This window comes from Halichoerus grypus, chromosome 10 (genome assembly GCF_964656455.1).
Source record: "Halichoerus grypus chromosome 10, mHalGry1.hap1.1, whole genome shotgun sequence".
NCBI lineage: Eukaryota > Metazoa > Chordata > Mammalia > Carnivora > Phocidae > Halichoerus > Halichoerus grypus.
The window spans coordinates 5,134,207-5,206,295 of NC_135721.1; the positions used below are offsets into that span (position 1 = coordinate 5,134,207).

Here is a 72,089-nt window from a genome sequence, read left to right on the forward strand (position 1 = left end):
CTTCAGACCAAATACAGCATTCTCTATGTAGGGGCCAGGTGGCCTTGGGAATCCAACCCACCCTGCGGAGCCTGGCTTTGCTCAAAGGTCAGAGAAGAGTGAAGAGTCAAAGATCACTTGTCAGGAAGGAGATGACAACATGAAAGCCTAATGATTTCCTAGACTACAGGAGGCATGATCACGCATGTCCACCATGGGGCAGGGGTAGGTAAGAATAAAAACCCCCCACAGAGGTGAGTACATCCAAGCTGTGCTTGACGTATGTGTATAAGTTCACCAAGTGCAAGACTGAGCATTAGGATGTGCATGGCGGGTGTAGGGCCCATGATGAGTGGGGCATGGGGAAGGGGGCACACGAAGACTCCCCAAGGCCAGGTTACGGGTCCCTCACTCTGAGGTCCCGAATCCCTTTGACTCGACTCTCCTGGCATTCTTGCAGAAAGAGATCTGACCATTTGGGGTGCTTTTATATCAGTTTTATGTTAAGTGTATATTTTAACTCCCCTTTTCCGCTCTTTGAGCTTCCTACCCGGAGGAACTTTTCAAGGGGACAGAAATGACCAGTGTTTAAATTCTGGCTTCGACGGGTCCTTAGTACTTTCAGAGGAAATGTGGTTTTTGTGAGAAATAGCAACTGAAGATGAGCCAGGCCCGGTCTGGAAAGAGGAGTCCAGCCCAGGTGCTGTGCTTGAGTGTGAGGGCTGTGAAGGGGGAGAAAGAGTAGTGGTGTGTGAGTGCACGTGTGTGTGTGTGTGTGAGTGTGTATGATGTGTGAGTGCTGGTGTGAATGTGCACACGTGTGAATGTGCACGAGTGTGCATGTGAATGTGTGTGTGTGTGTGCATGCATGTGTGCATGGCATGTATGTGCTGGGGGCATGTGAGTGCGTGTGCTTGTGCATGCGTGCATGGGTGTGTGTACTGTGGGCTTATGTGCATGCATGCATGCACATGTGTGTGTGTGTGCCATGGGGATGTGAGTGTGTATGTGTCTGGGTGCGTGTGTGTGCTCTGTGTGTGTGTGCGTGCATGTGTGTGCTGTGTGCGTGTGCGTGTGCTTGTGCATGTGTGCATGGGTGTGTGTGCTGTAGGCATGTGTGCGTGCTTGTATGTGTGTGTGCTTGTGCATGCGTGCATGAGTGTGTGTGCTGTGGGCATGTGTGCGTGCTTGTGTGTGTGTGTGTGCTTGTGCATGCGTGCATGAGTGTGTGTGCTGTGGGCATGTGTGCGTGCATGCATGCACATGCGTGTGTGTGTGCCATGGGGATGTGAGTGTGTATGTGTCTGGGTGCGTGTGTGTGCTCTGTGTGTGTGCATGCGTGTGTGTGAGTGTGTGTGCTTGTACATGCGTGCATGGGGTGTGCTGTGGGCATGTGTGCGTGCTTGTGTGTGTGCACATGGGGGTGTGCTCTCTGTGCACGTGCATGAGTGGGTTGTGGGCATGTGAGTGCGTGTGCGTGTGTGTATGTGCTGTGGGTGTGCATGCGTGTGTGCGTGTGTGTGTGGAGGGGTGCCGTGGGCACGTGTGAGTGTCGAAGGCGGGAGGAGTCCGGGGCGGGGAGGCAGGCGCCAGCCCTGGGAGTGTGCTGACTGATGCCCCCGGCGCAGGGGCCCTGCCCGAGGTGCTGTCGGCGCTGCCTCCCGGGGGCATCTCGCGCGGCCCTGCGGAGAGCGGTGCGGCGGCCAGCCTGCAGGAGGGCTCTGCGGACTCATCTGCTCCGGCTGGCGCAGGCGCCCCTGCCGCGTCCTTACGGGACGGATCCCATTAGCTCTGATGACCTCTCCAAGCCCATGTTGGAAAAATGACGCTTTCAGTATTTGGAATGAGGCTAGAACACATGCCCATCCTTCTTCCCCGTTGCGCTGTGGGGGAGGCGGGGCTGGGGGAGCGGGGACGGGAGGTGCCGGTGTGCGCTGGGGGAGCTGCCAGGTCAGATGGGCGCCAGAGGCTTTGCATGAACATTTGTTAGGCTGGAGAAAGTTCTTCACAGAAACAGCCAAACAGACACTTGAGTGTTAGTCACTTCATAGTAAAATCCAAAGGGGTGAGCAGAAATTACCAAGTTTTTTTCCCACTGGGGAAGAAGTTAATATTATTTGGGTGAAATGTGAAATAGCCTCATTTAGGCTCTTTTGTCAGGGGTCAGGGAGGCTGGATGCCAGTACATACTCCCAGGAGACTGGTTTCCTAGAGTCACGTTGACTTGATCCGATGGCTAATTATTGAGAGAGAAATCTATTATTGTGCGTGTTGTAGACAACAGCCAGAGAAGCAGTGAGGTTGGAGGGAGGGAGGATTTGGGGTACATGTGTGCTGATCCTTCCATGTGCCAGAGCCCACCTGCCTACTGACTCAGAGCCAGCCTCCTACCACCATGCCCAGCCCTGCAGAGTCTCCTTATTTCCATATTACAGATGCAGAAATGAAGATTCAGAGAGGGGAAGGAACTTGCCTGAGGTCAGAAGTGATGGAAGATTCAGGTTTGGGACAGATGTCCAGCTAGCTCCAAGTCTTATACTTTCCCCAGTACATAACATTGCCTCATTGAAAACCAATATTTAGGGAGGCGTGTGTGTGCATTTCCCAGTGTTCCTCCCACACCCTCCCATGAATGCCTCCAGAAAATGGAAGAGCAAGATCTCATTCATTCTTCGAAATGATGCGTTCCATACAGGTAGTTGAAGATTTACCTTTATAGAATCTAGTCATCAAACAAGAAGACGACCCTAATATCACTTTTTGGGAATGGTTTATATCCGCCCACACATCTGTGCCCTCATTCATTCATTCATTCATTTTGTATTCCTTTACAGACATGCTAGTTATGTACAGTGAATGTATACAATGAAGGAAGAAATGAGAAAGCAAAGTCATAAAGCAAAGGGATTAGTGCTATGGTGCTAAAATGTAATACAGAGTTTTCTCGACAGAAAGATTATTTTGCTGGGCTCTGATGTCTACTGTCACATACTTGTGCTTGCTGTGGTTTTAGATAATTGGTGGTCGCACCTCTTACTTGTCATTTGCCAGTTCATTCCTTTGCACTCCTTAGGACCTCTCTTTGCCCATCTTTGAAATGAGGTGGTTGACCTGACTCTGACCCGGACAGCACACTCAAGGCAAAGGATTTTTCAGTTTTATCGCTCTTCCGCAGTGCCCTGCATTAGGATGCTGCTGAGGGCAGATTACCAGTGGGTATTAAAAAAACACATGTACTAGGAATTACACAGATATTTCTTGCACAGATTGATAAACCTATTTTAAGCTGACCCATACTGAAGTCAAACTGCAGACACTCAGCTACCGTCTTTGTTCTTGATTCCATATAGTTTGGCCTAGAATCATTTCACACTAGAAAGTGAGCCATACCAGGGACCAGTTATCCTTGTTAATACCGTGTAGACAAGTTCTACGGCAGAGTTCTGCTCTAGCAATCCAAGTAAAATGACATAAGAGAACATTATTTTTAGCTAGCATGGATTGTGAGAAGATCTTCCCCAAAGGAGCAGAAAGTCTCTTTAAATTTTTGGGATACAATCATTCACTTGCTAGAACCCGTGGGTCAGATGTAAGTTGGGTCAGAATCCATTTTATTTCTTCTGTGTCTTGCTGTACATCACACACAGGTTTAAATCACAGAAGTCACATACAGATAAGAGTTTTAACATTTTGGCAAAGAGAATTGCTGTTCTGGATGGAGTTGTGGAGAGGTTGTGTTTTCTTCTAATACAGAAGATTTATCATTTAAAAGAGTTACAGGGTGAGAAAGGCCAGAATTGCACAATAGAAGGGAATCCTTATTACAGAAGACATCATTTCAAGCATAGAAGTGTAAAGTACTACCTTCTTAAAAGTGAAGATACACCGAATAGTCGATATCATCTGCCAATGCCATTAGCTGCCCTTTTTTTTCAACAAAGAGAAAAACACCTAGTTTCAAAGAAAAGTAACACCCATAAACCAAAGCATTCATAACTTGTGAAATCATATCTAAAGGCTACACTTTACTAATTACCTAAAGTCAGAGATTCCAGATGAATTTATTAAGGCTTTTACTTTCAACTGTGTATAAAGATTAAAAGAAAAACATACATTTTAAAGGAAGTTACTGGAGCATCTTTGCTTGACTTGGAAAGGCAATAGTCCAATAATGCTTCTGTGACTCTTAGCCCCTCACCCAACTTCCAGCCTATCTATAAAAGAAGATAGAAAAATCTTAGTAGTGAAAATTTCTAGAAAGAAAACACAAAAGGGGATCCATATGTCTCTTGGTGTTTGGAGGGCAGAGACTAAAGTGTCAGAAGCAAGCACCGGTTTCTAGACTAGAAACATCTAGAAGAATAAAGCTAGCTGGCTCTGCCCTGATGGCAGAGCAGAGCAGTTGGAAGGCTTGCATGACAGCACACTGATTTTTCAGGATTTGGTAGACAGATTTATGAAGTATTTTCCTTGGACCAGAATGATTCCCCCAGAAATTAGCCAGACTTGGGACATTCTGAACATTCTCCACTCAAAAGATCTGTCCACCAGGGCAAAGTGACTGCAGCATAAATGGTTTACCCCAAACAGGCTCTAAGGAAGAGTTGGAGTGGGTCAGATGAAGAATGCGTTGCCTGTACGGTGTAAAGTTTATGTGGAAGATCACTGAGCATCCCCAGAACCCACAGCTGTGCTCCCTGGGAGGAGCCAACATCGGGGGATCTGGCTCATAGAAGGAACCCATGACAGATGCAGTGGGAGAAGTCAGGGCTCTACTCTATGTACGTCCCCCATAATCCTGTATAACCGTATTATACGTATAATATCTATAAGGGAATTCTCTCTCTCTCCTTGTGGTGTTCCTTCTGCTAACTTTACATCTGTTGAAAATGTAGAAGTTATCTTACCTCTGAAATTTTGATACTTATGTCTTTTATAATAAAAATAGTAAATATGTTTCTTAATTGGTTAATCTGACCCGAATTTATGAATTATAATGGTGAGAAAAAAAAAACACAAAACTTTCTTTATCTAGAGCCTACTGTGTGCCCGGCACGTGGTATTTTCTCCTCTTTCCCTCATGTCAGTGCTTCAAGGAGGACCCTCATCCCTACTTCACCTACGATAAAGCTCAGATAACCAGAGAGATACAGGGGTTTTCCTATGATTACAAAGGGGAAGAGTGAAGCTGCCATTTCAGTATTTCTTTTTTTGTAGTGTGATTTTTTAAAATAATTTTTTAAATTATGTTATGTGTTTCTTACTTCAAAACTCCATGCTCTATACCACGTGTTGCAAATTATAAGCCAAAATGGACCCCTAGCCAATGTCTGGCACAAGGTAGTCACTTACCATATATTTATCAAATGAATGAATAAATACAAGAATGAATGAATTTTTGTCAGGTGAGCCATGCTCTCTAATTGCTTATTGGAATAAATGATGTTACTGTTAGAGTGAATGATGAAATGTCATCAGCATCAGCTAAGAGAACCAAAGAAACAGAACACAATCTCACATCGGCGAGCTAGATGGGCGGAGATCTGAGACCCAGAGGAGGAAGGAAGTCGGAACGTCCCACCGAAGTAGAAACCATTTTCATCACTTCTTTTCTGATCTGTGCCCAGGTGTCAGGTAATTAATGGTCTCCAAGCAGCCATCCAGGTGCCCCCAGAGGCACACTATTTAAGGGGATCTCACATCAAATTCTTTTGTGGAAGGAAGAAAGAAATCTCCCTCCTTGGTTTTGTTTTTGATTTCCCCCCCCAACTCTCTTTCCTTTCTTGATTCAACATTATTTTGTGCAACCAAAGGCCGTGTGCTGGGCTCAGGCTGCTGAGATGGAAAAGTCAAGATCTCCACCCCCAGAAGCTCACGCAGACAGAGCAAAGAAATCCTAAGTGCATATTCCAGGCTTTTGCATATTGGCACTTCTCAAGGCAGAGCCCAGGGGGACACACCGCCCTTGCCTTTGTGTTAGCGACACTCCCTCCCTGGCGCGCTCTTTCTTTGTTTTTGGCTCCAAGTAGATGCACGTCTGTGTGTGTGTTTTAAAGTGCAGTGAACTGCACAGTGAAGTTCTTGTTCTCTGCCGATTTTGTAGGTGTAATATCTCATCCCACACAGCCCACCTGCTCCAATCTCTGTTTCATCTTTAACAACTGGTGTTTTTAACAGTGGTGCTGACTCTGGATTAGTTACTGAAGCGTGAAGCAACCAGATAGATAGATAGATGTGAGTCACCGGGCCTGTTGAGGGGAGCTCAGAGCCAGCTGTCCAAGTGGCGGCTCCAGGGCCCCTGCCCCGGAGAAGAGAGAAGGCCGTGGACTCCGGTGTGGCTGCTAGTGGGAGACAAGTAAACGCAGGACGATGGTGGGACCAGGGGTGCTGAAGGAAGGGGTATTAGGAGGGGAAAACCTCTGCGTGCAGGTGTGTGGTTAACATTTCGTTTTTACTTTGTGCATGTTTTCACAGGAAATTTCACATTTTTTTTTCCCCCCACAAGAGAAGTGACCTGATGGGACGACGCATTCCCTGGCTTCTGTGGGACCCCCAAGGACACTGTGGGCAGCTCTGAGGCCCGAGGGGGGCTCTCGTGAGCCTGACAGGTGGGAGCTGATTGATAACTTAGTATTTTACCCAGATAAAATCTTGTGAGAATCCCCATGCTAGGGCCATGCTGTAGACTGCAGAAGCCCGTGTTGTGGCCACCACCTTCCCTGTGGGAGGGAGGAGCCGGTCCCGGTCAGCTGCCATCCCCCCCCGCCCCCCACACGTCACAGAGCCCTCATCTCTTCTTCTCCAGATTCATGTCACAGGCTAGTAGACAGCCAAACATGCTGTGCTGACATTAGTGTTGTTTAGAGAGATTGTGTCTCCTTCTCTCTGTGGACTTAACGGTAAATTCGCATTAACCCTGCCATTAAAACCCCGCATACTCCCGTGACACCTTCTGCCATGGTAACCTGCACTATTCTAGAGAGTCACCCTCTGTCATCCAGGGTCCTGGAGTGAAACCAGTGATGATGGAGAGCCAGTCCCCACAGAGGCAGGACGGACAATCAGTGGGATGGCCGCATGCACGTCGGTAATGTAAGCCCATCCTGACTGACGCCATCACCTCGTCAGCCTGAGCCCACCCCCCACGATAGCTTCGGAAATACCGGTCACTTGTGTTCTGGCCTCTCTTGCAACCACGCGTGGGCACGCCATTCAGCCCAGTCACATCCAGTGGGGTTTCCTACCCTGGTCTTCCCGCAACAGTCTTCACTGCGATCCGCTGGTGCTGCCTCCCGCTAATGGTTAAATGATTCCGCAAAGCTCAGTCATGTCGTCTGCAATCAAAGTTCCCTGTTAGTTCAGGAATACATCTTAGAATGTTTTAGATATTTCAAATATTTAGAGCAGCAGTTGGTAAACTATGGTCACAGCGCCTTATCTTTGTAAATAAGGTTTCATGAGAATGCGGCTCGCGCATTCCTTCACTTAGTGACTATGGCCGATTTCATGTGGTTGTGACGGCCCACAAAGCCAAAAGTATTTACTACCTCCCCCTTCACAGAAAATATGTGCTAGAAGAATAGTTAAAATCTTCCAAATATGTTGACTTTCTTGGCCAGAATTTCAGGAAGCATTAAATCCAGAGGGTCCAAGGTTATGTCTCCAGAACAGTGGTTAAAATGAAGCTACTCCATATGCTAAGGAAAGTGCTGTCTCCAGGCCCTAGCAGCAGCTAGGTTACTTGGAATCTGGAAGGTCAGTACCCGCACCCTTCATCCCGAGGCCTGAGTTTCAGTGTGTCTGTAATCCCTTTCTAGCTGGGACCAGGATCACACTGACCTCTTGTGTGAGATGCAGAGCTTGAAAGCTCTGGACGATTCCTTTTGCCTGGGACCCTCTTTTCCTCCTTTTTGCCTGACTCCATCAGGTCTGGCTCAGGGGTCACACCCCAGGGAGGATCCCCTGAGTCCCAGATAAAGCGAGGTCTCCTGCTTACTCCTCATTCACATCCTTCATGTCCCCGTGGGTCACCCTGTGTCACTGGTAACTTCTCCCTTCCTGGCTTAGCTTCTGGCTCCACAAAACCAGGACCTGTCTGCCACCTGAGGACCTGGCTCAGGGCCTAATACAGAAAAGGTGCCAGCAAGTACTTTGGCACTGGTGAACATCAGCTAGAGTCCTAAAGGCTGGGGCTACAAAATGCAGCTCATTATGAAGTCTCAGGAATGCTAGTCCACAAAACTCAGGGACATGAGTATGTAATTTACTTAATTTCTCTATAATCAGACTCAAGCTTATGAGCAACGGCATTTATGGACTCCGTTGCTGCTTACAAGGGGACACTTAACTCATCAACCCAGAACCCCAGGCCCCAGTGCAGAACTCAATTCCTTCCCCTTTGGAAACTATTCAAACTGTAGATCCTTGCTTTCTTCTTTTTTTTTTTCCTTTAAGAGGCTCTGGATGAGGGCTGTTGACCAAGCTGATGGGCGGCCTGGCTGCACTTAGGTAATCTCACACACTAGCTTCTGTTTTTCTGTAGAGTTGGCTGGCTCCTCATTACATTGTCCCCACTCTCCGCCTTGAATATGCCATGATCCCTAGGTTGTGCAGCTTTCTTCTAGGGACCATTGCTTCTTGAGACTACTGGCCAGCTCTCAGGCACTACTAGGCAGAAGGTGGGTGTGAGTGGATGTCCTAAATGGCATGATTTGTGTGGGTTCTGAGAGGTTGCTGTCAATCACATTGCCTGACTCTGTTATTTACATGTCACGGTGGGTGAAGATGGGACTTTCTATGAGAAGAGAAGTCTCTTGGGGAACACCTTGGAAAGCTATCCAGTGCCCTTCCATTGTGGCATTTCCAAGTTATCTAGGGATTCCATTTGTCCTGCTCTTATGGCCCCTCCAGGCCTTGGACAGAGGGGGCAGGTTAGGGACGTGAGTGCTGTCAGAGACTCATGGCCTTTCAGCTGTGTATTCTCTGCTCTTCCTTGCTCCCACTGGGAGGTTGGCTGTTGAGCAACCTCTCCAGAGGTGGCACAGCTTCCTATCATACCAGCCTGCGCTGTTATAGAGAATAGCCTGGTGTGGACCTATGCCCATGTCCCCAGGTTGTGATTATACCCTAGAGGAAGAATTTTCTCTTTCAGGCACCTGGCTCTTAGTATAACGGGGTTAGACTTTTGCAGTTATGGTCTCTACAATGAGATCCAAGAGCCCGTTCTGGAATATTGATGTGCAATGACATTCCTGTTGTAATAATCCCAGTCCTCCCTGAGGCATAGTAGGTATTAATTTATAGGAAGAAGAGCGTCCAGACCCTGTCCTCTAAAATCCTACAGACTAGTGGAGGTAAGAGATCCATTAACAGATGCCTCCAACATCAGGAGGAACCTCTAATGAAGAGATGTGTACATTGCATCCTATGATTGAGGCAGAGAGGCCTCTACCCCTGCCCTACCTCAAAGTCATTTATGATTTTCTTCTACTCTATTTGGACACCCATATTTCCTTAGCATCCCTCAATTGCAATACTTTCTCCCCAGTTTATTACTACTTTGGAAGACAGATACTTGTGAAGTGCTTCTGCTTGGCCAAGATTGGTGCTGAGTAAAATGGAAGGTGAGTCTAACCTCAAAAAGGGGCCGCAAAAAAACAAGGGTGAAGACACAGCAGGAAAAAAGGGTCTCAACAGCTGAGGGTTCATTTCCAAGTGAACGGGACAAATACTCACCCATGGAACACCCAGGGATAGAGTAGCTAACTAAGAGAGGGAGTTCTCTGGACATCCCTGTGGAGGGAGACCTGTTGTTTCCAAACACTGACCTTATTCTGCCAAAACAGCACTGACCCACTCTTCACTGGGAGCTGGGGTCCCCAAGATGCATCCCTAGATTGAGCCAAGAGCTTGCTCCTGGCTGCTTTGTTACTGTTCACCTGAGCTGGATCCTTCTCTCCACAGCACCTACTGCTTGCTAACTGGTATCCATCCCACTGTGGGCTTCGAGGCTTTGGTGAGTTCGGTTTTGTTTTCCTGTTTTTTCCTCCCAGGCCATGAAAGGTCTCCTTCCTGAGCTCGATACTGCTTGACCGCCTACCTGTGCTTGGCTCCTCCTGGCTCAGCTTTTGGACCCACAGCCATGAATCTGTCTCTAAACAGAATCAGTAGCTAAAACCCAGCCTCCCAGGTCTGTCTGTGCTTGAAGCCCAGGAAGGAATGTTCTGAAGCCAGGATGGTGTTGACGAGTGGGGTTTGGCCTGGAAGAAAGAATACCGACCCGTGGGTCAGCAAGTTATTGGCACTTCCTCTGCTCTTCAGTTGCTGTCGGAAGGGAAGTCTCAGCATGAGGCCACGCTGTCTACCTTCTCAGGGTGCCCTAGGCTCAGACACATGTATGTGGCACTGTCCCTCAGGGGCCCCGCAATGGAGTCATCAACACAGACTGGGACTACTGAGAAGGGTGTTGAATCAAACACCTTCCTTCCCCCTCCTTCGATGCAGAGTGGGAGATTGGAACATTCGCAGAGGTCCATTCTGCAGGTGGAAAAGCATAGGTGAAGGCGGATGAGATGACCTATCCAGGACAAAAAGTCATGCTGATTTGAAACCGGGCCTCGTGTTATCACTTGAGAAACATTAAAAATGCTGCCTCTAGGGTCCCCACCCCATAGACCCTGATCTAATTGGTCTGGGGTGCTACTCGGGTACTGAGCATTTGAAAAGTTGCCCAGGTGATTCTCACGGGCAGTCAGAGCCGAGAACCCCTGGGTCAGGTGGTCAACCGAGAAATTAACCACAGGTGTCCCACCCCAAGGTCCAGCATGAGCAGTTACTTTTGAAGAGGAGGGACCTGGATTTTTTGCATGTCACAGTGGCATGGAAAGCTGGGGTGAGTCATAAGGCCCTATGCCCACCCCTCGGTAACTCTCAACATTTTGTCTGTGGTTTTTAACCATGATTTTTTTTAGCTCCCTCCACTGCTCAGCCATCATTCTTTAACTGCCAACTCTGGAGAGTAATAATCCACAGTTTCAATAGCCTCTGGAGAAATTGCAGGGCTTTTTCCCGCAGGGCAGAAAACTCAGGGGTTTGTCAACAAAAGAAAAATAAAAAGCAAGCTTTCAGCTACCAAACAGAAAACTTTCACAGATTCCTAAGGTCATTCTGGCAGAACTTTTATTTCAATCCCCGACACCCTACGGTTGGTGTGAGAACAGAGTCCGTAATAAACACACACTAGCCAGACTGGTCAGCCGTCACTCGCGGGCCCACGGCTCTCCTCGCTTCGGCCCCACAGTCTGGCAGACGCCAACAGGACACATAAACAAGCCCTTAAAACGCCGCAGCCAGCCCTTTATGATCGGAGCTGCTGTTAACCCTTCCCAGCAGGACCTCAATGTGCTAGGAGAGGTAAAAAAAATTTTTTTTCAAAAACCCCAAAAAACAGTAATGGGTGAAGATCAAGGTGTAGCTCATAAAGTCGGATAGAAGGTTTTTCTAGAAGGATTTGATCCTCTCAAAGGAGTAATACCGGGTGAGAGGCACAGGCTTCCTGTGCAATCAGATCTGCCTGTGATTTGTCAAATATCGTGGCAACTTGGCAACTTTTTAAGAATTTTTTGCAGTTTTTTCCACCTTCTCTGTTGGTTAGAAATACAAGTCTGTCTCCTGGGTGACATTAAGGTGTTTCTAAAACATCACGAGCTGCAATGACTTCATTTTATCACATCTTTTTTTTTTTTTCTTTTGAAAGGCACATGTATACAGCATTTTCTGTCCGTATGAAATTGGCGTGAATGTATCTGGATTTAGTTGTGCCACGATGGCTACCACGCTCTTACCCCCACGTAGCTTGATTGTGATAATCATATCAGACTATTTCCTCACTGAGAGTTGACTGTGTCTTTCTTTATAATATGTTCCCCAGTTTCCCCCCACGCATCAGGGTGAATTCCTTCCTCTTCTGTATTCTGAGAGCTGTTTGTTCTCATCCCGAGGAGAGCATTTCCTGTCTTGCATTCTTATGGTCTACATTTTACATTTTTGTGGGTCTGCCAGTTTGTGAGTTCCTTGAAGGCACATGCTCTGGCTTTTAAAACACTTCACCCAGATAATCCCGATGATCAGGAAAGGCTTGTTGTGCTGAGCCGGGTGACTGAATTCCTTCCACCCTTTCTATAGCACGGCTCATGCTGGCCACGCTTTCCTGGAGGCTCTCCAAGGATGCTTCCTTGCAACAGGGTGAAGGTCATGCTCTGTGACAGGGAGCCCCATGCTGCCCGGCACCTGGGGTGTTAGTTTCCTGGGGCTGCCCTAACAAAGCACCCCAGAACCTCACTGTTCTGGAGGCGGCAGTTCTGATTGGGGCTTAGACAGGGGGCGTTCCCTAGGCTGGTGCAGAAGCCTCCCTTCCAGCCTCTCGCCTTGGTTCCCAGGGCCTGTCTTCATGTCCACATGGCGTTCTCACTGAGTCCTGTCTATCTCCAAACTTCCCCGTTATAAGGACCCGGGTTGTACTGGATTAGAGCCCACCCTGATGACCTCGGGTTACGTGATGACCTCTGGAAAGACCCTATCCCCAAAGAAGGTCACATTCTGAGGGACAGGGGTTAGGACACAATTCAACCTGTAATGCCTGTCTTCCGTCCTGTCGGCGACCACTCCCTGGTCGTCATAGCTGCTGGGCAGAACCACAGTTTCCGTGCCTACTTGCTCTCCTGTGGCTGTTTATACTGCCTGGGATGGTCAGCTTTTTTTTTTTTTTTTTTTTTTTTTTAAAGATTTTATTTATTTATTTGACAGAGAGAGAGATAGCGAGAGCAGGAACACAGCAGGGGGAGTGGGAGAGGGAGAAGCAGGCTTCCCGCAGAGCAGGGAGCTCGATGCGGGGCTCGATCCCAGGACCCTGGGATCATGACCTGAGCCGAAGGCAGACGCTTAATGACTGAGCCACCCAGGTGCCCCATGGTCAGCTTTTCTTAAGGTGAGCTCAAGACTCCATTCCAGGTCTCCCGCCGTGGGAGGCCCTCCAGGCCCTCCCGTCCCCATGCAGGCAGCGTGACGCCCTCTTGCCTGGTTCGGCCATTGTCCCTTGTATTGCTGGCCACCAGGCTGTGGACAGTATTAACATCTCTTTAAGCTGTTGCCTGTGAACCCCCCAAGGGTGGGAAAGGGTCTTTCTCTGCTAACTCCAGCACAAAGCACAGTTCCTAGCTAATGTTTGTTAGGTGAATACATGACACAGGGATTGTAAATAGGTTTCTTCTCCCTTGTTAATCCCATCAGGGTGATGACAGAAGAGATGTGTAGAGAGCGACTGAGGGTATCTGGGCCCATCTGGAAACCATGCCATGTGCAATTAGCAGCGTCTCCTGTGGGTCCAGCTGAGGTGTTCAGGGCCTTCCTTCGTGTATTTGCCAACTCATTCTGAAGGGTTGCAGGGAATATAATTTAACTTGAAATATTAGAGAGAAGAAAATAAATTCCTGGGTTTTGAACCGGAAAGTAAAGGATTCCTGACAAAGCTATCATGGCTTTTTGGAGAATGGCTCCAAAGAAATAAGAGGAAAGCTTATAAAGTTCCCAGGTGAGGAGGACCCAGAACAAGGACCAGGCAGTCATTGCATGGGATAGAAATGGATGAATGGATGGAGCCAAGATTTTGGGAAAGTAAGTGCAGGAAGAATTCCTTGAGGACACAGGATTCCATAACATGGAAGCCAACGCCAAATTACAGTTGGTAGGTTATCAAGCAGTCTACATTTCTACTAACCAGGGCAAGGAATACATAGTACCATCCCCAAATCCTTCAGTTATTTGTCAGAGCCTTCCAGTGTATAGTTTCCATATGACGGGAAAGAAAATAATACCCCAAAGAGGAAAATACAATTAAATAAAATATAGCTGACCGCTCAGTTTCCATATGCAAATGCACATGAACAGTGTATTCATCTGTATGTAATGAGTTTAAGTTTTTGAAAAATGAAGAACTAAATTAGGGCATGTAATGCCTGCCTCAGAATGGAGATATATGAGTTTTAGATGTGGCTCTGAGAACAAGATGAATTTGTGTTAGTCTGTATTTTAATTAGCTGCCATGTAAACACCTTTGCACACAAAGTTGTCCAGTATTTGTTTTATACCCGAAAAAATAGCTGGGCCAATCTAATATCAAATCTAGCCATGTAAGAATAAGAATGAATTAAAGAAACAGCCAGCGCTTCATAGTCACATAAAATTCCTGGTTTAGAAACTACTCCACACACAGTTTTTAAACATTTGATGAAAAATAACTTAAACCATTTCAGTGGAGTAACAGAACAGATCCTTCAAGTACCTGCAGTGTTTAATAGGGTTCCCAGAGTTGTCACTGGGGAGAATACCAGAAAGGAGGCTGTTGCTCTAGTCCAGATAGAAGGCCTGAACCAGGTTGGTGACTATTCTTTTGGGATCACAGACCTCCTTTACAGAGCTAAAGAAAGCTATTCCCAAAATACGCTCAGATAGGAAAGTTCACACACGTGTACATGCAGGTCACACATACAATCTTGCACAGAGTTTCACAGGGTTCGGAGTTGAAATTTAATAATTTGTGTTGAATTCTTTCTGGTTGTTGAATTCTTTCTGGTTGAAATTTTTTTGTGTTGAAATTTAATAATCGAGTTTTCTTGTCTGGTAGCTCTTCAGAGGGAAGCAGTCTATCGTTCAAGGGTGTGTCCTGTCAGTGGAGTGGCTATGTGTGGGCTGCAACCTCTAGGGGACATGGCCATAGTGTCCCCATGTGGATCAGGTGACCCCACCCTTCTGTCAGGGGCAATCAGGCAGAATCAATCAAAGAGGATACCCAACACAGATTTCTTTCTTTCTCTGTCAAGCTAAGTGACAAAATGATTGCATCATACCTGCTGAGTGCTGGAATTTTCGGAGAAAGCAGAGTCAGTGCCGTGGCAGCTCAAAGACACATATATGCAATTACTCTGGAAAACGAGGACGGAGAGCCCCAGGGAGAGACTCAGACCCAGAAAAAGGAAATAACGATGACAAAGGACACCCATGAAAGGTCATATGGTGGTGTCATCCTAGAGAAAGACAGCTGCATGGACAATAGTGTTCCGTGGGATTCTACTGATACTGCATGGCGGTTCTCTTTCCTTTACCTTTAATTTAAGTTAGCTTGAGTTTGTATTTATTTCTTTTGGTAAGTATCTCTGAGACAAATATAAATAATATGCAAAATAAAAATTAAAAACACCCAACGTATTGCTTGCTAGAATCTCTGCAAGAAAGAGAAATAGTGTGAGATTCTGACACAGAAGCGACTGTGGAGATTGGGAAACATCTCCCATAATTGTGGCTATGACATCAGATGCTTTGCATATAGAGCATGGCGATGTCAGAGACGGGGCCAGAGCTTAGTGTGAGCTCACCAAGTGCTGCTTCTTCTAGACAAACATAAAACCAGATACAATCATAATACCAGATAAAATCACATACACAAATGCAAATGATCTGTGTTTGGTATAGAAATCGAAGGCTTCTTACTGCATTCTTAGATCTATCCTGTTTTTCTGAATAGAAAACTGGGAAGAGATACAATGAACACAGAAAACACTGGATCTGGCCAAAACAAAAATTCTACAGAACTAAATAACGAGTATTAATTTTGGAAAGGTAGGAGAACTGACTGTCCTATAAAAGAACAATTCTGTAGGGGAAGGTATTAAGCAGCCAATCTGCATCATTAACCAGATCAAAGAATTGGAGGAACTCAGACCTGGCTTCGCTTCCATTTCTCCCAGCTACTGCACACTAGTATAACCTTGACCTTGCCTAATTTAAACATGACTTCACTTTTATCTGCTCTTACACTGACATGCAAGACCCCAATGAAGCTGCTGATAGTAATAGGTCACATTTCACGCCGCATCCTATCACTCAGCATTTGAAATTGTTCTAGGCATAGCAGTCATTGCTTTACCTAATAGCTGTGATAGTTATTCACACGTTTTAGTCATTCATTCAAAAAATCGTATCAGCCGTCTACTGTGTGCCAAATAATTGGCTGGGTACTATAAACACTAGAAAACAGGACCAAGCCCTTGCCCTGAGGAAGCTGATGATGGGATGGGGAATACCAACAAGAATGCACGACTGGGTGGCCGTCAGTTGGTCAGCCTGACATGCTGTAAGGACACCAAGCAAGGGAACCTAACCAACCCAGTGTCAGGAGTCTGAAAGGACTTCTGGGACGAAGCTATTCGTGAGCAAAATCCTAAAGGAAACTAGAATTTCTACAGATGAAAGTTGGGTAGAAGGAAAATAAAATTAATAAATGGTGGCTTTTATTGATGACTTATTATGTCTTAGAGACTCTGCCAAGCTTTTCCAAGCGTTATCTTCCTTGATCCCTGTTGCGGTTCTGGGAGGTGTGTGGTACACAGTGGATGGGGGACGGAAGGAGGGGGTTGGAAGACTTTCCTAATTAGAATCACTCAACAACACAATCAGCTCTTTAGAAAGAGCGAGCTCTCATCTTTTGAAGTACTCAAGCAGTGGCTAAATGAACTCAGAGCCAAGCAGATGACTGAGGCACGGAGTCCAGGATCATACTTGGTCAGATGTTTCTAAGGGCCCATCCAACTCTGAAATGTTCTGACACTAAACAAGCATCCTAGAAGATTTATATAGCAGGATATTTGTTATGATAATATACTTGGATGATGACTAATATTGTTATAATGTGCTAAGATCTGATTAATCTGAGTAATAATAACATTTTGGCAACAAAATTATAATGCAGAATTTCTAAACATTTGTTATATCACCAAGAAATTCCAATCTCCTGAGGACAGAGGGTTGTAATGATTTTGACCCATGGAGCCCATATGGTTATAATGAGTTCATATTCATTATGTGTATATTCAGGAAAATATGTTTATTGACTGATAGCACATTCACTGGGATTTTAATAGTAGCTATAATAACAGCAATGTTGTCCTCCATGGCGGTCTCCCAAACCTGTCACAACAGAAAGATTTTCATGTTCCTCTTCCCCTTACCACACACTAACTAAAAATTAAACTGAATTCGAGTCAAATTTCCCATATTTAAAAGCCAAGAAATTAACACATATGTAAAATGATTAAGGAATTTACATGTATTTATTATAGAAAATGTAAATATAGGATACTTAGTTGCAGGTTGTATTTAAAGGCAAGGGCCTCGATTTGCTCTATCAAGCTGTTGTATTCTTTGTTTTAACCCGAGAGAATGTGCCTCAGTGATTTAAAATCTCTGCCTCCGGGCGTTTGAGGAGGCTCCTACAGAGCTGTGGGAGTTGAAGTGTTTGGGCACAAATAGGAAAAGTGACTAGGCAATTATAGACCAAACCCAACCAACAAACCAAGTAAAAACAAAAATGAAAGTAAAACCCTTGAAGGGAGGTCATAGTCAGGGCCTCAGTAATACTAAGTTGAGAGTCTCTCTCGGACCTCATGATGCCGGCTGTGAACTCCACTGTTGACTCTTAACTTACTGTAAGCCTCAGCTGACTAGGTTGCATATTTTGGGAGAAGGAGGGCAAAACTTTACAAGATCTCATCAACCCTACTTCATGAAAACCATATGACTAGTTTTAATAACTGCAATTGACAGGCTTATTACAGTTCGTATTAATTGAAAGCACTGTATCCTTACATAGTAGGTAGCCCTTTTTTCCTTCTTAGTGATACACAAAACATGTACATATTTCATACATGGCAGTGTAGATTTGTGAAAAATATTGTGTTTTATTATCCTGACTTCTGGTCTAACCATTTGATTTCTCCTTTGTTCCAAGAAAGCACGTTCTCTCCGTTCTGCTGCCTTCCCACCCACACCTGTCTGTATTCTTCCCCAGCGTTACCTCCAGAGTCTTTCCCTACACGTCTGCCGTCGCAGGGATGATCCACGGACACTGAATATTGTCATCTTCATCTCCAGAGTGTGGACATGTTTCTGACAAGTGGCTTCCCCGCCAGGGACCACTCTTCCGAGGCTTCCTTGCATTTCGGTGAGACCGTGTGACTTGTTGGAGGCAATGGAAGGTCAGAGGAAGTAAAGTGGGCTCTATCCAACCTGAGGAATTACCAAGCTGGCATGCCCCAACACTCTCTTTGCCTGACCCGAGGGACCTGGCTGAGTAAAACCACAGTGCAAAAGGAGTTCCTGTTTAAAATGATTTCACCATCAAGATGTGATGTATTTTGTACCCTGATATGTTGAAGTAAGCTTTGCTAGTTATTGCAGTCACTGTCCACCGTGATTCGATGACTTCTGTGGGGCTGGAGAGCAGGGCAGCACCGTCTCTGAATGGTTTTCACATCCATATTCACCACATGTGGGAAAATGCAAGGACTGCATTCTGGGTGAGGTAGGATTGCTTGCAAAGATCAGTGTCTCTGCTGAAACAATAAGAAGTGCCAAGTCAAATACAAATATATTATGTGTGAGGTCGTTAGTGAGCTAATGATGCAATGGGGCCCGAAGAGGCCAGGATTTCAGGCGGGAGAGAACCTCAGAGGGCTAAACTGAGCTCTGGAGCCGTTTTCCCTGGGGGCATTTGCCAAATCTGTTTGCAGAGCAAGAGGCTGAGAATCTGGGGTTCACCCAGAGGACTGGTGTTTAGTAAGGGCAAGAAACATCATAATAGAGATGCTACACAGGGTAAGAGGCTAAAGCCACTCAAATCACTCTGAAAGTGGACTGGAATCCAAAGACAAAGCAGACAAAGGAAAGAAAACGATAGATCATTCTCATTAGAAATAATAGAAAATGAGTTTCATATAACTGTGATTAATACACATAAGGAAATAGAAGAAAAGAGAAAACAAACAAGAGAATTTCAACAGAGAACCAGAATCTCTAATAAGAAACAAATGAAACAGAAGTAAAATATACGTTATTTGAAATTAGAAGTTCCATAGTGAATTTTTTTTAAGATTTTATTTATTTATTTGACAGAGAGAGATAGTGAGAAAAGGAACGCAAGCAGGGGGAGTGGGAGAGGGAGAAGCAGGCTTCCCACTGAGCAGGGAGCCCGACGACGTGGGGCTCCATCCCAGGACCCTGAGATCATGACCTGAGCCGAAGGCAGACGCTTAATGACTGAGCCACCCAGGTACCCCTCGATAGTGAATTTAACTACAGGATTAGTCTTCTGATATTAAATGGTATACACAAAAAAATTAATACAGACTGGATCATTCACCTAAATCTGAAAGTTAAAACTGTAATACTTATGGAGAAAAGTGAAGAGACAAACCTTTGTGACTCTGGGGTTGGCAAAGAGGACAAAACAGGCAATGCCTATTAAGAATTGGTGACACGCACCTCATCAAAATTTAAAATGTCTGCATTTTAAAAGGTACCTTATGAAAATGAAAAGATAAGCTACATATTGGGAGAAAATATTAGCTATATATGTACATATATTTGTCCAAGGACTTGTATATAGAATATGTGGGGAATAAACCTTAAAATTCAATGAGACAAATACCCAGTTAAAAACTTTGAATAGGCACTAATGCAAAAACAGATGTGTGAACAGTCAATAAACACGTGAAAAACTGTTAAAGGACATTAGTCATCAGGGAAGGTCAAATTAGAATCACAGTGGGATACGACTAACACACCCACTTGGGTGGTTAAGATGTAAAGAAGACTGACAGTACCAAGCGTTATCAAGATGGGGACCAATGGACCTCTTGCATGTTGCTGATGAGAATATAAAATGATAACATTTGCTTTGGAATGCAATTTAGCAGTTTCTTATGAAGTTAATCAAACTTACTGCATGGCCTGACAATTCGACTCCCAGGTATTTACACAAGAGAAATGAAAATTCACAAAATGCTTACAGCCACAACACACATCTGTATGCATGCAAATGTTCACAGCAGCTTTATTCATTGTAGCCTACAACTGGACAAAACCCAACTGGCCATCAACATGTGAGTGGATAAACAAGATGCAATATCTGCATACAATGGAACGCTATTCCCAAGAACAAGAAATTAAGCACTGTTACGTGAATATGAATGAATCTCCGAAGTATCATACCGAACAAAGAAGGCAGACAAAAGGGTACATATTATGGGATTCCGTTTGTACCCAGTGTAGGAAGGAGGAGTCTAATCTATATTGCTAGAACACAGATCTTGGGGGCAGGGGAGAGAGTCCAATAGGAAGAGCTCGGGGGAACTTCTGGGGTGACGGAGGCATTGTATATCTTGATTGTGATTGTTGTTTCATGGGTGTACACAAATTTATCAATACTTACTGAACTGTATACTTAAAATGTTTTATTGCTTATAAATTATGCCTCAGTAGAGCTGATTCAGAACAAAACAAATGAAACCTCATTAAACCATTCTTCTCACATCTTTGCTGATCAGAATTATCTATTTCCTCCTCATTGCTGGCCTAGCACGGTGTTTGTATTCTATTTAGCAGTTATGTCATTTTATGTTTTCATAATTAATTGGTTTTATTTATATGCCCTCATTTGGATGATAAGCTTCTGGATTATTAGAACTGTTTTATTTATTGTTGTATCTTCATTGACTATTATAGTGACAGGCACATGGTAGGTTCTCCTGAAATGCTTGTGGAATTGAACTGAGGTAAATCAGTGTTCGTTGAGTGATGAGGTGGGACAAGTCCTCTCTCTGGTAGGTAGGCTATGAGAAGGGTTGAGCAGCCACATGGTGTAGGGTCAGGTGCACCAGCTTCTTTTGTGTGGCCGGTAGAACTGCCAGAGAGAAAAGTGCAATGGAATCTATAACGCACCAGGATGGGAGCCAGGTGACTCTGTGGCCTGAATATTTAGGGCAGAAAGGACCAGAGCTGACAAAACAGAGGTTAGGACAGGGGATGAAAAGACCAACCAGGTATGACTAGAGTTCTGCAGCCATGATTGCATGCTCCTTCACGTTGTCTCTGTAGGAAGTGTGCGCAAGCAGGAGCTCTGACAAGCCCCATGAAGAGGGAGACAGGTTGAGTAGCAGTTGAGAATTCTCCCAAAGCAGGCAAGCAGATTGTGGCCCAAGCTGAATCCAACTGAACAGAAATGTCAAAGCCGGAGCTGCTTGGCTGTCTAGGAGAAGCACAAAGGATCGCACTCGGGGGCCTCGTTGTACGACTTATGTTTGTTGGGCCAACCCATGGGTCCTTAGCAGAGGTAATGAGCAAGAAGAAAGCTAGGCATCGGTGATTGTCAAGATCGCTGTAAATCTGTTCCACCTTCTTAACCTCTGTGGCACAGGGAGCTGTGTTTATGACATTGATCCTGCATTTTGCTCCCTCTCAGGAGAGCCATGATAAGATAATGATACACATGTCAGCTGGCATGTGTGAAACTGGCAATCAGAGGATTAAACTTGGGAGTGTCTTTGGGAAATTCTCAAAATACTACCATGGGCTGTCTGAACTCTGCCAAGTCTACCTCCTAAATGCATTATCTTCCATCTGTCCCTTCTCTCCCAAGCCCCAAGCCAGCGCCTCTGTACAAGCCTTCAGCTTGGCTTTAGCCACTGCAGGAACCTCACCACTGACCTCCCTCTGATTCGTTGCTCTCTCATCCACGATCAGTTCATTCAGAGTAAAGTATTCAAAACAAAATTGACTGAGAGTCTAATCCCGGGTGGCTCTCTAGTGTCCGTGGGAAAAAGATAGAACCCCTTAGGTTATGGGAACATTTTCAACATGGCTCCATTGGCCCCAAGAACCTCACACTCTTACCTATGGTGTCTTTTCAACTTGCAATCTCCCTGTCCTTCCCCCTCTCTCTCCCTCTCCCTCTCTCTCCCTCCCTCTCTTCCCCCCTTCTGTCTCTTCCTCTCCCTCTCACTCCCTCCCTCTCTCTCCCCTTTCTCTCTCCCCCTGTCCCTCCCTCTCCTTCTCCCTCTCTCTCCCTCTCTCTCTTTCTCTCTTTCTCTCTCAGTGCAGCATGCAGTTCATTCTCTGAGTACTGAGCTCCCAAGTGCTGGGAGAAGAACCGGAGATCCTTACATCTTTTGTTAAAATCCACTGGTTTCTGGAAGCCTGCAGGTGGCTTCCTTTCCATCAGTTTCCCATCCATGAACTATTTAACCTGATGGTGGAAGTGAAGATGTTGGCAAAGGAAGGACTAAGTAGAAATTCTGGCTGTTGGCAAGGCAGGTCCTGGAGCAGCCCTTCAAGAGGGCAGACTCACGCCAGGCCCTTCTCTGTGTTCTAATAGCACCCTACGCTCCCTCTGTCAGGGCACTTGTAAGCTGTGTTTTCAGTGTTTGCACGGTGCCGGGTACATAGCGATAGTAAATATTTTTCACTGTGTCATTCACGGAGTCTCGAGTGTGTCAGACACTTTATACTGAGACCACCAAGTCCAGTGACTTATCGGCTTTCACATTCTGAGCACTCACCACAATGCCTGGTCTGTAAGGAATGGTGGTCATTCATTCATTTAATAAATATGTATTAAATATCTACAATATGACAAGTTCCAGATGAGGCTGTGATGTTTAACAGATTGGGCAGAGAGCTTTACTCCATGGAGTTTCCCAAAGGATGAGGGGAGCCCTGCCTGCATTAGAATCACCCAGGCCCTTCTACCCGCATAGATTCCCAAGTGAAAACATGCATCTCAGGATATGCACTTTTTTTTTTTTTTTTTTTAAAAGATTTTATTTATTTATTTGACAGAGAGAGACACAGCAAGAGAGGGAACACAAGCAGGGGGAGTGGGAGAGGGAGAAGCAGGCCTCCCGCGGAGCAGGGAGCCCGATGCGGGGCTCGATCCCAGGACCCTGGGATCATGACCCGAGCCGAAGGCAGACGCTTAACGACTGAGCCACCCAGGTGCCCCAGGATATGCACTTTTTAAAAAAGATTTTATTTATTTATTTGACAGAGAGAGAGACAGCGAGAGAGGGAACACAAGCAGGGGGAGTGGGAGAGGGAGAAGCAGGCTTCCTGCTGAGCAGGGAGCCCAATGCGGGGCTCGATCCCAGGACCCCGGGATCACGACCTGAGCAGAAGGCAGATGCTTAACGACTGAGCTACCCAGGCGCCCCAGGATATACATTTTTAAACAAAGATCCCAAGCGATACTTAAGCATAGTAAGTTTGAGAAATTCTGGTTGAGTGGTGATAGAATCATATGGTATTAAGTAAGCATTTGATGAATGATTAACTGAAATTAAAAAAATGCGAATCATATTTCGATATATTTCTGACTCTTAAACATATCTAAGAAGCATCATCGGTCAGAGTGCTTGTATTTCAGATCATTCATTTGATAGCCCCTGCATTATGGTGCTTTTATGACATGCCTTGTGTCTCTTCTGTGCACTTTGAGCGCAGGGAATGTATTTTCTGTCTCACTATTTCTCTGTCTTACCCTGGGAAGCACGGAATTAGGGACAGAATAAACATTCCAGTAACCCTGAATGAGTACGTGATCTAAAATGAAGCACTGAATTACACACATGGGGAGCACAAAGAGGGCCCATGGAGCCTTCCCTGTGCTACAATTTGGGTAGATATCTTGGTTTTTGACCATTTGTAGGAATCCAGAAGGACCACTCTTACAGCTTTCTGATGTTATGCCGTATTGATTAATACAGCTTATTCAGCTCGATTCCTAACTAGTCAAACCTTTGGATCCTCATGGCACTTTGCTTTTCTTATCAAAATATTCTTCCCAGGATCCTGGGTGCATTGCTGCTTCAAGCCTGGTGTGGAGGCATTGAGGTATGAACATAGAATTAGGGACCAGCCCCTGCAGCACAAGTTTCTCTTTGGATTGTCCGAAGTCAAGAATCATGACTGCAAGGTGAACAACCAAGGCTGGGCTAATGGCTTTGCTCTTGCGTGGGTCTCTCTGATGCCATTTTGCAAACTCATCCCAGCAATCCTGGATGCCTCAGACTCGGCCTGCCGTCTTAACTCAGTGAAAACAGCCTCTATGCGGGAGGACACTTCAACTGTTCTGTGCCGATACCAGTCCTGTGACCATGCCCCAAATCATAGTTCCTGGGCTTGTTTAAAATGTTTCATCCCTCGCTCCTCTATCTAGAACAATGAAAAATCAGCTACTTGGTAGAGAACTATGTTGGGTTAAGTGGATATTTCTAGCTTTGTTTATATTCTAAATAAAAAAGATGTAGTAAAGAATGTTTTTCACATGAATAATATCTTGACAGACTATTTGGTCACAGGATGTGCATGGTCTAAGAGATGCATCTGATTTCTAAGCAAACTTCTCCTTTCTAGAAGGCTGATCAAGCTGCTTAATACGCCAGGGTGCATAGTTCAGAAGACTAATGCATGCATTCTGACCCATTTCTTTCTCTAAATAGAAGAAGCATGTTACTGCTTGTCTTCTTTCCCTTTCCTTCTTCTCCCTCTTTGTTTTTAAAGCAATTTCCCTATTCAATATCATACTGGCTTTAGTTCCCTACCAACTCTTTTAAACAGAAATTTGAAAGCATTTTTGCCACAAAAGTTTTTTGTTTTTTTGTTTTTTTTGTTTTTTTAAGGTCTGTAGGTACATCAACAAAATATGTGCACAAAGAAATGCCACTGTGTTTATCTGGCTGCATACGTGACCTTTTATTCAAGCATTTCTGAGCTGAAGTAATAGACAAAAGATTGCTTGTCACAAATTGAACCCCATGGAAAATGGAAATCAAGAAATTAGAGAAATCAGGAGACAGTCCCTCATTGTAGCAGAGCTACCCTGAAGTTCAATTTAAGAGTTCACAGGAAGTCAGCAGAACTAGCTATGATTCTGCCCTGGGGCGGTGCACGTCACATCCTTTCTGCCACTGTGCCTTTGCTAATGCTATTCCCTCTGCCTGGGACTTTGGTCCCTTATTCCCTTACCCTGAGGTTCAGATCCTTTCAGACCAAACCCTCCTTCATGGAACTTCCGGCACTTTCCACCATCAGTCCAGACAGCAGTGGGAGCTCTTCCTCTGGACTCATTCCCTAGCGTTCTGCTTTCTAATTCTCCGTGCCACTCAGAGTTCTTGAGGCAAACAGGGGACTCCTGAGTAGGTATCTGAAGCAGAGATAGATACTTGATGCAGAAAGGAAATTCATTGGGAGGATTCAGTGTTACTCAAAAATCAACAGGATATCTGGACAGAGAAGTGGTCTGGGAAAATGGACAGCAAACAGTTGAATGTTGGCCTCCCAAAGCACGACTGAAAATGTAGCCAAGTTCCCCGCACTCTACCACTTCCCACAGGGCAGAGATCCCACTGTTTTGGGGTGGATTAAATCTCTGCACGCACAAGGACGTGTTCCCCTCCACATGCTCATCCACAGAGTGGGCAAATCCCCCGCCTTACAGAGTTTCTACAAGAATAAATAATATTGAACAATACAGCCTCTGTGAAGAGGCCTTGCTCAGGGTCTGGTTTGCTATAGGTAGTCAGTAAATGCTTGTAGCTTCCCTCCAACGCTCCTCTGCACAAGAATGACTCGGACACCGTGTAAGGGACGTTGGTCATATTCGGGTTGCTCGGTACCTGGAAGGCAGTGCAGCTACCAGGTTTTGTGCTCTGCTCTGTATATCGCCTCAGCAGTGATTCCACCTTCATGCCCCCCCCACCCCTGTGAAAATAAACTTGGGAAGAAAAGAAGAAAGCACATGGCCAGCAGCAAGCCCTTCCTGGCAGTTCCCTGGCTGCCGGGATCAACAGGGGAGCAGGAATGCAAGTAGAGGGTCATTTCTTTAGGTGAGGGAGGCCTCCCTTGTTTGCCTGCCCTATTTCCAAGAGGCAAATGATCCTCTCTTTAGAGGCCTTTAGACTGAGGATTTCTAGCCCGGGAAACCTGGAGAGATTGCATTGTATCAGTCGTGCTTCTGTGGATGAGGATTCCGTAAGAACTCAGAACCATCTGCTGGACTCATTTCATGAATAGAAGGGAGTCACTTTCAAACTGGTGGTGTTACTATGCTTTGGATAGGCATTTCCCTTTCCTTTTCCTTTTCCTTCCCTCCCAACTTCCTTCCCTCCTTCCTCCCTTTCTCCCTCTCCTCCTCCCACCTTCCCTCCTTCCTTTCCTTCCTTCCTTCCTGATACTTTCCCCATTTTGAAGCACATGTCTTATTCAGTGTCCTTGCTGATTTACAGCCACTAAACACGCCATTGTTCATGACTGCGCCTGGTCTTTTACTTTAGAAATTTTCAACAATAAATTCCCCCCAGTTTAGCAATGATGAAGAAACAAACCTTGGCTTCTAAGAGGGCTGCTCACCAATTCTGTTTCCGTTTGCTCTTCCTTGTTTTCATTCTGAGGACAGAGCAATTTTCCTCTCCTTCTGAGCACTCGCTGTTGAAAAGCTAAGTGTTTCAAACAGAATGGGCAAGATTCAGCGCACCGCTCCAAGTCACAGCAAGTTAAGGACATACCATCTGACCATTAGCACCCCACTGGGCCTCAGAAGGGCCGTTTTGTCTCGGCTGAATGTCATTTCAGCCAGTAACAATTATTTACTTCTGGAAAAAATTTGCTAAGGGACATGGAGCCAACTGGTGCTTTTGATTTCAGGGCCTGCTTGGTAATTCCTAAATTTCAGCTTGGGAAGGAAATTTGCAATTACCTCTTGAGAACATGCCATTTCACGGGAATGGTAACGGCGCTTCACTGTGAGAAGAGAGTGTGTTTTATTGTAAGATGAGCCACCAGGTTCCTCATCAAGGAAATGGCTTTTCTCAGACTCAATTTACCCTGGATGGGGCAAAACCCAATGTTCTAAATCTCAGCCTTTTTGTCAGGTAAAATTTATGCTAAATTTATAATTCTCTGATAGGCAAATTAAGAAACTTAAAAGAAGAACACAAATTTCCAGCCCTCCATCATGTCAACAGTTCTTCCCGGCAAAAGAAGAATTATTTTTCCCCTGTAGCCTCACACCACTCTATCTGCACTTCTGTTACGGTGATTATCTCAACGTCACCATGTCCTATGGATTTGCAAGCGTATTTGAGCTTTCCTGCTCTCTGGAGGGTCTTCTGGAGACTGGGATTGTTTTGTATACTACCTTACATCTGATAGATATAATTATATGTTATATGTAATTATATATTAATTTTATGTAGTTAATAGCATGGAATGAATTAATAAAATTTTGTTCTTAAATTATGAATTACCTATGTGTGTGTGCATGTGTGTGTATATATTCTACTTACTCCTACTAGTACTTTTCAATTCACCCGATTAGCCCCCCATGGACATGGAGGCAATAGGCATATTAAGAATCATTGGAATGGATCGACTCCTCCTTTCCCTCAATCTTGTGTTTTGCTCAGATTCCTGTCATTTGGCACCTATGACCATGGTCATTTTATACAGAACCCAGTAGATGAAGTTATTTCGTTTGGTTGGTTGGTTGGTTTGATTCTGGGAGAGGAAACTGGGCATTCTTATCAGTCTCAGAGAAGGAATAAAAAATAATTTAGTCAATAGCTCTGCTGACCTTGTAGAAATGTAGCCTAAATTATTCTTTATAGGAGAGGGATTCATCCTGACCTTTCCACAAGTTCTGTTTGCTGGTCCCTTGAAGTAATCATTCTGTGTTCGGAGTGCTCTCGAGGTCAGCTCTGTTCGCTCTTCTACAGTTTCGATGACGCTGTCTGGAAGAACTGCAGCCGTCTTCCCTCATCTGTGGTCTCGCCTTCCACGGTGTCAGCTGCCTATAGTCACCTGCAGTCCAGCGACATGGCCAGAAGGTGAGCAGTAGCCGGAGGCTATGTCCCAATGCCGAAGTCACTCACCCCACTCACCCCATCACGTAGGCATTTTATCATCTCACTTCATCGCAAGAAGAAGGGTGAGTCCAGGGGCACCTGGGGGGCTCAGTCAGTTATGTGTCTGCCCTTGGTTTGGGTTGTGATCCCGGGGTCCTGGGATCGAGCCCCGCATCGGGCTCCCTGCTCAGTGGGGAGCCTGCTTCTCCCTCTCCCTCTGCCCCTTCCCCGGCTTGTGCATGCTCACTCTCTGTCAAATAAATAAATAAATAAAGTCTTTAAAAAAAAAAAAAAGAAAGAAGGGTGAGTCCAGTACAAAAAGATATTTTGAGATAGAGAGAGAAAGATCATATTCACGTAACTTTTATTACAGCATATTGCTATAACTGTTCTGGCTTATTATTAGTTATTGCTGTTAATCTCTTACTGTGCCTAATTTACAAATTAAACTTTATCATAGGTATATATAGATAGGAAAACATGTAGTAGTATATATAGGGTTTGGTACTCTCCGCGATTTCAGGCGTCCCCTGGGGGTCTTGGATCATATCACCCACGGATAAGGGAGGACGACTGTTCAGTGGATAAGAGAGCCAAGCCTGTGAGTGTCTAGCTCTATTTGTAAATTGCAGTCTTGGCTTTTTTCCTGCCAACTCCTTCCTCCCCCAGAAATGAATGGCATCTCCAATTAATACACGAATCAATTCTTGCTATGAATTGGTCCTAATAAAGATGTGTATAAATGTGTTTGTGTGTGTGTGTGTATTTCCTATTTTTCTGCACAGTAAAGTATTATTTACATACCATGAGGTAGTGGTTATTATCAGAATGTTTCATATAAATTTAAGGCTATTTATTCAATGCGAGGAGGTCAAACACTAATAAAACTCAGTGGATTTCAAATACTTTGCACAAATCTTGGTGCTGGTGTTACATGTAAGTCTCCTTCCCATCACTATCAATTATGTGCCTGTGAGCACATCAGTTCAGATCTTTGGCTCTTACAATCTTCACCAGCAAAGTGAGAGAAACATTCTCCTTCCTGGCACGATGACGAAGAATATGAAATCAATAGAGGACTGCTTTGAAAACTCACAAGGAGCGGATGGCTGTAAGGCCTATGATTCCACCATCGGACTGGCGGGGGATACCCAGTGTGCCTATGGTGTGGCTTGGTTGCCTCAGAATCGGGTTATCATGAGGAAAAAAGGAGAATAAAACAGGGGTATGTATAAGACTAGCAGTAAAAGCAAGAAGAGCTGAAGAGCCTGAGGCCAAATAAGGTAACCCAACCAACGAGTAGGGCTGGCTGCAGAAGTAGGGGTGGGTGTGCAAGAAAGACCACCCAGAGGGCTCATGGGCTACTAATAAATGTGAGTATTTGATCAGCACAAAGTCCTAGTGGCTATCTGGGTGTGAATTCAGGAAAATTTTGTTGTTTGTGTGTGTGTGTGTGTGTGTGTGTGTGTGTGTGTTTAAACACGGGTGCTATATTCTAGCTTGTCTCTGTCCAAGCTGGCTTACCTTACAGGATCATGATGAAGGTTTGACACCCTAATAAATATGAAACATAATGGTAAACTCTTAATTGCCAGAGAAATATAAGGGATTTTAATATTATGACTATTGCTGCATGAAAAGCTGGTCTGTTTTTACTCCCATGAAGGTGTGTGATAGTAGGGATGGACCCACCTTTCCCATAAGTAATCTTACTGTTTTTCCTGAGTCCCATGTTTTCTATCCACAGATCGCTGGGAATCAGACCAGTTTTGAGATTCATCGTGAATCAGGAACGATGTAAATTTCTGAGGTGCCGAGTGCACGGGAAGACCAGTAGCAGCTACTTTGTTATGCTGGGGTATTCCTTCCCAAGAAATGTCCAACCCAAGTGTCTGCCTCTGTGTTCTTATGGGACCACAGTCCCTCTCATTCACTGTTTCATTTTTCTCTGACTTCTTTGGATTTATACCTATGCACGTGATCTCACTATAATGCCCCCTTTGTTCCCGCATACATCTTATGTCACCAGCAAATTTGCCCAAACTCTTCGTCTATGTCTATTCTCTTTTGCAGCTCCCATTTTGCAAAATTTTCACCAAGGTTGACAGATCTGCTGTAGCAATCAGATGCGTCTGTGTCTCATTGGTCTTTCTTAGCTGAACATCTTTTCTTTAAATTTATTTTACTGAACAGAAAAGCATATTTTCAAATATCCCATGTGTGAATGGCCAAGCCCTGGTGTGAGGCCCACAGTGTGATCTTCGCAGTTCTTGTAGTTGGCAAAAATAAAGCAAATCCTTAATGTTCGACATGAATTGAAATTATTCTTGATAGCTGTTTATCCACCATTTTAAATTATTATTCTAACCCCAAAACATGCATGGTGTATATAAGTATATTTGCTCTGTGCTGCTCCTTCTGCATCCCATCTTCCCAAACACACTAGTCTGTCCATAAGTGATGGCACGCTAGGATACGCTGCAGACAGCCACACTTGCCGGATTTGTGATTGAGACACACTGCTCCGTTCAAGAAATGAAGTTAAAATTTACCCATGTCACCATCAGTATGTGAAGGCCTATACTTGGGAAGATAGAGCTCAACATGGTCAGACTGTTTCTGTCCAGGGCAGAGGAATGGGCAGTCACAAACCATCTCAGGTTTTGGCTCCATTTAAATGCAGGCTATGACTATTGCAAATTATCTCCACCTTCCCAAAGCACCTCAAAGCACGGTGGTATTCGATGATTTTTCTCGCAGGGCAGATTCCTTAACATTGAACTAGAAGCACATAGAAATGATAATGATGAAATGAAATGAAGAAAATTGGAAAAACACAGTTTTGTGACGTTAAGGGATGTTGCAAGATTATTGAAAAAAACAATGAATCAGAAAGGGTGAGAAATCAGTGGCTTCAAATGGGCATGACTCATTAAAATCAACATTGTTTTGAAGAAAATGGTGAAAAGGAATTTAAAGTAGGACTGCTAGAATGGAAAAACGGTTTTCCCAAAATCGTTTTGCCAAGATGCAGGTAGGAGAATGTGTAGAAATCAGGGGGCCCAAAGGACATTAACTGCAGGATGCCGGTTTCCCTCACACACATGGCCTGTCTTGGGTTGCTGGGCTGCTCAGGTTACCTGACCTTGACATCTGTTTGTAAGGAGATTCCTGCAGAAGTGGCCTGTATCCTCTCCCCATCCACGTGGGTGTTACAGCCTCATTTTTGTTCAGAAAAGAAAGCCCCTGTCCTGTTTAGAGTGCAGTGTGAAGCATTTTACTTTTGGAGAAAAGACATGCGACTGTGAATTTTTTAAGGAAGAAAGTCAAATATAAGTAAAATAGATCCCCCAAAAATGTCATGTGCAATAAAGTAGATTTGACTATCTGATACCAAAGTCTACGTGACACTCAAAGAAAACAATTTTTCACTCTTTTTTTTATTATTAGATCACGATGCAATATTTGAGTGAATTTATCTTCATCTGACAGCACCACCAGACCTTCGATCACTGCCTATTTTACTGTGGAAACTAATGGTGGTTTAGCTGCCTCCTGGACACCAATCTGTGCAGGCCAAAGATAATGTTGTTACTTCTGCTTCTGCCATTGTTGTTATTACTATTCTGGCAAGTTCTCACGTCATGCTTTGTCAGGTTCTTCCAATTAACTTCCTTCGACTCCTGTTTCACATTATTGAAATGGGGATATTTCCAACTATGTGGGGTTGCTGTAGAAATTCAACGAGATGGATCCAAACAAAAGCACGGATCACACTGCTTGGAAATAGGAGACACATTTTCTAATGTGCCAAAACAAAGGGCCATGTGAATACCAACGCCATCAACGAATACTCTTGTAAAATAAGGCATGTATAACACCTCCTCTATTTTGAATCATCAAATGATTGGAAATCCAGAAGAAGCGACCATCTTGTCTCTGCAGTGAAGCACATCAACTCCGCATGATTTTAGTTTTCTGTGTTCAGAGAGAGGTGTTGCTGGGGTGTGTTTTCATCTAAGAGTGTAATTGTGTAGTTGTGGTCTCTTTTGCTCCTGCCACATCTGGTTGAAACCAGTGTTGGATTCCCTGTTGTCTGGGGCCACTAAAGAAAGAGCTCTAACCCTACGTGAGGGTGATTTGGGCTGTGGGTGTGGATGGGATGAACTGGACTTATTCTCTCCCATATTGAGGAGTCCCGAGGCTGGGCAGGTGCAGGGCATCAAGGGTAAGTTCAACCACCTCAAAACTGCCACCAGGGGCCCAGCACTCTTCAAATTTCTTCTATTCTTTTCTTGGTATGATGACTCAACTGTAAATGTGTCTAGTCTTAGATCCAAAAAACTGCCACATTCACCCAACCATATCAGAAAGCAGGATGTGGGGTAATCTCTCCTCAAATACCTCCTTACATCAGTGTGGAAGAGGTGGCAATGCCCTTCAGGTCCCCCTGGGCGGGACTGGGTTACTGCAGAGCTGTCGGGGAATGGCACCAACAGGCTGCTCATCCCCGACAGTGTGTGGGAGGCAGCTCTATCATCAAGTTAGAAGGAGGTGGAAAGGGCTGTTGAACAGGTTACCCATTTTGATGAAAACATTATCCATCTACCTATCTATCCATGGGTAGATAGAGAACATAAATCTGACCCCACAATCCACTGAAGAGGCCTTTTCTCTTTTTCTCTTAGTCAAGCATGTTAAAAAAATTGGGGGGGGGGAGGGCACTTATTTCCTTAAATTATTTATGCTTATAATTTATTGTCCTTTACAAGATTCTTGAATTGTTCAGTTAACACACTTATTTTTATTCTTTCCTTATTTTCATAGTATCTATTCAAGGTTATTCACTTACATCAAATTCTACTTTCTTTATATGCCATGAGTTTGACTCGTAATAACTCACACTGTCTTTCAATTCTAAAAATTTATTTCTATTTCTTCTTTAACACTTGAGTTATTCAGGATCATGTTTTAATTTTTAAATTTATAAATGTATGAGTTTTTGCTTCTTTTTTTTTTTAAAGATTTCATTTATTTATTTGAGAGAGAGCACAAGCAAGGGGAAAAGCAGAGGGAGAGGGAGAGGGACAAGCAGACTTCTTGATCAGTGAGGAGACTGATGCGGGGTTTGATGCAGGGCTCAATCTTAGGACCCTGGGATCATGACCTGAGCCGAAGGCAGACGCTTAACCAACTGAGCCACCCAGGTGCCCCTTGCTTATTTCTAATTTAAAAGTCTTATGGTCAGAGGGTTTTTGCTACATATATTTTCTATGTTATATGTGCAAATGATAAAATATTTTATCATGGCTTAAGTAGAACAGGTATCATATAGTTTGAAGGCATGTATACATACCTATATGCATATATTAGATTATATTTATAAATATGCTGTTGAAATATTTTCATCCTTGATATTTATTTTCCCAGATTGAGCTATCCTTGAGAAAAGATTATTAAAATATCCCCCTATATTGATTTTTTCTCATTTATCCTTGAAATTTGTTTATGTAATTTTTCCTAGGATAGCTCTAGAGGAATAATTATATATGATTTATAAATATGTATTTATAGGTGTATTTTAATCCTTACACTAGCAGTAGTTTGTTAGTATTAGAAGTATCCTAATGGTAAATACACAACCCAAGGTGGTTTAGTTCATATTTGAATGGATAAAGAAGATGTGGTATATATATACAATGGAATATTACTCAAATCAAAAAAAGTGAAATCTTGCCGTTTGCAATGACGTGGATGGAACTAGAGGGTATTATGTTAAACGAAATAAGTCAATCGGAGAAAGACAATTATCATATGGTATATCATATATCTATCTATCTATATATACATATATATATATCATTATATCATATGTAGAATTTAAGAAACAAAACAGAGGAGCATAGAGGAAGAAAAGGAAAAATAAAACAAGATATAATCAGAGAGGGAGACAAACCATAAGAGACTCTTAACCATAGGGAACAAACTGAGGGTTGCTAGAGGGGAGAGGGTTGGGGGGTGGGGTAACAGGGTGATGAACATTAAGGAGGGCACGTGATGTGATGAGCACTGGGTGTTATATACAACTGATGAGTCACTGAACTCTACCTCTGAAGCTAATAATATACTATATGTTAATTAATTAAATTTAAATTAAAAAATGCACACACACACAGAAAAGAAAGGTTCTAATCAAAAGCCAACATCATGAAAATACAAAATGGTGCAGCCACTTTAAAAGACAGTTTGGCAGTTTCTTACAAAATTAAAAATAATCTTACCATGCGATCAGCAATCGTGCTCCTTGGTATTCACCCAAAGGAGCTGAAGACTTAGGTCCACACAGAAACCTGCATACAGATGTTTATAGCAGCTTTATTTCTAATTGCCCAAACTTGGAAGCAACCCAGATGTCCTTCGGTAGGTGAGTAGATAAATCTTGAGTCTTTAGTGGTATTTCTCTTGTTCCACTCACCAGTGCCCCTCCCCCTAACACTCCCCCTCCTTATTGGGTACTTTTGAGTTTGAATCCATTCAGTCACAGCTCCTCTGCCCAGAACCACACCATATATAATCCCTCCACTCTTTGCCCCACTTAACGTAAAAAACGACTTGCTTTTTAGAAGAAGGCAAACTATAAATATTTAAAATTTGTTTTTTAAAATACCTGTCCCATATTCCTTTTCTGCTCTGTTTTGAAATGGATGTGACTCATCTCACCAAGAACCCAGTCAGTATAACAAGATAAACTGAATAAAAATGAGTAAGAATGTGAATTGTGTTTAACAAAAGGAAAGTGAGTGAGGGAAATAGGATGGATCCAGAAGTGTTTGCACACAGACTCAGATTTAAGCTTTCTAGCATCTAATGCCAAAATGTGGGCAGGATCTGTGATAAGCTACAGAGACCAAAAGATAAAAAACGAATTATTTGCCTCTTAAAAGCATAGTCATTTCTGATAATAAAATGTAAGCAGATCTTTCTCAGATGTTCCTGTAGGGCACACTCTACTACGCAGTCAGCAATGTCCGTGACCACGCCTGTGATGAGTTTCACAGGGCTACCTTAAATAATACCCTTCAGTTGTTCTCACTGCATGGAAAACAAAACACACAAAAAAGCCCAAGAATCATAAAAAGCAATATGTGGGCCATTGGGAAGGAGGCAAAGTATCATGGCGCAAGGCACGTGGCTCTGTGTCTGGATCTGCACTTCAGTAGATTTCAGGGTGCCTGAAACACAGGGCACAGCTCTCACTGACAACTCTCCTCAAGAGGAAGAATGGGACTGTTTGTTTTGCAAACAAGCCCATTAATACTGTTTCTCTCTGCTCAACTTTATAGGGGTTTTGAATGACAATGAGGTTAGGGTCATTCTTATGGCAGCTCTCATGCATATCAGCAGCCAAATATTAAACTCTCTTCTTTGATTCAGCTGAGCTGATGGTAGAATCCAGTCCTTGACAAGGATTGCCTTGAATAGAGCATTAAACCATTGGGTTTATTCCTGCTCCATGCTCCTAAAACATTTGGGAGAGATGATGCTTTTTCATCAATAACAATGACTCAACAAAGCCCTGGTTTCTAAGGAGAATGGGATACAGGGTTGTGGGGTTTTTGGCCACTTTGCAGATAAATACTGGAATTTTCTTCAAATGGTAAGTGTACTGGGTGGTGGGTAGTGCTATATTTCCAGAAGTCCCCAAATTATACTATATCCCCATGCCCCCACCCAAGAAATGATGCTGCCCTTTGAGAAACCCTGGTTTAGTGTTTAATGAATTAACTTTTTATGTAAAAATATTCATTCAAAAGGTATCCACAACAATTATGTTTTAAAAACCCATCTTCTGTTTATTAAGACAAAAAGTTCCTTTGGAAAATACTTTCAGGTATGTATTTATTTTGGTTACCTTAATTTTTCTTTACTAATTGGAATCTTGCTAGAATATTCTTACCAAAGTGGCTACTTTATATGCATAAAATTTCCTGGGCACTGGGGAATCAGATCGAAATAATGATAGACACAAAGTCCAAGAATTTTCACCACTGAGTCAATCCAGTTCATTCTATACACAATTTAGGTTTCGCATCTTCAGAAATATTGTGGATTTTCTAATTAGTAAATTATCATATGTAAATTTTCTATACATTTTTTAGAACAGATTTTTGTAAAGTTTTTTTATCAGTTTAAAATAATCTACTTCAAATCATTCAAGAATTGTGAATATTTATTGAGTATATTGGATCTGATCTTGGTTTTCTTCAAAAGATACTTTTAAGCCCTGCCTGATCCACTCTAATTAAGCGCCAGACATAGCTGAAACCTTTTAAAACCAAACCATTAAGCCTTTAGACTATATCACCCATCTCTCTCCATTAGCAGCACACCAAATGGAATGAAACGTTTTGGAATTATTATAATTCAATGCTTTCAGATAATGTATTTTGCCACATTTTTTTTCAAGTGTGTTTTTGTCCTTAAAATTCATTCATTGTATTTTGTTGTCCTCACCAGCTCCTGAAGGCCATTATCTTTCCATTAGTGAACTCTCATGCACCTTTTCCTTCGGTCTTTGATCGGTCACCAACCTTTATACACTCTTCTCAGTGGTGTTTCGGGCCCTACAGAACTCTCCTCACCTTCTTCCCACACACTCAAGATTTGTAAGGACATGCTTTTGAAGGCCTGCTGCATGCACAAGCATCCGTCTATTGATGGAAGATGGAACCCATCCTGCTGCTCTTTGCTACCTTGAAAACTCTCAGTTTTCTTCTGTGGTTGGTTTTTTGTTTTGTTTTTTTTTTTTGGTTTTTGTTTTTGTAAATTGGGTCACAGATGTTTTATTGCTGCAAAATGCTTTGAAACTTTTTCATATGTTCAGTGGGAAAAGATGCCTCTCAAAATTCATGCTGAAATAATTAAGCTTTTTAATTTCACTGTCAATTTATCAGAACAAGTGATAAATCTCTCTTTATACTGCCTGTTTCTACACACATGCCTTTTCAGTCCATTTACTTTCTCAGATTGTCGGCGAGTGCCTTTCTAACATTGCTCAGCATGGTGCATGGAAACGCTGACACTCTACCAAAACCTTAGACAGGCCAGGTCACCCTAGGAAATGGCAGTTCTTGCTCCCTGGAAGCTGAGGGAGCAGGGCCGTGGCTACTCCATAGAAGCATTGCACTGTGGCCACGGACTAGACTCAGTGATCCTGACTCTTTCTGACTTGCTTCCTTCTGTGCTTGAATTTCTAGAAATGGTGGCTCGTTCCAGAGACTCTGTTGTCCTTGTGGATGTGGCCGATTCAAATATGTTTTACCATACATGTGGCATGACGCTGACAGACATAAAGACTTTGGCAGAATCCAGGTCCCTATCAGGGTCCCATCTCTGCCCCTGACTCCGTAAGATCTTGGATAAGCCCCTTAATGTGTATGACCCTCAGCTCCCTCATCTCACAAATGAGGAAATAATGCCTCAGAGTGCTCTGGGGAGACTCACATAGGTACAGATTCTTTCTGAGTGCCTGAATATGGTGAATGTTTGACAAACATGGGCTTTCTCTTCCATGGATCTCACAGAATGGTGTTCAGTCTGTTGATTCGGAATTTTTTTTTTTTTTTTTAAGATTTTATTTATTTATTTGACAGAGAGAGACAGTGAGAGCAGGAACACAAGCAGGGGGAGTGGGAGAGGGAGAAGCAGGCTTCCCGCTAAGCAGGGAGCCCGATGCGGGGCTTGATTCCAGGACCCTGGGATCATGACCTGAGCCGAAGGCAGACACTTAACGACTGAGCCACCCAGGCGCCCTGTTGATTCGGAATTTGAACTATTACATGCTGCTGATAAATTCCAGTAGTTGTGGAGTTGCTTACAAAGGTCAGTGCTTACATGCGTTTCTCCCAGTTGGCTCTTTTCAGTTGACTTGCATTTCTGTGATAGTTGGTAGCTTCCTGAAGTGTAAGTAGAAGAGGCCGATCTTAAGACCTCAGATGGTGTTGCTTTAGAAATAAACGTGTACTTGTGGTGTTCTTAGGAAAAGGCTGGCCTATAGCCTGACATTTGTGCATTGACGGGTCTTTGTTTAAAAAAACAAACAAAGGAACTCATTTTTCCCAGAAGTTATTTTGCCTGACCAATTTATTCTCTGACTCTCTCTCTTCCTTTCTTCTTCATCCCTTTTTCAAACACTGGTTCCTTCTATGCGTTAGGCTAGCCGCTGGAGGACTTTTTCTGTAATGGGCCAGGAGTAATATTTAAGCTTTTTGGGCAGAAAGACTTTGTTACAACTAGTCAACCCTGCTGTTGTCCCACAAACGCAGGCAGATAGCAGTGACATGAACGATCGTGGCTGTGGCCCAGCGAGGAGGCCCCTCTCTCCAGGGGTGATTTTGCCTTCCAGGGGCCACTGGGCAATATCTGGACACGTTTGTGATTGTCCTCCTGGGGAAGGGTGCTGTGGCATCTAGCGCATGAGGGCCAGGAATGCCACCCAACACCCTTCCGTGCACAGGGACCCCCCCAACAAAGACTCATCTGCCCTGAAATATCAATAGCACCAAAGGCTGCTATATAAGTAAAAATAAAATTTTACTTATAAACACTAACATCTGAATTTCATATAATTTCTTATACAAAAAATATCAATCTTTTGATTTTTTTCAACTACTTAAAAATGCAAAATCCACTCTTGGCTTGCAGGCCACAGTGTAAGAAGGTGCAGGAAGCAATGGTAAATTGTGAAAAGTAAGTGTCCTTAAGACCCCTGTTCTCCGAGCTTATACAAGTGGGCAGGCGAGTTTCATTTCAGATACTTTCCTGTGGAACCTTGCACTTCAGTTAAATTCCCCAGAAGAATTACAGATTATTTCCTTGGCAAGAACTATTAATTACAATATGAGGGTCATTGGGTTCAACCTCCCTTTCTGAATATCTTCTACTCTTCATATGGACCTGGTGCTTTGTGCTCTCTGTCCTCTAACAGTCGCTCCCTTGGTCCCCTTGTGGGAGGTTTCGTCAAGCTGTTGGCCAGTTGGGATGACAGCTGACACAAACTGAACACCTCTATGTTCTGATGTCTGTCTCCAGCCCATGGAAAATCACTCCACACAGCAGGTGGATAGTAGCTGCCTTGAGAACGTGGCAGGATCTCTCAAGGTCCCCTGCAGTGTGGCGATGGGGGCTCCCCAGTCATCTCTGCCCCAATGCACATGGTGGATTCTACTCTACTTCGTGTAAGTCAGGGAACCTGAGGCCCCAAATGCACTCACTTCCTCATCCTTGAGGCCATAACTTCTCTATCTCACCCTGAGACATCCTAAAATTCCAAACGACACTCCGTCTTTACTAGGGCAAGTGGCACAGCTGCGTTTGTGAAAGGGTTGTGGATGGCCACATACACGATTCTGACCCCTAGCATGATCAGATGTCCTACAGTTCTCACACGTGGCTCCTACTCAGCTCTCCCAGCACAGAGGACCCTGAGGAGTGAGGGACTGTTCTCTCTATTCCTCTGCCTTCAGGAAACGTGGCCCAGAACTGAATGGGGTCTCCCTGATGACCCTCTCATAGCTGCAGTGGCCTTGGGCACTATTTAGGGCTCCAACCGAATGATTTTGCGGGGCTTTGTATATAAAGACTCGATGAAAAGAACTCATGTAATTACACAAACACACACATGAAGGCAGACACAATTTTCAAACAATAAATATTCAAAAAATCATCTGTAAGTCAGCTGTTTGGGATGTAGAAGCTGTTTCTCTACAGAATAACTTCATACATGGTCGGTAGACTTTGGATTGTCTCCTGGAAGCCCAACTAACCCAGGGTGTGCCTCCAGTCTCCTAGAGAAACGACCATGCATGACAGTGTTTTCATAAAGATGCGCTATGCTCAGACGTAAGAATTAATTTACATTTTGTGTTGCTGTGGGAACCCTTCTTCATACAGGTGCACCTCACTTTCTAAAGTTCACATGATGCCACTTTGCTTTTCTGAGAGTCCCGCCTTTGTGCCTGTTTTCACTGAGGGAAAGAAATCTGAAGAGGATTTTTGCTTTTATGAAAAAAGCAGTTACCGTACTAATGTAGTTCTTCCGTAAAAGCAAAGTGGGTGTATTGCGAACTTTGGGGGATACTCTTAGATTTAAGGCGTTGGGGCTTACCAAAGGTTTTACAGGAATGGCTTACGTTTGGAGAGTGGGGGACGCCTGCCTACTGCTTCCAGGGTGGAAGAAGTCAAAGTCTCTCAGAGTGGCCTGCACTGCTTGCCGGGGTCTCAGATCCTGGCTCCAACTCGTCACTCCTGGCCATGACCCGTCTGCCACATCCAAGCCAAATTCCAGTGGAGACAGCCCAAGTTCAAATCCCAGCTGAGTGATTTGGGTATGGTCTTTGGTTTCTCTGTAATAGTATCTACTTCTTAGGGTTACTGTAAAGATTACCTGTATAAATAGCTATCATGCATTTAGTTCACTGGCCCATACTAAGTACTCAATAGATTTTAGCTATTGTCATTTTTAAATAAATGATTACTTCAATCTAGCAAGTAACACCACTAGATTTCCTTCCCGACCTGTTTATTCTTTCATATTAACTCAAGAGCCCATTAAAAAAAAAAAATCTTTTCTATTTTTCTGGAGAAGACTGTACAGTACAGAGAGGCTAAGTGACTTGTGCACAATCACAGAGCCAGCAAGAGATGATGTTTCCATTTAAATCCACATCTGTCTTTCTCCAAGAGCAGAAATACTCTTTCTTCTGTATTTTACTACAGTCCCCATTCCTACTTCTCTCCAATGGGAATCTGAGATATGGATCATGAGAAAATTCTGCACTAGGATTCTTCTAGAATGCCAGGTGCGATACCCACTGTGGCACCTCATTGGCTTTCTGTTGCTGTAGAAGAAATCGTCACATGCCTAGTGGCTTCAGGCTGCATCCTCAGGGTCTCCCATGGCTGGTCAGTTTAGGGTCTCCCAAGGCTGTGATCAAGGAGTTGGCCAGGGCTGTGTTCTCCTCTGGAGACCCTATTGGGAAGGGTCCTCCTGCTCACATGTTTGTTGACGGTGCTTCGTTCCTTACAGTTATAGGGCTGAGGGCGCCTGGGTGGCTCAGTTGGTTAAGCGACTGCCTTCGGCTCAGGTCATGATCCTGGAGTCCCGGGATCGAGTCCCGCATCGGGCTCCCTGCTCGGCAGGGAGTCTGCTTCTCCCTCTGACCTTCCCCCCCTCTCATGTGCTCTCTCTCTCACTCTCTCAAATAAATGAATAAATAAAATCTTTAAAAAAAAAAAAAAAAAAAAAGTACAGTTATAGGGCTGAGAGCTTCAGTATTTTTGCTGGCTGTTGGTTAGAGGCTACTCTCAGCATCTAGAAGACGCCTGTGGGTCCTAGAGACCCCTCACGGTTCCTTTCCATGTGGGCATCCAGAACATCCTGCTTGCGTCATCAAGACAGCCAAGAAGTTTTAGAGAGAGTCTACTAGGGAGACAGTAGTGTCAGGCCACCGCACTTCCATTGTAATCATACTATTTTAAGCATATTTCCTGGGGGGGAGTAGCGGAGGTAAGATCGGACACTGATGCCTAGCTGATGTCACCTGTAGTTTGACCCCCACAGGTGTGTTGTAGAAGCAAAAACATAGTCTATGTGCTTTATTACCCAGTTCTCATCTACATAGACCTTCTTTGTTTCCCATGTGGACTCTCTGAGTCAGCTGCCCTGGAAAATAGGTTCTCTCTCCATGGATCCAGCTTGGACTCTGGGAAGTGTTCATTCCTGAATTAATTACTAGGACATAGAATTCTGGGAACTATTTTAGAAAAACCAGGAGAACCTATCCTATCTCTTCTGGGGGAAAAATCTCAGGCCTCTTGTCTCCTGCATCTGGGACTGTGCCTTTCTATGCACAACCCGCCCCACCTCGTGCCTGCACATGCCCTCTGGTACCTCGGCTGTTGTTCCGCTTCTCCTGCCCCTGCTCCCAGCTATTGTTCTCGCTCCTATGAAAACATGCCCCAGTCCCATCATCCTTGCAGATGGGCCTCACGCACAGGACAGCACACTTCTCTCTCTCCTGCTGCTCTTCATATTCTACCTGACTTCCCAGGGTTGTCGTAGCCATCACTGGCCCATGGGTTATCCTACAAGGGAAGATATTTTCATGTTAATGTGGCCTCCTGGAAATACAGTGTCCCATCTGAGACGTGGGCCCGCCTAGCTGGGCTCCTCAGTAATCTAGCAGGAGAAACAATTCTGGGTAGAGGTGGGCCTTACAGCATCTTCAGTCATAGGACAAAACTGAGAAGAGCCTTCCCACAGGCTTCCTATCTCTTTCTCTGCAGCATTTGAACAGAAAAGTTGCTGGTAAACGTCTCTGACTCCCATGAGCATGACAATATGAGCGTCTCCCAGCTAGGGATGCCCTAGCAGAACTCCTGGATCTTGACGAGAGGTTGTTACTAGATTGTGAATGAAGTTATGTTTAATTCTACCTTTCTCTTCCAGAAAAACCCCCCTTGAGATTTCTGACAGCTATTTCTACTACATTCTCTTGCTCATTTGTTCATTTACTCAACAAAAATAATTGAGTACCCATGACACACAAGGTATTGTGATCTAAAGGTAGTAAGAAGAAGAAACTGTTCTTCCTCTAATGAAGAATTTTATTTTATTTATAGTTTAGTGAATTATATAGAAATTTTTGCAGCTCCTTAATAAAATGTGTATGGTTTTTCTAACAGAAATATATGGGAACCAGCCTTGGCTCCTGGCTGTGCTAGGAACTTTCCTTTAATTTCCCAGAAAATAAGGGAGATTACCAGAGTATTCCTCAGATGGAAAAATGTCACTGGATGTGGAATGGAAAGACCGAGTGTCGTGCTGCTTTCTGCCACTTTCTTGCTGAAACTCTGGGCTGGACCTTCTGAGTCTCAGTATCTTAACCTAGAGTGGGGACAACACCCATTTCCATTCAACAACACTGAGCCTTACTAATTCAATCAAAACGGAAATTGATTACAAAGTTATTTGAATGGGGGCTCACAGAACTTGTGAGTGGGCCTGAGCCTCAGCCTTGGAAGCAAGAGAAGAACCCGAGGAGTTTTCAAGAACCAGGAAGGGAAAGTGGCTGTGATACCCAGCCTCTGCACTGCTTCTGTGTCAGGCCCGATGCCAACGTCCCCTTCCATCTTTGTGTCACTTTCTCAATATTGGAATTCCTAGATGCTGGTGACTGGTTGCACTCTGGATTTCTGAACTTCCACTGTTGGAGAAAGGTGCTGGAGTTGCTCTCCTGCTAAGAGCGATCAGGATGCGAATGGAATAGGGGATCCCAGAGGTCCCAAATGACAGAGCTGGTGCCCACAGAGTATGGTGCTGGCCAAATGGGACAGAGAAATTGAGATTTCATGAAATGAGTAATTTTATGCAGTGTAGGGGTCCTTGTATGTCCCATGTGTCTTTGTTTTGGGTATTACTACCTGACAATAGATTTAACTAATCCAGTTTGATCAATGAAGGCTGAAGAAGATCTCTATTGCAATCAGCTCCATTCAGTATTTGTACAAACCCTACTTTCTAGGTGCATGCTGCCATGCTGGGCTTCGATGCCACATACACTTCCTACCTTCATACTATATAACCAAACTTGCTTATTCATTTTCCACCAGGAATTGTGAATGGCAAGCAGCTGTTGAAAAACAACATTTTGATGAGAGGTAAAAATGATGCAGAAACATATGGATAAATTTTTCTTTAAAATAAACACAGGCATTAAATCAAAGGGGAAACTTGATTGACAGAGCTTATTCTGTTGGAAAAGACTGAAGTGCTCCTGCCCTGAAGTAGAGCCACACTCCCCTCTGTTCCGTTGGGTGTAGCCGAGACTGCTGGTCATCCTCAAGGCCCCTTCGCCCCACCCTCCATGATGTGGACTTGTAGCTTGTGCGTGACTGGAAGCTCTACCGAATTGCCCGGTGTCTCCCAGGACTGGCATCATGGCGGCTAAGTTCTCCCCCATGTATGAACAGAAATGATGTGCACCATTTCTTCTGCGCTAGACTCTGTGGGAGTGCCTTTCCCAGGCTCTCTTTCTCTTCCTCCAAACTGAACCCAGATATGGCAGTGACCTAGCTTCAACCATGACAACACCCCAGGGAAGGGGTCAGAAACTTTTTTGGTAAGGGACCAGAGAGTAAATATTTAAGATCTTGTGGGTGGTACAGTCACTAAGGCTACTACTCAATTCTGCCATTGCCACAACAAAGCAGTCATAGACAATGCCTATCAAGTGACTGTGTGCCAATAAAACTTTATTTATAGAAATAGATGGCAGACCTGGAATGCTGACTCCTGTACTAGGGAATAGGGAGCCAGAGGATGGAGAAGAAAAGCTTTGGAAAGAATCTGATTCTATGAAGGACCCTGAGGGACAAGTCTGCCCTAACACCTTGTTTTGCTAATATCAGGACAGCTATATATGAAAGAAGAAACTTCTCTACTCTGTAAGCTCTAGGTTTACAAGAATCTTTGTTACAGAAGTCTATTTTTACTCTAATACATTGTATAAATAGAAAACCCAAAAGTAAAATAAAAATAAAGTAAAATACCCTCTCAGGAGAGCTTCATGATCAACTAGATTAATAAAATGTGTGCAACAGAATCTCTGGGATACACCTGTTAGTACCCTCTATAATATCTAGAATGAGCTGTGAACATAGTGTTTAAATTATGTTTTATGTCTAGTTTATTATTATATTATCTTCAAAACTATTGTTAGAATAGCTGATGTTCCAAGCTGCATTCATCAAAACATGCTTAGAGAAAAATAAGATCTTGGACCATGTATGGGTAGTATAAATGAATAATTCTGTTGCCCGTGTTATGGAAAATACATACAAATTATAGAGTACTCAGAAGGGTAGATTATATCTATGCCATGCGAAGTATGGTGGAATTGAGAATGCTTAGTCTGGAAAAGAAAATGTACCAGCTCCATCTGCCATTAGCTAAAAGGAAACAAGGAAGAAAAATTTGCTTTGAGTAGCCCTAGCAAGTAGAACAAGGTAGACATTTCTACAGATTTTGCTCCCTGAAACAATGGTTGAGATAAAAGGTAGTCCACGTTCTCCGATATATAAGAATGCTGTCTTCCTTCGCTTTCATAACAGAATTCAGTTTTTATTTCCACTCCTTTCCCCACTACAGTGAGTGGTGGAAACTTAGCCTCAGTTAGCTCATTGTCACCCCTCCCACAAGGTATATCTAAGATTAGTGCAGGCTTCACCTGTTTCTAAAGTGCTGGGCACGTGGGGATGGGGTTCTCTGGTCTGCGTGTCATTGCATCCCCACTGACCCCTTTTTCATGACCCCATCCCCATCTGCTGTGTGGTCACTAGTCCACTGGGGGCACTGCTCTGTGTCCTCTTTCCTTTCAATGGCCAGCTGTCCCAGGCCTTCCAATTCACTGTGTCTGCTCAGACTGCTCTCGAGCCAGGGAAAATACTATAATTCATTGGACACAGGGTCCTATTTAATAATTCAAAATATCCTATCGTACTATTGTATGCCCGAGCTGCAGCGTTGGGTAGATCGCCTTGCAAGGTAGTGAGTCACTCGTCATTGGAAGCCAGCCAAGCTCATGGACCATTTGTCTGGTAGGTTGTTGAGAATTTCAAGCACTCTATCAGAGGCTAGTTCAGTGGGAGGTGATATCAGATCAATGGTTTTTCAACCAGACCACACATGATAATAACCTCTGGTGTTTGTTAAAACATTCACTGATTTTCTTACTCTATTCTGAGATATACTGAATTAAAATCTTTGGGGGCGCCTGGGTGGCTCAGTTGGTTGAGCGACTGCCTTCGGCTCAGGTCATGATCCTGGAGTCCCTGGATCGAGTCCCGCATCGGGCTCCCTGCTCGGCAGGGAGTCTGCTTCTCCCTCTAACCCTCCCCCCTCTCATGTGCTCTCTCTCATTCTCTCTCTCTCAAATAAATAAATAAAATCTTTAAAAAAAAAAAAATAAAATAAAATCTTTGGGTGTGCAAGGGATGGTTGGTATTTTGAATAAACTCGGCAAGTGATTTTTATCCAGCCATCTTATTTTAAACACGCTGACTTTCCCATTTGATCCTGAGATATTCAGAAAAAGACTGGTGTTCTAACTGATATCAGCAAAGGCTTACCAAATCAGACACATTACGCTCTTCCTGAAAGCACTGTAACATACAACCAAGAAAGACTCTTTTTGTTTATGTTGTTAATAGCAGATGTAGCAAAGCGACATCACACGTGCCTGCTTAATATTATCAAAACAATTATTCATGTATTCATCTTAGTTCAGTATACCGGGTGCAAACTGGCGCACAGATCCCGCAGACATGGCCTTCACGACTGCAGAAACAGAAATCTGTGTCACGCGCAATAAATCATCCCCAGCCTGCGTCATTGTGCCTCCTGACCCAGTGCATGCTCACCGAAAGATAAGGGGAGCATAACTTTTGATGCTCTCTGGGGACAAGTGGGGTTCTCATCATCTGGGGGCCAGTGATAGTGAAGTCTGATCCCATTACTTACATTTCCCCAGAAACGTGGACTGAAGTCTCACCTTCTGCTGAGTGGCAACAGCCCATGTGAAGAAATGGCAAAGACCACAGTGAGATACGTCCCTCGGAATTGTTTTCACTCCATCAAACAGTGAAGCCGGAACAGACGAAAGCATGACATAACGTTCGAGTCTAATGATATTGTCATTCATTTTCTAAAGTTCAACAGTAATAAAAAAGAAAATGAAAATGTCATCAGAAATGGCCCTTGTTCTGTATTTGATTTTTTAAAAGCCTTGTTAAAAAGTAAATAATTTAGGGGCGCCGGGGTGGCTCAGTCGGTTGAGTGTCCGATTCTTGATTTTGGCTCAGGTCATGATCTCCAGGTTGTGGGATCAAGCCCTGTGTCAGGCTCCACACTGAGCATGGAGCCTGTTTGGGATTCTCTCTCTCTCTCCATCTGTCCTTCCCCTGTTCACACGTGTGCGTTTTCTCTCAAAAAAAATAAAAAAGTAAAAAATTTAATTAAGAGACTATTTGGGTTAAGAGCTTGGATCTGCAGTCCCTCAATGTCCACTTAGTTGAGGGGCCTTAGGGCTATTACTTACACTTTCTGTGCCTCAGTTTTGTCACCTGTAGGATGGGGTTAACACTAGTGCTGGCCTCATAAGGCCATTGAAAGGATTAAATGAATTAAAATGTAATGTCTTTAAGGAACTTAGTAAACCCTATATTATTACCTTTTTGTTCAGCAAATATTTACTAAGTGATTGTTGGGCAGGGGAAAGAGAAAGTTAACACTGAAGAAAACACATCCCTGCCTTTCCTCTAAGAAAGGAATTCATCTACAAGGTAGACTCCAGTGTGGGCTAATGGAAGATTCACAGTGTGAGGAAGAGCCACCCATGGATTCTACCAGGGGTGACCAGAGATACATGGCATGAGATAGCTGAGCATCTCAAGTGTCCCACATGGCTTCCATTTTGTGACTTCTCACTACCTTGTAGGAGGTGTAATCTCCTTTCATGAGAGGAGGAATGAAGGACGGAAGGAAGGAAGGAAGGAAGGAAGGAAAGAAAGAGGAGGCTTATTTTTAACCATAAAGAACTAAAACAGAACAAACACACGAAGACAACAAAGTTCAATAATAAAATAGCATCCACAGATAAATATTGGTAATACTTATCAAGTCATCATTCTAGACATTTTCTCTCCCTTTCTCCTTCTCTGAATAATATGTATAGCTCTTTCTGAATATACACACTGTAGCCAGCTAGATATAGATATCATGTATGTGTATATATTCATCTCCATATAAATCAATATATGTATATCTCTTATCTCTTATCTATCTCTATCTATCTCTCATCTCTTATCTCTTATCTATCTCTCTCTCTATCTTATCTTATCTCTATATCTATCAAGAGACAAAACAGCCATAGGAATACTATACATACTATGCATGGTATTTCTAATCAAACATATTCAATTAAATTTAACTTGAAACTGTGGCGCCTGGGTGGCTCAGTCGTTAAGCGTCTGCCTTCGGCTCAGGTCATGATCCCAGGGTCCTGGGATCGAACCCGGCATTGGGCTCCCTGCTCTGTGGGAAGCCTGCTTCTCCCTCTCCCACTCCCCCTGCTTGTGTTCCCTCTCTTGCTGTCTCTGTCAAATAAATAAATAAAATTAAAAAAATAAATAAATAAATTTAACTTGAAACTAACAAAAGACAAAATAATTAAAGGAAAATAAAGAAATGTAAATATTTAAAATTAACATTTTTTCACAAGAGATATTTCTAAAAGAACACTCCAATGTTAAGAAAAGTTTATAGGAAACATGAAGAAGATGAAGTTATGAATGATTATTTTTATTTGCCTACTTTATTAGTTTTCCACTTCTACTTACTTCCTACTATAAAAAGTTTGAAAACTTAACACATTTCTTCTTCTCACCTGCCCTCAGAGAGTAAGAGTTTGAGATCATTTCTGGACAAATTGAATTTGAAGTGGCTGTGAAATTTCTCAAAGGAGATGGAAAGCAGACAGCTGGATAATTCTGAAATTCGGGTTTTTGAGAAGCCTATGAAAAGGAAGGGACCATCACAGGAAAAGGAGGCCCTGAAGAATTGGAGTTATTAAACTCCGTGGTTCTTTATAAAAAACCAAGTAATATCAACAAGCCCAAGAAGAAAAGGAATGGATTTGGCAACGTGAAGCGGTGAAGCCCTGGCCCCTGTAGAGAGCAATGTGGACCCATGTCAACAGGGCAGGAAGCACTGCAGTGGGTTGAGGAGTGAATGGAAGGGAAAGAGTATTACCAGCCAGTGTAGATGAATCTTTCAAGAAGGGGATACATGCGATGAAAAAAATATAAACCCATGACAAATGGTGATCTAGAGGAATATTTAGTAATATGGAAAAAGTTTATAAGAGGTTACTAAATTATAGACACCATTTAGAGAATAAAATATAATCTCCACACTGATCTCTAACCATGAGACATAGGCTCTTCCACTGGTGTTTCAGCATCTTTTTTGGAAAAACATGATCTCCTCTAATTTGTGAAAAATTTAAAAACATGTCTGTAACAAGGAAGGCCTGTGTGAACTCTAAAGAGTACCTCTAAAGAGTAACCCCAGAGTGGGCCTGGCAAGTAGATCTTATATAGTCACTGTGAAAAGCATGCATTGTCTATAACAAAGACTAGATCTACAATAAGGCAGGACAGGTGGCCACTCAGCAAGTGACATTGGATGGGCAACATCATGATTTATTATCCAAGTAAGACCAGCTGTGACAGTGAACAGAGGGATGTCCTCACTGGGACGCTGCACAGGCAGAAACCGAGACACTCTTGGGAGCCGGCCAGGATGCATGGTCCTAGGGATGAAGGAGGCAGAATGGAAATCCTCACCCATAGCACCCCACAGTGTTCCAGTGCTTAAAATCTCCACAAAGAATGACCCCTTTGGACTCTATTTACATATGTGTACATATATGTAGATTATATAAAAATGTAAAATACATTTTATATTAAATCAATAGAAATGTGTTTTACCTAATTATTTTTGCATCGTACCAAAGTTACAAGAATGGATTCCATTCTAGAGACAGGGAAGTACCCTCTGAGGATTTTGCCTTTGAGGTTTTTAATATACCATATTTCTGACAGCTTGTAACCAATCAATCAATCAAAATTAATTGGATAACTTTTTCTTATTAGTGCTAATACTCTAATTTTTGCCTGGTATCTTGGCAGTCAATATTCATATGTCCAAAGAAGCATGAGTCTTCAATTTTGAATATATAGTGAAAGTCCTTAATGTATAGGCATTAAAAGTGACATAATAGCTGAAAACACCTCTCTGAAAAATAGAATAATCAACAGTGTTTTATTACTTGCAATAAACTTACAATGAATGTTCTTGTTAAACACGCACATTCACACACACACACAAATCCCTTCATAGTATTAGCAATAATCCTTTAATTTGTACATCTCTTCTCATTTAAATTTCAGTATGTAGAGTTTCCTTTCAGTTACCCCTAAAGGGTGAAGACGGAGCATTAATCCCCACGTCCCCATCACTCAGCCTGGCTCCTGAGGCCTGATGGGCACTCTTGTCGTTTAAGTTTCATTCTGACAAGGCTAAGCTAAGCTTACCTTTGAGTTAAAAACAAAAAGCTAACTTGCTATGAAAATTAATAATGTCAGGCAGGGAAATGTTCATTGTAGCATACGGGACAGGCTGTTCTCAAATACTTGAGTGACCACTACCGTGCTACCAAAACCGATCCACTAATTGCCAACCATTCACTGGGATTCGTTACAGGGAGGCCCGAAGACTCTTCCCAGACTCCACTCGCCAGAGGCCACAGGCGTGAAGCTGACACAAAATCACACACACCCGTCCTGCACCCCCACCACCACACGCACAGAAACCCCAGGGTTCCGCAAGTTCTCTTCCTTCCCATTCCTTCCCTGTCCATCCTCTTCCCTCCACGGCCTTTTCTGAGTTGGTGAGGTATTTCTGCATTTTTGCAATGCTCACGGACCAAGCTGCCTCGACAAGGATGGTTTCTCTCTTCTGCTTTTTTGTTTCCCCAAAGCGTCTAGAACAGTGCTAACACATATTTTATCTGATTTATGATCTCTTTTAGCATTAGAACATATTTTCATTACTTTATTTTTTAATATTTTTTAAAGATTTTTTTTATTTGTTTATTTGAGAGACAGAGAGAGAGAGAGAAAGCAAGCCGGGGCCAGGGGCAGAGGGAGCAGTAGGCCTCCTGCTGAGCAGGGAGCCCGATGCGGGGCTCGATCCCAGGACCCTGGGAGCATGACATGAGCTGGAGGCAGACGCCTAACTGACTGAGCCACCCAGGTGCCCCTATTTTCATTCCTTTAAATCGTGGTCTCTTTTTGGTCTCTAAGGATTCCTCTTGAGCCAAAATCCAGTGTTGGAGAGAATCAGTGCCCGGGTTTGCATGCTGTGCCCCCGGAAAAACAGCTGTCATAGGCTCCGTGGTGGGAAGAACAGTGGCAATAAGGGAAAAAAAAAAACCGCTGGAATATCAGTCACTCCATCTTCACAAAGCAACTTCTCCAAGACCTTTCTCCCCAGGTGCCCCACAAAAGGGGTCCAACGAGTCCTGACAGGGAGAGCAGTGCCAGCCCGAAAGACCATGTGCGGGCAACCCCCCAAGGCAGTGGCCATGTCTGCCACTCGCCTGATCCATCCCTGCTCCTTCCGGGCTTCAGTTCCGCCTTCACTCATGCATTGGACAAGCTGAGTGAGGGAGTCAAGGATCCCGAGGAATGCGGTATCTGTCTCTCAGTTTGCAAAACTGTAACATGGAAATAAAACGCCTTCCTCCCAGAATTGTGACTGCCAAATGAGACAATTTATAGGAAATGATGCAATAACATTTAAGTCCTATGGAAATACAAACATGTTAACATTATTGTCAAATGCAGAGCCTCCCGAGGGACGGTGGTCTCCTGGTCTGCTCACTACACGGTGGCGGAGAAGAGCCTGGGGAAGCACGGTCTCCACGTGAACTGCTACAGCGGAGAGCTGAGCGAAGTCAGGACAAGGGGGTGGTGGAGGCGGTGAGGATCCATGTCAGGTGGGGAGATGAGCAGTGACCCAGTGGCCAGGAAGGAACCCAGGAGATAAGGGGGTCTGAGCTAAGGAACTCGAGGTCTGACACCAGATCGGATACACCTGCAGTGTGCCCCTGGGTGGACGTGGTTTCTGAGTGGCCTTCCAGGGGGTCCCCAGAAACAGAGCAGGGAGCTCTCCTCTGTGAGGACATGACGGTGACCCAGCATGCATCCCTCGTCCTCACAGGTTGGTGCAAAAGGTGGGTGGTAACAGGTTGTGGTCAGAATGTGAATCAGCTCAGTCCAGTAGAGAGTGCCAATAAGAGGAGGGACGGGTACATGTCCTGTGTGTCCCCTCTGCTGTCCACACTCGGGCCCAGCACTCTTTTCCTCGGCACCAGACGTGCGGTGGGGTCCCCGGGGCTGTGCTTGCCGTGAGCAACTCGCATCTCCCATGGCTCTCATTTCAAGGTGCTGACACTGAGGCCCGGAATTTCGGGGACTTGTCCAACATCACCCAGCAGAGGGCAGGTCCGGATGAGCACCTGTTTTCCTGGCACTTGCTCCCACATTCCCTTGGATGTACTAGAGTCTTTGTGTATTTAGCAGGTTGGAAAGAGCATGAGAAAGATTTTGAAGATTTTCCTAGATGACCTCAATTTGGCAATTGCATTTTCGCATCCGTCATACCTAATGATCCAAAGGAAGATCCAGTAACTAAGCATATTTTGTTCTTTTTGTTTTAAAACTTGTGCAATGGAGTTTATGTTCCTACTTATTCAAGGAGAAGCATTCACCCTGACACCTGTTGGCTGGAAAGCATCTAGGAGACTCCAGCATTCACTCCACCAAAGAGCAACCCTGAAGATGAGTCAGCTTCCTGATAGAGGTCCAGCCATAGTGCGTGGGAGCCAGCTGCGGGTCTGCAGGAGAGACGGATCTGACCGAGGGGTGGCCCTGGCTTCAGTACCCACCCCCTCTGTCACCCTTGAAGGTCACTTAGTCTCACTGAGCCATGGCTTCCTCATCTATAAGAAGGAGTAGGTCTGCCTCAGGGGCTTGTCATGAAGCTCAGGTGGAACGAGGCCACGAAAGCGCTCGGTAAATCGCAGAGCACACTCGAGACACAGGAATCCCTGGGATTCTGGAAACTCGGGGAGGCCACATCCTCATGATCATCGGCATCCTTGTCACAGTGGCTTTGGTTTCTTCAACTTTGTGTAGCAGCGACTTTACACCTCATTTCACTCCATTCTCAGGGTGACCTTCCAGAAGGGGGATTATCACCTCCCTTTTACAGATGTGGGGACTGAGCTCACAGTGGGTCCCTAAACCCTGGGGCTTTCCGATGCAGGTCCGAGCCCAGCCATACCCCCTAAGTCCGTGCATTCCCAGTGAATGTCAACGGTTCCTCCTCCTGGATCACGGTCCCCACAAGCAAACAGAGCTTGCTGCGGCCCCTCCCATTTGGCCTGCACTGGGCCCTGCTTGCTCAGATTTCAGCCAGTCCGTGGGAACTGGGCCAGCCCGGCAGGGAAGAACATTCTGTGCTAGCTGACCCACTGTCCCCTGGGCCACTCTCCACTGAATCAGTGCCCTAAGCAGAGCCTGTGGTAATTCTTACCAGCAGAGCCTGAGGTCAGGCTGATGGGATGAAGTGCTCTAGGCCTGGCAACTCTCTTCTGGGTCCTGGGGAAATGCATCCCGGAGCTGGAAGCCCCGCTGTCTGCAGGAGGAGCGCGGCTTCTCTGTGAGAGCAAAGGCAGAGTGGAGTCTATGCATCCGCCGCCCTTCCTCTCTTGCTCCCTCCTCACCACGGGCACCAGAAGGCAGAACTCACGGACCACGAGCTCCAAAGCCCTAGCCCCGGCCTGGCCCTGCTCTCTGGGACCTTTTCTTCAAGGACCCAGAGACGCGCGGTACAGTCCCCGAAGCTCCGCCATGTCCGTTCCTTTCTTTCTGCTCCCTGACCATCCGACCATCCCCGGAGGAGGCAGGAGGGACAGGGATACCATTCCCCGCAAACAAAGCAGGAAATGACTGTCTACGGAGCTGGGCTCCGGGTAGGACTGGCCTGGGGCTACCCAGGAGCTTTCTTTCCTAGCTCCTTGTTGGGCGAGTTCCTCTAGCTCCTTCCTCCCCGTAAAATGGAGCAGGGAGCATCCGCTCACAGGTGTTCCGGGCAAAGGTGTACAAATGCTGCCACTGTGCGTGTGAGCCCCCCACTCGCCAGATGAAAATGAGAGCGACCCCTCGAAATGAGTGTCCCGAAGAAGTGCGCGGTCCTGGAAGGTGACAGGGGGGCATGTAATGCGTACCTCGGATCCATCAACTTGCACCTCTATGCCGGCTCCAGCCTCCTCCAGCCTGCGGTTAGGAAGCAGAAGAGGAAATCAAAAGATGCCCACCCGCACCCCCAAAGTTTCCCTGTGTCCAATCAGCCAACCTCAGTGTCACTGGAACGTGTCTCCCAATGTAGCTGCGCTTCTCCGGTTCTATCTGACTCTGAGATCTCTCCTGCCTGGCCAGATACTTGACCTCCCAGGCAGCCGAGGCACTGGAGTGGGGAAGCTGCCAGCCCAGGTCCTGGTGGGGGACCCTGCTCTCGCGTGTAACCCTGGGCCCCTGTGCCATATGAGACGGATGATCCATGAGGACTGAATTAATTTTTTAAAGGAGAGAGCATCTGCTTTCAAAAGGGTTATTTTCAAAGAACAGTGTGGTGCCGTTGGATGAAAATGTGCTCGCAGCCCTGGTCTCATTTCTGGAGGCTTCCTTTTAAATAGTGACCATGCCCGGGGCCACTGGAGGAGGCTGGCTTCTCCCTCCCCTGGTTTTCTTCCCACTGGAATCCACCCTTGCAGGTCAGATGAAGTCCCGCCCCTCTAAAATTCCTCAGTTTCGTTCTCTCTGCCTCTTCGCCCCATCTTTTAATTTCCCCTTCACTGAATTCCTAGAATACTTCCTATCTGTGCTTTTGTTGGCATTTAATAAATATTATTTTGTATTTATTTTATCTTTTACTCCATGCTTGGCTTTCCTCTCACAAGAAGCCAGATTCTGAGACTTACTCATCTCTGGATTCTTTACAGAATCATCCCCTTGCCTGAGACTTAGGAGGAGCTCAGTAGAAAGCAACCCTGTTGCTTCTTCTCAGAGGCCATACTCATGGCTCTGTCTGCCATGTTTCCTGTTGACCTTAGGACTCCGTGCAAACTCTCTCCTGTGGCCATAAATCTCCCAGAACCACAGCCTTGCCTCTTTGGCCTCATCTGACAGTCCAGCCTCAGGAAGGGCCTTGTGGTCACCCGACTTCTCCATGTCCCCAGTGGCCTATGGGGTAAATTGCAGACTGGTTAGCGCTACAGAAATCCAGGGCAAAGCCTCTTTGAATCACTGGCCTCTGTGTTGTACCCAGATAAATGCAATGTGGAGTTTGCTGATTCTACTTCATGAATCCAGCCTTATCACATAAAGTACAGAGGGGTCTTCTGTAGATTAAATGAGAACGTTTGGTTAATACTACTTGGTTTCACCAAATGTGAATTGGCCCCCCAGCAAGGAATCTTCTGTTAGTGGATGCGCAATTCCCGGGGCCTGGAAGTCTTGACCACCACATGAGTGGCCGAGTAACAGCAGGCAGATGAGATCTGGCTCTTCCTCCAGGACAAACTGCCCAGCAGAGATGCTTAGATGACAGCCAACAAGATAGAAGCTGCTTTGTGCAGATTCCAACCCGGAAGAGACCTGTGTTGTCATCAAGAACTGCTAGAAATGGGTTCAGAACCTTATAAGGATAAGGACATTTTCTAAGTAGTTTTAATATTTATTTATCCACTCATGTATTTTCCAGACAGTTGGGTCTCTGAGACTCAGTGTCCTCATCTTCGTAATGTGGGCACTAATACCTAATTTCCACAGTCATTGTAAAGAATCAGTTGGATCAAGGATATATATGACAAGGTCAAAAAGGGCCATGGCTTATGGTAGATGCTCAATCTGTGTATATATTGTATGGGTAAACACATTCTCAGTTTGTGGAGGGCTCCCCAAACCTCAAACTTTCCAGAGTCGCATTTTTTGAGATATACTCACATCCCACAAGTCACATTTATAAACTTATAATTCAGTGTGCTTTAGTGCAGCCATAAATTGTGCAATGATCACCACTATCGAATTCTGGGATGTTTTTATCACCTGCGTTAGCAGTCACTCTTGCTTTTCCAATGCCCTCCCCACCAACAGCCCCTGGCACCAACCAATCTACTTTCTGCCATGATGGATTTTTCTGTTCTGTGTGTTTCATATAAACGGACTCATACACTATGTGGCCTTTTGTCTGGCTTTTTCACTTACTATAATATTTTCAAGGTTCATCATGTTCTAGTGTGTTCAGTCCTTCATTCCTTTTTAAGGCTGAGTAATACTCCATTATCTGGATGCAAGATAGGTGTTTATCCATTTATCAGTTAATGCACATTCAGGTTCTTTCGACTTGGGGGCTATTCTGAATAATGCTGTGAACATTTGTGTGCAATCTTTTCAGTGTAGACATATATTTTCATATCTTTCAAGGATATGCTTAACAATTGAATTACTGGGTTATCTGATAGCTCTATGTTCAACAGTCAAACTAGTTTTACGAAATGTCTGCACCATTTCACATTCCCAGCAGCAACATGTAAGGGATCCAATTTCTCAGTGTTCTCCCTAACACTTGCCATGGTAAATGGTATCCCACTGCAGTTTAGATTTCTATTTTCTCATGACTAATGATGCTGGGTGTCTTTTTGTGTGTTTGTATCAGCTATTTGTACGTCATCTTTGGAGAAATGTCTATTCATATTCTTTGCTTGCTTTCAAATTGAGTTGTCTTTTTACTGTTGAGTTCTAAGTGTTCTTTATGTATTCTAGACACCAGTCTCTTATCAGATATATGACTTGCAAATGTTTTGTCCCATTCTATGGGTTGTATTTCCACTTTCTTGATAGTGTCCTTTGAAGCCCAAAGGTTTATAATTTTGATGAAGTCCTATTAATCTGCTTTTTCCTTTGTTCCTTGTGCTTTTGGTGTCATATCTGAGAAACCATTGTCTAATGCAAGATCACGAATACTTAGGCCTTTATTTTCATTTAAAAGTGTTATACTTTAGTTCTTACCTTTATGCCTTTGATCCAATTTGAGTTAATGTTTGTATGGTGTGAGATGTGGATCCAACTTCATTCTTTTGCATGTGGAGACCCAGTTGTACGGGCTGCTGTACTGTCCTTGTAGGTTTCCCCTGAGTCTGACTCCACCCCGTGCCGCCACCTCCATCCCATTTCCAGTATAATTAGTGTCAGTTCTTGGCACGCAAGGAAGGCTCAGGGAATGTTCCTTGGATAAATCAGTGACCAAAAATGTTAAAAGTTTGTTCTAGCACATGTTGAAATCCTGTTCTCTAACATCACTGAGATGAAAATCTCTGCACAAAGAGCATGAGTTGTTCATAGTGTTATGAAAATGTTTAAGAATTCTGAGCTGGCATAATATAAATCAAGGTACAAGGTCAGGCCCAGTGTATAATTTAAACAGTCCTCTGAGTTCCTCCTTTATTTGTTGACTGATTAAGTTGTTGATCAGAATCTCACAAAATTTCCTTCTAGGTCTGCTCCCTCCACCTTGACATGGAGATCTTTCATAATTACACCAGACACTCTTGGAGCCCATGTCAAAGGTGGAAAATTTTGAGCATCACACAGTTTCTTCATAGAGCTAAAACAATTGTTAAACTTTGATTAAAATATGCCTTGGATTTTAATGAAAGCCAAACAGATGAGCCAAAAATATAATTAAAAAACTTTTGGTCATTAGAAAAAGAAACAGGTGAAATTAAAATAATGTATTTTATTAACCAAATTTATCCAAAATTCTTCAACATGTAACCAATATAAAAATCATTAGCAATCTCACATATTCCTTTAAAATTAAGTCTTCAAGATCTGGTTTGCATTTATATGTACACGTCTTCAGAGTTCAAACTAGCTACCTTTCAATTGCTCAATAGCCCTATGTGTCTAATGGCTGCCATTTTGGATGAAATAAACTAGCAGCTCCATCATATGGAAGGACTGCAGGAAACTGACTGAACTATAGGAATTGTACTATCACCATGCCATTAGATAGTGAGAACCAAGCAAATGGATATTTTCATCCAATGCGGGATCACTCACTTTAGGTTTGTGCTACAAGAGCTCTTTACTGGCCTTAAGAAGAAGTCTTTGTGGTCGGGTAGTGACTCAATTCTGTGAGAGTCCAAGTTAGAGGCAACTTTTAGGAAATGATACTAAAGTGCAAAGCGGTGCTAAAACAAGTTTCCTTTACATATTTGCAGAATTTCCAGATAACCACTCTGTTCTCTTCTGAAGAGATTTTTTAGAGCTTCTGGCAGTTTTTATTTTTTTCTTCCAGCTCTTGTTGGGATTTTTTTTATAGACCCTAAGTTGTTCATAATAAGCCACCCACTTTCAAATAGGTTCTCTCTGGTGCATCTGTTCCTAGCTGGTAGCAGTGAGCAAATGCGCGTTTAGAAACACTGCGAGAAATGTTGAACACTAGCATTTGGTGGGAGCAGGTGCCACGAGACCGACGCGAATGTCAGTAGTTGCAATTGATGGGGGATTCTGGGGAAACATTCATTTGGCCTCTGCTTAAAATTCTGGGAAGGGTGGCATAAAATCCATGTGATTTCCCTTCAAGTTTCAGCTTTGGAAATATATCCCCAAAGCTGTGTGAATCTCTGATGAAGGCCAAGGCCATATTGGCTGTTTGTTTTTTTTTTTTTTTTAAATCTCCCCATCCTCTCCTCTCTTTTCTCCATGTTCTATAGCATTCATGCATCTAGGATCCCATTGTGCAGAATCTTGCTTAGTCTCTGAGGTTAATTCTTCACTGGACTCTAGAGCTGATTACAGAGTTAAGAACATGGGGAGGGGAAGAGCCATGCGTTCGCCTACCCTACTGCTTGGAAAGAGGTAGGATCTAAACTAAGGGTCCACTAAAGCTGTATGTCTTTGTCTCTATTGCATGCAGTTAGCCATGTAAGCTCCTTAGCATGATGTATGATTAGGGTTGCCAGATAAAATACAGGACACCATGCCAAAAAACTGAATAAAATTAAAAAAATTCTTTTTAACATAAATATGTACCAAATATTGTATGAGTCACCTTATACTTAAAAAATATTAATTATGATTTATTTGAAACTCAAATTTAACTGGGCCTCCTTTATTTTTATTTGTTAAACCTAGCAACCCTACGTAAGAGGCCAGCCTACTTTTCATGCACTGGTTCCTAAATCCAGACCCTAACTCTCTACATGTCTTTGACATTTAACAAGTGGCTGCCTTTTATGCACAGTGTTCCTTGAAATTCTGGTGTCTTTGTATCTGCATTCAGCCAACACACGTGTATTAAGCATCTACTAAGGGTACTGGTGATACCAACATGAATAAATCATGGTTGTTACTATTAAGAGGCTTATAATAGAGTAAGGAGAGTCAGGTCTATAAATAAATCAGGGAAACATAGTGTCATTTGGGCTACAAATAGTTACCCACACAGACTATAATGGGGGTAAAGAGGGAGCAGTTCATTTCATTTGGGGATATCTGAAAAGATGCCACTGGAAAAATGGCCAAGTGATTCTTAATTCTGTAATCAGTTCTAGGGTCCAGTGAAGAATTAACCTCAGAGACTAAGCAAGATTCTGCACAATGGGATCCTAGATGCATGAATGCTATAGAACATGGAGAAAAGAGAGGAGAGGGTGGTGACCCTTGAGTGAAATCTCAAGGGATTGAGGAACTATTCATGAGAGAGCTCAGATGGGGGTACTTTACCTGCAGAAGGGGTATCCCCAGCAAAGGCCAAGGCATGGAACGTTCTGGGCATCTGACAAATTGTATGCAGTCCAAAGGGACTGTAGGATGACTACCAGATGTAAGTGAGTAGAAGGTGGAGGCTAAGCCATTGAGAGTCTTTTAAGCCATTCTAAGAAATTTAGATTTTTTTTTTTGGTAATAAGTAGAAGTCTTTATAGGGTTTCAACCCAGAATTCCCTGAAGCTCTGGTATCACTCACTCGTCTTCTTCAGTTGTCAGACAGCAGCACGCGGTCACCTCCTGTGAACCTTCCCAACAAACCCAGACTGAGTAGTCATCCTTCCCGCCCATGACCGCACTTAGTCTCATTCCCCACTCCACCCGTCACTTGTACTACCTCAGACTGAATCCTCCTCAGAGGCAGGAGGGGCTCTTCCCATCTCTGTCTTCCCAGAGCCCAGCAGCAGGTCCAGCAAATGGCAGACAATTATGGAATGAGGAAATCAAAGCATTTTTTGTTTCTGTATAACCCCATAATTTAACAGACATTTATTGTTTAAAACAATGAGCTAGTGTATTCGTTTGCTAAGGCTGCCATGACAGAATACCACAGACTGGGTACTTCAACAATAGACATGTATTTTCTCACAGTTCTTGAGGCTTGATATCTGAGATCAACTATCAGCAGGGCCGGTTTCTCCTGAGGCCTCTCTTCTTGGCTGGCAGATGGCTGCCTTCTTGCTGTGTCCTCACATGGTCTGTCTTCCTTGTCTGCCTGTGTCCCAATCTCCTCTTATAAGGGCACCAGTCATATTGAATTAGGTCCATACATATGACCTCATTTTACATTAATTATCTCTTTAAAGACCTGATCTCCAAATACAGTCACATTCCAAGGTAACTGGGGGTTAGGACTTCAACATACGAATTTCGGTGTGTCGGGGGGTGTGTATGGATACAATTCAGCCCAAAACAGCCAGATAATGTAGAGTAGGAAAAATGCTCATAGTCTAGTTTAGCTACAAATTCAAAGTAGTTTTGAATTTACCTTTAACCACAGTTATCCTTTAGGAGGGTATCTGGTATCCAATAAATATTTACTGAGAGAATGCATGATTGTTAAGCACTGTGCTTCCGCATTTAGAACAAGATAATGGCCCCTACTCCATTAAGAGTCACTGAACAATTAAATGAGAATAAACAGGGGCACCTGGGTGGATCAGTAGATTAAGCATCTGGCTTTGGCTCAGGTCATGATCTCAGGGTCCTGGAATTGAGCCCTGAATCAGGCTCCCTGCTTAGCAGGGAGTCTGCTTCTCCTTCTCCCTTTGCCCCTCCCCCCGCTCATGCTCCCTCTGTCAAATAAATAAATAAAATCTTAAAAAATAAATAAAATAAATAAATGAGAATAAGCATATCAGTGCTTTGTGGATTGTTGCATGTTATAAAATACTAAGTAAGATTAGTTGGTGATTTTCTTTGATGATTCATCCCGGATCTTTATTTCTTGCACTGCCCTGTAGGAGCACTCAAGTGGCTAGTTTAATCTTGGTTGGTTGGCTAAGGGTGGAACTTGTACCAGACAGCAGACGGGGACTGTGTTTTCTTCCAGTTGTTCAGTTTCAAATATGAGGCCTTCAGAAGAATGCAAGGGATTCCTTTAGTGGAAAGGATTCATGGCAGAGAAATGCAGGCAAGAATGTGCCAAGTAGGTGAGCTCTCCATCCCACTACCTTCCCTCACTGCAGACCCTGAAGCTGGGGTCATGAAAGAGAGTTAACTGGGGAGGAAAAAGACAGCAGAATGATTTTTCTGAAGGAAAGAAAAGCTTTGCCCTCTGCTTTCTGGACAAAGGGCAAAGAAGCAGCCAGCCATGGACTTGCATGGATGTGGAGACAGGGGTGCCTGCCACTCTCTGGACTGTGTGTGGGGTAGCGGGCGGAGCCACGTGGCTCCCCGGATGCCTGCAGAGGAACGCTGCCCACGGCCGCTGCATGGGCAGTCAGCAGAGAAAAGCTGGACCTGAGTGGATCTGCAGATGGGGTTGACTGGCCATTTCAGTGTGAGGGACTGAGGTCTGGGGAGCCCTTGGTGCACGTCACTGAGTCCCCAGCCGACGGCCCCACTGCTTTAATGCTGTGCAAATCACCAGCGAGAGCTGAGACAGCCTGGGAGCAATGGAGAGCGAAGTCTCGAATCAGATGAGACAGTTTCTGCCCCCGCTCTCTCCAGCGATCTGAGTTAAAATGCTGGGCAGTGTGGAGGTTCCTCAAAAAATTAAAAATAGAGCTACCCTATGACCCAGCAATTGCACTACTGGGCATTTACCCCAAAGACACAGATATAGTGAAAAGAAGGGCCATATGCCAATGTTCATAGCAGCAATGTCCACAATAGCCAAACTGTGGAAGGAGCCGAGATATCCTTCAACAGATGAATGGATAAAGAAATGTGGTCCATATATACAATGGAATATTACTCAGCCATCAGAAAGGATGAATACCCAACTTTTATATCAACATGGATGGGACTGGAGGAGATTATGCTAAGTGAAATAAGTCAAGCAGAGAAAGTCAGTTATCATATCGCTTCACTTATCTGTGGAACATAAGGAATGGCATGGAGGACATTAGGAGAAGGAAGGGAAAAATGAAGGGGGGGAAATCGGAGGGAGAGACGAACCATGAGAGATTATGGACTCCAAGAAACAAACTAAGGGTTTTAGAGGGGAGCGGGTAGGAGGATGGGTTAGCCCTGTGATGGGTATTAAGGAGGGCACGTACTGCATAGAGCACTGGGTGTTATACGAAAACAATGAGTCGTGGATCACTACATCAAAAACTAATGATGTACTAACATACCATAATAAAATAAAATTAAACTAAATTAAAAAAATAAAATGCTGGGTTGCAGAAGAATTAAACAAATACTCCATCCATAGTGGGTTGGAATTTGTGGAGGAGAGGGGCTCACAGATGCATCCTGTGGCCACACTCCACACCTCTCCTGGCGGCACACACCCAGAACTAGGGTTCCTGCTGCACCCCTGCTTAGCTGGACAGCCTGGGTCCTCACGGTCATGGCCACCTCCTGCTGTGTGTGCCTTTGTGAGGGAACATCCCAGCATGCTTGCCCATGGGTCTCCATATCCCAGCCCTGGACTCCAGCCTGCTCAGTTTCACCTCTCTGCTCCGTGAAGGGCAGGCGATCACTTCAGGTATTCCCCAGCCTTAGCCCTGCGGCCTCCCTCCTGCTGCTGGGCTGCCGGCCTTCCTCTCCTTGGATAGTGCCCACAGGCATCTGCATCAGCTCCTGCAGGGCTTTGAGCCTGCAGCCCCTCAAATCCTTCCCAGTCCCCCAGGGCTGCCCTAGAAAACGCCTCCACCTTTGGCCAGATTTCTAGAGTTTGATGCCAGGTCTTGCTAGTTCAATTTTGCAGTTTTTTGTTTGTTCGTTTGTTTGAACCATTTTCACTGAGATACAATTGGCAAACCCTACAATTCACCCATTTAAAGTGTACAATTCAGCGGCGCCTGGCTGGCTCAGTCGGTAGAGCATGTGACTCGATCTCGGGTCATGAGGTCAAGCCCCACATTGGGTGTAGAGCTTAGTTTAAAAAAAATGAATTAAATGAAGTGTACAATTCATTGTCTTTTAGTGCATCCACAGAATTGTGCAACCATCACCAATATCTAATTCCAGAGCACTTTCCTTGCCCAGAAAGAAGCCCCATACCCATGAGCAGTCATTCCCCACTGCCTCCCCAGCCCCCGGGGGCCTGTTCTGGACATTTCATGTAAATAGAACTGTAGGCCATGTGCTCCGTTGTGTCTGGCTTCTGTCACTTACATCGTGTGTTGAGGGCTCATCCACCTAGTAGCCCATGTCACTACTCCATTCCTTTTTATTACTGAGTAGAATTCCATCATGTGGACGTCCCACCATTAGTCTATCCATTCATCAGTTGATAGACCTTCACGTCCAAGTTTTATATTCCCAGGAGTGGAACTACTACATTATATGGTAATCCCACATTTAGTATTTTGAGGATTTCATTTTTTTAACATGAGTTAAAATAAAGATAATTACCAGGGATTCCATACCTGGGTATGGAATCAATTGAAGATTGGCATTTCCTTGATTTCCTTCCTTGATGTTTGTGGATGGCAGCAGTAGAGAGATAGTTCAGAGATGTGCTTCTATGTCTCCCATCGACCTGAAGCCTGGACTCAGTGGCAGGGTGGCGACAATAATCTGGCTTCCCCACAAAGAGTGGGTGGTTTGGTGTATATCACGTCATTTCTTGGATGCATGTTCTTTGTCTGTAAAAGGAAGCAGTCGTGACATCCCTCCGCACATGCTAATGACAATTACATATGTAATGAATTTCTTCTGATATTTATTATTTGCCAGGTTGCAACCTGTGTCATTGTGGAATTGACTTGGGAAAGTTTACTTGAACACGTGCTGCACACATCAAGGTGACGTGGACCATGGGCAAGGGGACCAGATTTTGGTCCTTATTTCCATATCCTTCCCCTTGTGCTGACCCCACAGGCAGTCAGCCTTCAGTTCCTGCTGTCTCATTTCTATTGCCTTGACAGGCAGAGGTAGTGATCACACTTCCTGCTTGAGTCCACAGTAACCCTCGTGACCCCAATCCACAAGAGGGAGCTGCCTTGGGGTGTGTGGCAGGATTCTTCACCACACTAAGGGTTCCATGGACAGAAGGAACAGTAAGTTTATGGTGGGTTATCTGCCATGCAATGTGTAGCTGCTGTGATTAATAGTCACCACCTGGCTTTTGTGAAAACATGAGACTCTTATCTTGTAAGACTGCACTCATGTCTAGCCCCATTCTAGCTCAATGTCAGGAAAATTAAATTTAGTCCAGTCCAGTAACTTTGGAGTACCTTTCTTTTGAAGGAGAGATTGTACTTCCCAGTTTGAGGGTGGGGAAACTGATGTTATTTGCATCAAATACTGCAATCAGATTTCTGAGAAGTCCTTACCCTCCAGGGCCTGGTGGGTCTCTAGAGGCCTAGCGTCTAGCACAGAGCTGTGCTGAGCTCATGGGCACCTGAGGCAAAAGGAACAGCTGCTAATACTGATTTTATCTTTATTTAAAAATTGTATATTTTTATCATGATTTTTTGCATTCATTTTCATTTTTTAAATGTTACATTGAAACATTATTAATCATAATTAACATTTTTTGACATCTCTTTAAATTTTGCACTGAGGAAAATGAGGTACTTGGTCAGCCTGGTCCACACCCTGGCCTAGCACGCAATACACATTCAACTTAATTGGAGAATTAAATAGAGAATCAAAGAGAGAACTGTGTCCATGTTCTTTCATTGTCTGGGCAATCTAGGGAGACACTACATCCTCCAACTAGTCTTAAAAGCTGGTGCTCAGGGGCACTGGTGTGGCTCAGATGGATAAGCAACCGACTCTTGGTTTTGGCTCAGGTCACGATCTCGTGGTGGTGAGGTCGAGCCCCATGTCAGGTTCCGTGCTCAGCATGGAGTCTGCTTCAGATTTTCTCCCTTTCCCTCCTCCTCTGCCCCTCCCCCAGCTCTCTCTCTATCAAATGAATTAATTAAAAAAATCTTTATTAAAAAAAAACCCAAAGCTGATTCTCAGGATCCAGAGAGAGTTATGCAAGAGATGCCCCATGGGACGCATGGTCTTGCTTGGATGGAGTAAGGAGGTAGGGCAAGGGAACTTGAATGACTGGGAGCAGCTTGGCCACGAGGAACTTTAACAATTCTCAGCCCCATTGGCAGAGTAAAATGAAAAGAACACCATACCTGTAAGCAAACAGTGTGGATTCCATCTCTTGCTATGGTTGGAATCACTGCATCAAAGCAGTGGAGCAACAAGGCATGGACTTCGGAACCAGACATCCTTGGGTACAGATTGGACTCTGCCGCTTACTGGCTATGGCGTTGGACAAATTGTACCCCGAATCTTTATTCTTCATGTGAACAGTGTGCACAGTAACAATTGCCAACCTCAGAGGATCGCACTGAGCATTCCATGACATAGGGAAAGGGTCTAGTTCAGCACACACTTGTAGAAGAGTTTCATCAGAGGGCACCTGTTAGCACCGCCATGTTCATTGGCCATAATAAGAACTTATCTGCATGGCGACTGACTCTTGACCCCTCAGCTAGGGATAGATCTGTTCTCATCCTCCTGGGGCCAACAGCTGATAAGCTTTGACAGCCCAGAGCGTGTGTGAATGAAGACTTATTTGTAACATGTGCGGCTTTGTATTCACATCCCCTGAGACATCGCTAAGGTTGGCACTGTGGCTGCCAAGCGCTGCCATTTATTCCTGCTGGAACCAGAGCTGGGGCAGAATCCAATCTCCTTTCAAGTACTTTAGATTCCTTGGAAGAAAGGATTCCTGAGGAATATTAATATAAACTGTTATTATAGAAATCCGCCAAAGTCGCCTTTTTATTTTGTATCTCATCAGGGATTGTAAAATGAAGCCTTCCAGGAAATATGCAGTTGATTGGCTTCGATTCACTCTAACAATGATTTGCAAAATTGGGATTTTGGGGTCTGTTTGGATCTGTATATCTGTGTACTGTATGGTACATGCCAGAGGGAGTTAGGCCAGGTAAACACGCCTCCATTTAAGCCAGGGTCACCGTGCCTGTTAGCTGGCAATCTTTCAAGAGGAAGGGATGAGAAGAGCTGAATTCAAACACAGCTTCCCATGTGTGAGCTTTGACGGTGGGGATGTCTGGGCATTTGGAGGAGGGTGCGTGCAAAGGACAAAGTTCTTGCAGTCACATGCATTTCCCCGGCTGGGGTTATGCTCTTTCTTTCCCGTTCACCACGTTTACAGCACGTGGCCTCTCCGCACACCGTCTGGCTGTGTTCTCCTCTATTGTTCCTTGGCCTGGAGACTCTCTCGGCTCTGTCAGCCGCTCCTTCTCCATGTTTGCTGTGTGTGTTTGTCTTTCTGGGATGAAGTTTGTTTTTCAAGCTCTGACAGACTGGCAAGGCAAACAAGGTTGCCATTTTTGTTTTGTTTTGTTTTTATGAGCATGGCAATTTTTAGCCCTTTGAAAACAATCCTGAGACTTGGGAGGTTATAATTTGGGATGCCATGTGTAGAGGCACACATTCAGATCTTATTGTGGCTGAGGGAACAATCTGAAGGAAGCGGGTGGAAGACAGATTAATGTGGGTGATTTATCAGTTGTGAAGGGGCCAAGCTCCTGACAGCACTAAAAGATGAAATAACCAAAATGGAAATGAATTTCATAGAACATTTTGAAAAATTAATTTTGAAGAGTGTGTTTATGTCTGAACATACATATGTATATAAAATGCATAAATAAACATCGCATCTCACACATACACTCACCTCTTGCTCCTGTATGTCAGGCTTCTAGTGATCTCATTGTTTTGGAATCCACAGGAGTAAAGACAAAGGGTCTCTAAATGTCACAGCTAGCTATCTCAAAGTCGTGAAGCAGACATGGAGACCCTGTTATCTCCCTTGCACAGGTTCCAGAGACAGAGGGTCAGAGAGCTTCCACCACTTACTTCAAATGAGGGACCTCAGAAGTGACACGGCCAACGGTAAACCTCTAGTCTCTGTTCCCAATCCAGGTTGGGTCTAGAAGCCTCAGCCCGAGTGTTGGTCCCAAAAGGTGCAGACGCTCTCACCCAGACACAGGTGCAGCTCCCATCACTGTTCTCCAGAGAGTAGCAACTGGGCCCATCAAAAGGAAGGGTATTAGAAAGGTGATCTTGTGGCTGGACACAGGTCGTAATTTTCTTCAAGGATGCATGCAGAAGCAAAGGGCCACCTAGAAAGAAAATTAACATATGTTAGGGGTCTTTTTTATACACATAGTAGTACTATCAGTTTACTATATATTTTTTTCCTTCTAGGCAGAATTTTCCATGACAGCTCTTTAGGAGTATGAGATGTATATATTTACAGTGATTTTGATTTAGGTCTCTTTATAAGTCTCACCTTTGCCACTATTCAGTTGTTTTGGTCACTGGTTAGATCACATTTTAAAGGTGCACATCACTGGATTCTCAAAGTCACACATCTGGGTTGGAATCTGATCATGGATAAGTCTTCATCTTTAGGATAAACCAGAGAGGAGAAGAGCTCTGAAAGTCTATCAGGGATTTAAGAGCTAAACAGGAAAAGATTACTTGTATCATTATTAGCAAAGTACAAATCTTTGAAAAGCAGAGCAGGTAACAAATTCAAACCAAGCCTGCCCTCTGGTTGTGTGTCATGTTTTCCTGAATCCTCAGATGACATAAAGACATATTTCATCTTGAATACTGAGTCCCGGGCTACCCGAGGACCTAGGTTTCATTGGAAATCCAATTATTCCAAATAGCGTGGGACAGTCTGCAAACCATTACAGGAAATAAAGTTATAGTTCTTATTTGTTATAAGAGTGTACAGCACTTCTGGTAAGGATTGGTGTTGTAAAACCAAACCAACGCATTCAGAAGGCAAGAGTGAACAAACAAGATTGCAAGCTATTAGAAGGCAGAAGCTGTGTGTCTACCCCGCACCCTGGAGGATCTCTTTACAAGAGTCTTTGCATAAGTACCTAATTAGCCAGCAGAGATAGTTCTGGAGAAGGAATTTTGTCTTTCTATTACCTTATTCCATTTAAACTTTTTTTTTTTTGGTATCAGTGGACAAAGAATAGTTAAGCAACACTAGTCAATTTATCAAGACCACTGTTCAATTATTTGGTGGTGAATATTGTAAATGCTGATATGCAAATAATAATAACAGCACTGAGAATATGTGTTGAGCCCCTTCTATATTCTAGGCTGTGTAGGTAAAGCTACCTGGTACAGATAACTGACATTCAATTGAAGGCACTTATTTTCCAATATGAATGTCATATTCATGATAAAAAAGCAAAAAAATTGGACTGTAGAATATATTTTGGAATGTGATCATGGGAGGAAAGCAGAACATAATATGGAGGTGTTAAATGGCAGATCTGTGATAAATATAAATATCAAATGTGTTATTTTGATGTATATGAGCGATAATTGGATTTTAAATTACCCATCTATAAAGAACAGAATCTATAGTGCAAGAAGTTTAGTTATGAAAATAATTATAAGAAAAAGCTCTTCTGGCCTTACATATAATTTTAAAATACATGCACATATATATTGGGAACATTTAAAGTTTTCATTCCCTACCCCCAGACTTCTCAATAAAGTTACTGCAACAAGTTTGTGAAGCATGAAATTAAATCCATCTTAACCCCTATCTGATTGTGAGGAATGAGGATTAGACCAGAATTTCTAACCAATGAAGAGACTTCTATAAATTCTTGTTACTTTGTCCAGCATTGGCCTGACATGCCTATATGGGCTTCTAGAAATATCACAACATTCTCACAAGAAGAAAAGATATATACAAGCATGTGATTCATTCATCCTTTATTCAATAAACAATTGTTGATCATTATTATATACCATGAACTCTGTTTAGCATGTTTGGTGATCTATTTAATCCTCACAGTAACTGGGACGGGGGTGTTAATGCCAGCATTATGCCCACTGCAGATTCAAGGATGTCATACAGCCTTCAAATGGTAAATCAGAGATCGTCTCCTATGAACAGAACTTACTGCAGGCACTCTGAAGCAGAAAATTCTGCCACCAGAGGGACTGGTCAGGTCAGGAGCTAATTTGGCCTTCAGAGATTTGACTTTTATGTTTTGGGTGAGTGTCTGCTTGGTTATAACCTTGGAATAATAAATGACTTCTGGTAAATTTGAATGTTATGATCAGGTAAATTAAGATAGAAAGTGGAGATATGGAATTAAATTATTGGATCAAAATACTAGATATGCATCTAAGCTATGATGATAGAATAGAGGAATTCTGAACAATGAGAAGTTTTAGAGGCAGACCTTCAGATTTCCCTTTCTGGTCCTTTATGTCTTTAGTTCCTCCTAAACTTCATCAAGGTTCATGACATACATGATTAATAGCTCACAACTGATTCTGAGTAAACAAAACCTCTGAATTTATATGAATCCAAAGGATATCTTAAACACCAACAGTGTTTTTATTCATATGTCTTGCTCAGCGCAGCCGGTCGGGCCTTTATTATGGGTAATGTTTACTTCTGGAAAGATTAAAGGAAAATACAGTAAAATAGCTTCAAACACCTTTATGGGAACTCAACTATAATTCTGAACAATGGATGATAAGAATTTTATACAAGTGTGTATCTTATCACAACAAATGTGATCATGAATTGGAAATAAGGGGAAAAAAATAACTCAAGAGCAATGCCAACATGAGTTTATCCAATTTTGCACTCATGACATCTAAGATGAGGAAAATAAAAATAGAAAGCTTTTAAATGCAACCATCTAAAAATATCCAAGAATATGAGACTGATGCCTGTGACTAACCTAAACGATAGAAGAGAATCTTTCTTCGAGACATGAAAGAAAAATGTTGGTGTATTCCTAGAATATGTAGGAACATGGCACCAACAGGGAATCAATTCTGAGGATGAAAGTGACATAGGGTATGAAATCCTGTTCTGTTAATATTCCTAGTTATATTGTGGATTATATTTTTACAGATTCTACACATCACCCTGATGCTGGCAACATCTCTTCAACCTGTAGTTCCAATACAACTGGTGAAATTGAATAATAAAATTGAATTGAAATGTTGAAAGAGATCATCAGTTTGGTAATATCATATGAAAATGCAGGTGAAAAACATAAATCCAAAGGAAGAGATTGTCTTAATCTCATGGCAAATATGCTGTGGTATGAGAAAAACCTGGAGATAGAAATGTATGTCCATAGCAATCAGCATTATGTATAACGAGATGAAGCCAATGGTTTGGGTGGTCTACCATTACTGTTTATAGTGGCAAGATAATTATTGCAAAGTCAAACTAAAATATCACTTAATATATACAACATAATGGTTTAGCACAAATCTGTCTAGGGCTTTCCTCTAAGGAAATTTAATGAGTTATTAAAAACACCGGGACAATATTCTTATCAGAGGTTCCCATTCAAATGTGGTCAAATGGTATGGAATGAAGAGAAAAGCAGTAGTTGAAAAAGTAGGAGTTGATATGAAAACATCGGAGTTCTAGTCCTTACTCTATCACTGAGCAGCCATGCACCAGGCATTGACCTACAATTACCACATAATCCCAAAAGTTGGAATGTGTACAAAAGTCTTATAGTGAACCATAAAGCAAAACATAGGTGCTTTTATAATTAATATTTTATACTAAGTAGTTTAGCTAAAACATTGCTTTTGTTCTACACACATTCATTTTTCTTGTTTGTTTGGGATATAAAATATTTATAATAGTGAGACACTGAAATGCCACTAAGCATTGTGCTATTGTCTATATACCTTGAACAAAAAGAATGTGAAGAATCTTTATATTTATAATTGCCCCTGACAATTATCATTTTGGGAGGAAAGGCAGGTATAATCATCCAGAATTATATCAACTCACAGGTTAAAGAAGAAATCATAAATTATGAGAAAAATAAGAACTGACTGCATGATGATGAAAATAAAACATCAAATTTAAAGACCCATCATTGCATTTTGAGAGAAAAAGTTATAGATGTAAACAATTATATTTTTAAACACAGTATAAAAAAAGAAAGTAGAAGGAAAGACATGATAAAGAAATGACCAGAAACGAATGCAAGAGAAAATAAGATATAATAGTTGCATCAATAATGTCATAATTTCTTGATAATAGTAAAAAAATGGTAAATCTGTATAAGATTTAAAACACAAAAAAGAGGGAAAGTATAACAAAATAGTAGGAATAAGAAAGAGGACATTGTTAAATAGGCAGCAGAGATTAAAAACGTAAGAGAACATTATGATCAACCTTATATCAATAAGCTTAGACAAAACTTAGACAAAAAAGAAAACTTCCTAGAAAAAAATAATTTTCCAGATCAGACTCAATAAGAATTAGAGAAAATGGGCAGTTTTATAACCATTAGAAGAAATGGGTGAATAGCTAAAAAATATTTTCACAAGGGAAACACCAGTCTTAAGTATTTTTTTTTTTTATATAAAGCAATCTCTATCATCCTAGGAATGTTAGAAAGTTTTCTGTTATTAGAATGAATAATTCTAATCATAGATTAATTTTTCTAGAGAATAGAAAGTGAGGGAACATTTCCCAACTAATTTTGTTAGGACACCAAAACCAGACAAAGTCACTACAAGGAAATATTAAAAGTTAATTTTATTCTTGAATATGTATGGAAAAAATCTAAAGAGAGTATTAGCAAATCAAATCTAGTAAATACAGAAAAGATAGTATATACTAAATAAATTTGGTTTATCCCAGGAATGCATGGTTTAGTTCAACACTTAAAAATCTCTTAATGCAATTTAAAATATTAATACATTTAAGAAGAAAAATAATTTAAGCATATGTAGAAAGTTTTCTTAGCAATTTACCATGCACTTCTTCTTTTTTTTTTTTAAGATTTTATTTATTTATTTGACAGAGAGAGACACAGCGAGAGAGGGAACACAAGCAGGGGGAGTGGGAGAGAGAGAAGCAGGCTTCCTGCCAAGCGGGGAGCCCGATGCGGGGCTCCATCCCAGGACCCTGGGATCATGTCCTGAGCTGAAGGCAAATGCTTAACGACTGAGTCACCCAGGCGCCCCACCATGCACTTCTGATAAAAATGATTAACAAATTGGGAAGAGAAGAGAACTTCCTCAGTATGTTAGAGAATTTTACTA

The 72,089-nt window shown here is 43.4% G+C and overlaps 1 long non-coding RNA gene across 4 annotated transcripts; it reads right to left on the minus strand.

The window, feature by feature from the left end:
- Nucleotides 1–17,744: 17,744 nt before the first annotated feature.
- On the minus strand, nt 17,745–54,343 carry LOC118549936 (uncharacterized). 4 transcript variants are annotated; one of them, XR_013441572.1, is made up of 5 exons: nt 53,869–54,343; nt 53,741–53,789; nt 53,047–53,170; nt 46,376–46,528; nt 44,431–44,774 (listed from the first exon to the last, which is right to left on the minus strand). It is a non-coding gene; the product is annotated as an uncharacterized LOC118549936 (long non-coding RNA). The 4 variants fall into 4 exon arrangements; XR_013441571.1 differs by lacking the exon at nt 44,431–44,774 and adding an exon at nt 17,745–18,422 and having other exon boundaries at nt 46,345–46,528; nt 53,047–53,789; XR_013441570.1 differs by having other exon boundaries at nt 53,047–53,789.
- Between the last annotated feature and the right edge of the window lie 17,746 nt (nt 54,344–72,089).